Below are 72,089 nucleotides of genomic sequence, written 5' to 3' on the forward strand. Positions count from 1 at the left end.
CTATATGCGTTTCCTCCGGTCACGATGCTACCACAGGTCATCGAGCGGATCAGGGAAAGCAAGTGTGCAGTGCTACTAATAGCCCCTCTCTGGAAGACCAAGTTATGGTTCTCCAAGTTGGCACAACTGCTGGGAAAATCTGGCATCCCCGTCCCGACTTATGGGCCCTTCATGTATGGCCCCTCAACGGGTACCCGGGTGTCTCCCGGATAGGGTGCTAAAAACCATCACTGAAGCAAGAGCGCCTTCAGCTAGGTGCCTCTACGCTCAGAAATGGGTGGTGTTCTCTGGCTGGTGTGCAGAACGGAGCCTGGACCCCTACTCGTGCAAAGTCAAGTCATCTTCATTTATTATAGCGCTTTTAACAATGTAGATTGTTTCAAAGCAGCTTTACAGAGATAAGCGTATAATTTAAGGTAACAGAGATTGTTTTGGCTTTATAGCAGTTCTCTAATAAAGTTATTTTCTTAGCTAGTTAGTTTTGATTGATTCGCTTCCGTCGCAACGATCATTTGTTATTAAATTAGGGGCCGCTAAGACGACACCATTCTCTCTACACAGACTTTAAATGCAAACCTGTGATAAACGCTGATGGCGTTCACATGCGCATTACGAATTTGTTCTATAGTTATGTGCGTTTGAATATATGTGCGCAGGTTTGTAATTCCCTACAAACCAAGCCTAAACAAAGTACTGGTCTTTCCTTATAAATTTTGATACAGAATTTTATTTTATTTTGTCACTTCGGGGTAGGTACGCGAAACGAATTTTCCCGACAATGCTTTATCTGTAGAGTGTTATCCCTCAGAGGTCGGAGATCACGCCGCGTGATCTGCTCGCTTTTTTCCTTATGAGTTGAATTGAGACCCGAAATACTTTGAATTTGATTTTACAAAACAAGTTTCATACATCAATCGATTCTGTTAAATGTGTATTATTTTTGTGTATACTCACAATAAAATCAAAGTGCTGTGCTTTTTGCCAAAAAAAGAAAAATAAACACGAAGCGAGTTCTGCCTTCTCTCTGCCAGTGTAGTCCATTCTGAAACGCGTCCGAAAATGAACAATAACTCAGCGAATACTCAGTCAAACAGGCATACAGTCACACAGGCATGAAGCTTGAATTCTCTTCTTTTTAATGAAGTAATTTATATAAAAAACAAATATTCTCATCTTGTGAAATCTGTATTAAAAGAGAGCGATTCCAGTCGAGCTAATTACATCTAATTCAGATGTAATGTGACTCCGCCCACGGAGAGCGCACGCTATTCAAACGCAAATGACTGAGGCAATCCGCGCAAACCTGTGAACGCCCCCATATCAGCGCGAGAAAACACAAGTTTATTCAGATCATTACTTGTTTACACCCACTTGCAGCTGTGAGGAATAATAATGGAAAATGTCCCCCAGAAGTGCGGGTATATCGAGGAGCGAGCTGAGGAATACTGGTAAGTTTTTTTCCTTCTCACGTGAATTTCTTCACGTGGGTTTCTGTTTATGAATGAATGAACGGCAGAGATGCGCGCTGTTTACCACAGCTGGTAAAGACAGTTTAAATTTAAATCGCGTGTGTGAATGAATGATGATGTTTCAGCAAACTGTATTGCTATACTGAGATGAGTAAAAATCGACTGAAATATGTTGAAATAAAATGTAGGCTATTTGTATAAGCAACGTATTAAACTGCAAATTAACAATATGCCCTAATATTTCATGAAAACAACGTTACAGTCAAGCGAAATATGAAAGTAATGAATACATAGATAAAATGTAGGCCTATAATCATTTTCTTTTTTTACAAAGAAAGAGTACACTTGAAATATTGTTGAAATTGTAATATTGTTGTAATTGTAACCTTTTTAATAAAATGGCAAAACATATTTACAAGATAGATGTAAGCAAAATCTTAAATGGTCAATATAAGTCTTCTTCTAAATATCCTTTGTCCTTGCATTGTGGCTCAGCCAGTTTCACACCTGTGTGAATAGCTCATCATTATGCAGAGTGGGTGTTCTAAGTTGTAAACCACTCCTCGTTCACGCCTCCTCGCATATTGGCTTTCCAAGCAAAACCTGTTTTACATCAATTTAAATCAATGTATGGTTTTATGTGAACGATAAAGCAAGACTATTTTCACATGATTTTGAAGAAAAAACACTAGGCGAGGACATCCATTATTCAAAAGTCTTATTGACACATATTTACTATGTGTTTTGTGGCCTTATTTCAGAAATTTTAGTTTTTAGTTTTTTCAATAACCATGCATAAACATTATTCTCTCAAAAATGAAAACATGTACATACACGTGGCTCACATATTATGGTAGCCCTGTTTGTGCTTTATAGAGTGAATTTACACCTTTGCCATTAATATGTTTATAAGCAACTGAAAAAAGCACAAATGTCAGGGCATGTCAGAACATCTCAAGGGCCCCAAAAACAGCTCAGACCCCAGAGGGTTAAAGGGATCCTCCATAGGGAGAGACTAGTTGGCACTTCAGCACTGCGTTGTCATCGGGTCCAGGCGAAGGTCCTTCGTCAGATCTGGATACGGCCTGGATCCGGCAGGCTGCGGGAAAACCTCAGGATAAACAAAGACACTAAAATTAGAGTAGATGCCATTCTTCTTATGATGTAACGAGTACATCAGGATTTATGGGAAGTGTTCCCGGTTCCGGCTGACCTAATCTATGCACCATGACATTGAATTATAGAAGTCTATAATGTATTAAGTACCAAGTGTACTCTGCTTTTTGCAAGAGCTCTTGGTCGCACCCCCTCCACGGAAGATACTAATTAATTGCAGCTAGCTTAGAATGTTGTATTCAGAGTTTTTTTGTCAACCCTATTTACATACATGAGGTGGTCAGAATATAAGAAATACATCTGGATATAAAGCAAATAAGTACAGCAGCACCCCCACAAATAATACCTCAATGCTAAAAGGTGTAAATGAATTTACACCTCTATGACAGTATAAAAAATCCTGAACATTATAGAAAAGCAGAATTTATGGCTGAGCTTTGTATATACGGTATCACAATGCAATAAAAATATAAAATTATATTTGATCCTAATTTGCATAATTTGTTGGATGAGCAAGGCCTTTGTCCAGTCCGTCGCCTCATAGTACATACACTTGGGGCAAAGCTGCCTGAACGCAACATAAGTGCCCATCCGGTGTAGCAAACAGATTTCAAACACGATGACAGCGTCTGAAACCGCATACTTCCCTATAGTAGGGAAAAGCAGTAGGTGAGCGAATAAGTATGTCCGAATCCTTATGGTGCGTTCAAGTCATCTCATGTACATCGTATTTACGAGTTTAACGCACTTGAACGCCACCACAATGTCGTAAATACCAGTGGGGAGCTCGGGATTTAAGCCCCGATCTTTACGAGTTGTGGCTGTGTCAATAAACATGGCGGAATACCACAACACTTAAAGGTAGCAGTGATATTGTCAGGCTTTTCTATTTACTGCGCAGTAAGCTAATTGCCAGCACAGAATATGATGGCATTATAATATAACAATGCAAATGTAACGATAAAGTTGGCAGTGGCTTCATAAATCAATTAAAAACATAAATAAAAAAAAGTACACCTGATGCACATTTCTTTGTTCTTCATTTTCTAGTACAAGAGTTTAAGAACCTTACTGTATTTTTGTGTAATTAATTAAGAGAAAGTAGCATCTTACTCCGACGAAAGTGACTTGAAAGCACCTGCCGTTGTAAACACGACTTCCCACCTTGTACGTATGAACTTCCTAGGAGGACTTGAATGCACCATTAGTATCCATAAATGAGTAGGCGAGAATTACCTGGGTGAAGTACTAATTCTCGCGAGATTCGGACGTGCGTATACTAATAGTGCGTCTGAATATTCCTACTTTCCTACTAACATTATATAGTAGGAGAAAACAGTGCGTGAAAAGATTAGTATGTCTGAAACCTCAGTACTCATAAAAGAGTATGCGAGAAGTTCCCGGATGGCTTACTGCTTCAGTCCAGATTCTTAAGAGCTCGTAGATCGATACTTTTCTATCCCAGGAGGCCACGGGAGAGACGCAGCCGGGTGTTTTCAAATGTGAGTAAACACGGTTCCATGTGTTAAAATCGCATGTGTTGAACTACTGTAAACTGTTGAAGGTGTAAAGATGTTAGACAGTATAGTATAGTTGTGATTTTGCTGTTTTTTACACGTTTTATTATGTATAGCTAACAGGGGAGCTCCAGTAAGCACACGTAGCCTACGACTGGATTTACATAAACCATATACATCTTAAAGAGGCTTATTTTAAATGTCTATTAACATCTGACAGAAAAATCGTCGATAAGTATTGCAGATGATGTATGCAGTATGCAGGCCCCAGCCACCTGGAACACATTACAGACTGATTTGCAATTGCGAACTCTGATTTCATTTGGTGAATTTAAACAACGCATTAAAGTGTTGGAAATAGATGCCATAAATTGTTGTCACTGTTTTTAAAATAACTAAATCGTTTTAAACCTATGGTAGGTATAAATTGTACTTTTAAGTAGTCTGATGTTGATGTGGTTTGTTTATGTATCTTGAGGATCTTGTTTAAATGTTTCTTGTTGTTGTGCGTATGCTTGGTGATCATATTTGTAACTATGCATTGTTAATATGCTGCCATTTTGGCCAGGTCTCTCTTGCAAAAGAGGTTTTAAATCTCAATGAGATCATCTGGTTAAATAAAGGTTAAATAAAAAAAATAAAAAAATAAATAAAATAAAAGATGAGCATATCATCACAACATGAAATAGACATTTGAGTGAGTGAAGTATGTGTCCTAATGTGTAGGAGAAGTTGTCAACACTGCTTATATTACATGATAAACAAATCTACATTTAACTTAACCCTCCTATTACCTTTGGGGTCAATTTGACCCCATTCAGTGTTTAACGTCTCTAAATACATACTTAAATTTTTTTTTTTTTGCTTCATATTTAAAGACTTTTCCTAATTTAATGGGGATAACTGGGTAAACATAAAATTAACATGATGATAGGTTTTCAATGTTCTGTACGTACTTTTGTAGCATCGGTGTTCTTTGGGGTCAATTTGACCCCAGGCTCATTTTGCTGTATAAAACCGTATAAAACATATAAGAAATATCTATTTTTTTGTTGTTCACATTGGTGATTTAGGCACAAATCCCACAATTATTTTGGATGATATTGAGGTCATTATAAGTTGAGATTTTATGATCTTCAAAAACCTTCACTCTGCTTTAGGGCCCTAACCTGACATTACCATATAGGCCTACTTGAAGTATTGCGAGAACCACTGATAGTTCACACAATATAGTGATTACCCAATCATAATTCTCACAAGAAATTAGATATCTCCAGTGCCAATTATATATTTCCAGGGAAGGGAAAACATAATTCTTGCAAGAACTTTGATATTTTGTGCCGTGGGGGAGGGGAAAACATAATATGGGGATGAGCAAATGTATGAAAGCTTCCACAGAAGCCTTATAAACCATTTCTCTTTGTGAGCTCTCTCTTTATGCTCTTTCTCAATTGAATATTACCTCATAGCAAAGTTTTTTGGTTTTTTTTTTGGGGTTCTATACGGACCTGTTCGCCAGCAAGACACCTGTCGACCCGCCCGAAATGCAGGACGATGCCATACCAGCCATCCCGTCAGTGTTGACCAGTGAGGTCAGGCATGCGATCCAGAACATCCAGAAAGACCGGGCGCCAGGGCTGGACGGAATCGAGGCCGAGCTGCTCAAAGAGGGTGGACCGATGCTTTGGGCAGCATTGGCCAGCCGTTTCAGCCGCTACATGGCGCAGAGAAGAACACCAGATCAATGGAAGACGGCCAAGACAGTGCTGTTGTACAAGAAGGGTGACCGCGAACAGCTGAGGAATTATCGGCCAATCTGGCTCCTGCCGACCGTGTACAAGGTTTTCACCAAGGTGCTGTACAACCGACTAGCCAGGCAGTTGGACGAACAACAGCCACCCGAACAGGCCGGCTTCCGGTCTGGCTACAGCACAATGGACTATATCCACGTGCTGAACCAACAGCTCGAACGCTGCCGGAAGTACAAGATGCCCTTGGTACTGGCCTTCGTAGACTACGAGAAAGCCTTCGACAGCATAGAGATCAATGCCGTACTGCTCGCCCTACAACAACAGGGCATCTCCTACGAGTACGTGGACCTTTTGCGGGAGCTGAACAGCGGATGCGCCACCAACATCACCTTGTTCGACCGGACACTTCCCACTTGAATGACAGGGTACAGCTGTGGCCAAATGTGAAATTTTTGCTGCTTCAGTTGTTATGATGTTGATTCACATTTTTCTAGATTATTGTGCAGAGTGATCAGAGGCATTTTACATCATTTCAAAAAGCTTTATCACAAAACCCCAAATTTTACTGTTTTTGTCCTTGGCACCAAATTACCAGCTAACATCATTTTACTAATCATATCATCAGCACATAATTGCTATAAGGAAGGAAGAAGTGCTTCCAATCATTGTGTTCTTCTGTTAGCAATGGTTTCCTCCAAAGAAAGATGAAGGATCATTTTGCATCAAAATGGCCTCCATTTACCAGATCATCAAGAGCTTCAAGAATAGAGGTTCGGCTGCAGTGAAGAAGGCTTTAGGATGTCCCAGAGTGTCCAGCAAGTACCAGCAACTTCTCCTCCTGAGGAATCAGCTAGGGAATTGTGTCACCACCAGTGCAGAACTGCTCAATATTGGCAGCAGGTGGGTGTGAGAGCATCTGCACACACAGCGAGGCCAAGACTTTTGGACAACAACCTGGTGTCAAGAAGGGCTGCAAAGAAGCCACTTCTCTCCAATAAAAACATCAAATATTGGCTGAAATTCTGCAGGAAGTACAAGAATTGGACAGCAGAAGACTGGTGCAAAGTTAATGTATCTGATTAGAACATCTGGAAAATCGATTGTCCAGAGAAGAAAAGGTGAACGCTACCATGAGTCCTGTGTCGTGCCAACAGTGAGGCATCCTGAGACTATCAATGGGAGTGTCATATTGACCCCAAACCTATCCTTGATAAAATATATTGTGTAATATAATAAATAAAAAGCTATTAAAACACCAAAATATATATATATATATAATTTTAGAATTTTAGATAAATCAGTGACATTTTATAGTGATTTGCTAATTTGTCCATAGTCGTGCAATAGGTATTCTGGATGTATAAGGGGTGGGGGTGGGGGGTTGGTGGTGTTTTATTTAAAGGGCTATTTAAGTAGTCAACAAAGAAACATAAAGTACCTGACTTAAACCTTTTGAGGGTAACAGGAGGGTTAACATTCATTATCTATTTTATTTGTCCATTGGTACTGTTGATAAATTGAGGAACATTTATGTTGGATAAAAAGTGAGTTAACACATCAGCATCAACCTCAACATGTAAATGTTTATTGAGCTCATAAATCACAGAGGTAATGTGAATCTTGTCTGGATGTTACAGGAACAGATTGTCATGATTCATGTCTGTGTTCCCCTGTCTTGTCCCTTGTTTAGCAGTTCCCCGTTATGTTGATTAGTTTCCTCAGGTGTTTCTGATTAGCCACACCCCCTTGTTATCTTGTTTAGCTTGTTTGCCTCTGTATTTAAACCCTGTGTCTTGTGTCAGTGTTTGTGGGTTCTTGACTTTGTAATGTTGTTTGCCCTGTTCCCGAGTCCTGTTCCCGAGTCCTGTTCCCGAGTCCTGTTCCCGAGTCCTGTTCCCGAGTCCTGTTCCCGAGTCCTGTTTTTATTTAATAAAGCTGTTGCATGTGGATCCTGCTTCCTCCTTTGATTCAGCCTGCATCATTACAGAAGAACCCACAAAATGGATCTAGCAGCAGCTTTGGGGAGTCTCCAGCCAAGAAGACGGCCATGCCTAATTCTGGTTCCCAGGATGGCCACCGCCACGTCACCTAAGAGTCTCCAGCCAAGTCTTCACGCTTCCTGAGCTTCTTTCTGTTCCTGAGATCGCGTCTGTTCCGGAGTCTGAGCCTGTTCCTGAGCCTACGCTCCACGTCAGTCATGCCGAGCCCGAGCTTCACGTCACGTCTGTCGATCCAGAGACTGTTCACTCACGTCTGCCGAGCCAGAGACTGTTCACGTCACGTCTGCCGAGCCAGTGTCTCCGGACAAGATGGCCGCCGCCGAGCCAGTGTCTCCGGACAAGATGGCCGCCGCCACGCCTGAACCTGAGCCCTCAGCAGAGATGGCTGCCGCCACGCCTGAACCAGATCCCTCAGCAGAGATGGCCGCCGCCACGCCTAAACCTGAGCCCTCAGCAGAGATGGCCGCCACCACGCCTAAACCTGAGCCCTCAGCAGAGATGGCCACCGCCACGCTGTCTGTTCCTGAGCCGGTGTCATGATTCATGTCTGTGTTCCCCAAAATTTGGGGGGGGGGCAGGAGGTCCCCTGATAGGATCATGGAGGCCGCGCCGCCATGGTCTCCTGAACTGTCTGGTCCGCCCTGTAGCCCTGAACCGCCAGGTCCGCCTGGTCCCCCTGAACCGTCTGCTCCGCCCTGGCCATCTGAAGGGTCGTCTCCTCCCTTGCCTCCTGAACCGTCTGCTCCTCCCTGGCCGCCTGAAGGGTCGTCTCCTCCTGTGAAGCACAGCCTCAACAACCTCAGGCACGTAGGCACGGCTCACCTCTGGCCATGAAGAAAATAGAGCACCAGCTTATTATCAGCATATTAAAGGCACGCTCTACTATACTGCCGTGCAAAGGCAAAAGACCGTAACTTCGTTTTTGGTCGAAAATGAGTTATTTATATTTTTGCCACATTCAAGACCTCCTTTATCATGTGGATAAGTATCTTGAATCAATTCCGTTGTTTTTTCGAGAAAATAATGAGTTGTCTTAACAGTAACTTCCAAAAGCCCATGAGAAACAAAGGCAGAACACCGTAACATCAGTTACCGCTCTTTGGCTTTGTTTTGGAACGCTCAAATTGAGTTACGGTGCTCTGCCTTTGTTTAGGCGCGCGTCAATATGAAGTTACTGTCCCGGTGTTCTATCAAATAATGCTACCTACCAGATTGTACGGTGTTCTGCCTTTGTTTTACTGTACTTTAAAAAAATACGGTTTAGCCTGTGTACTTTGTACAGCTGCCATCAGTCCCTGTAGCTTCTGATGTCCTCAGAGCTTTGTCCTAAACAAACGCGGTCAGAACATTTATGGTCTGAAACCACTCCATCAACAAACGTGCGATATCGATCGTGAAGGATAATGCAGAGTTGACAGAAAAACGTTACACATATCAGATGAATACAACCATGAATTAAAGCCCCGCCTCACTCAGTTCGGGTATTGGACATTGTTGAAACACTCATGCATCTAACTGGCACAGTGCCAAAACTTCGCCGGCGCCTTCAGCCCCGCCCTAAATGCAGTGGAATAAGCTGGACTAATCTATGGAGGTATTTTGTCATGTCAAATGTATTAATAATGCCATCAGAATGCAACCAAAGTAATAAGTAGCAATAAGTATTTATTTATTTTATTTATATTTTTAAAACAGGAAAAGATTAAGGACAATCGGGCCTGGCTCAGTATAAAACTGATTTTCAGCAGGTTCCTGCTCTGCAGAACATATAAACCACATACACAACAAAGTTCACACACTAAACAGCTAGAGACAACAACAGACACACAAACCAAGATATTGGACAACAAGAGGGGCTATAAATAATTGTAAATCATACAAAATAAATGCCATGATCACTAGATTTTATAGAGGTGTTACTATAATGATTTTGTTAATGATGATCAGCAACCAAATACTGATAATGTGGAAGTTACTGCCTTTTGCCTTGGCATGACTTCTCACTTTTTGCTGACAATACAAAGGCAGAGTACAGTAACTTTAAATAGTGGTCAAAAGTCAAGTTTGAGCTCAAGATTTTTTTATGTATATAATTTCCATTACTAAAACATCTATTTGCCAGATTTCCAGTGTCCTACCTATAATTAATTTGGCGGGACAACTAAAAATCTTTAAAGTCATTTTTCTCAGTTCCACACTCTAGCGACTTAAGGTCTTTTGCCTTTGTAGGGCAGTATACTTCGCTCACAGGAGTGTTTGCTGAACTAGGCTCTCCCCTATGAAGGCCTCCTTCCCCTCCCTTTACTACGGTGGCCCAGTAGTGCACAACACAACGAAATTTAAAAAGCAGACATAAGTTCACAACACAACGAAATGAATCCACAACACAACGAAAACAAGCCACAACACAACGGAAAATCTACAACACAACGAAATAAAGCCACAACACAACGGAAATAAGCCACAACACAACGGAAAATCTACAACACAACAAAATAAAGCCACAACACAACGGAAATGCTCCCGACCACTAGAGGGCTCTCGGAGCCCGGTAAAGTTAATTTTCCTAGCCATTATTCTATAGAGTCAGCAGTCTTAATATATCAATACCACGATTAGTTTTAACAGTGTATATCGACATAAAATATTACTTCAAAATAACCTACATGAATTATAGCTGTGTATTTATACTCGAGAATGCTTGGAAGCGCTACCACGGCGCATGATCCCTAAGGGAACATCTGGCAATTCCACCAAGTAGCTAAAACGTATAATTTATTATAATATAATTTGATAAATAAAAATAAAAAACATTTGGTGAAATAGGAAGGTATTGGCACAATTCCACCTGTAATAAGTCAGTCTGGTCACTAGGAACCACAAGCTTTGTGACATGAAAAAAAAAAAAAACTTGATTTAGGCCTAATGTTTGTATAAAAAACAAATCTTGTACTGTGCACACAGGGAGCTATTGGCACAATTTCACCTGTTGTAAGTCAGTCTGGTTAATAGGAACTACAAGCTTTGAAACATGATAAAAGAAAAAAAAAACTTTTGACAGAAATTTCCTAAAAAAATAATTGTTTACTGTAAATACATGAAGGGTGTTGGAAAAAAGTCACCTGTATTAAGTCAGTTTACTATCAAATACAGTCAAGCTTTGGATTTTGAACATGTCTGTTTCTGAATGTTCAAAGTAATTTTTAATTAGGCTAATACAAATTATACGTTTTAACAACTTAAACAACTTACGTTTTAACAACTTAAGGAATTGGTAGACGTTCCCTCAGGGATAATGCACTGTGGTATCGCGTCAAAGCATTATATAAATATGCAGCTATAATGCACGTAGGTGATTTTGAATTAATAAATGTCGATATACAATGGTTAGCTACATACTGTTAAAACTAATCGTGGTGTTGATATATTTTTATAGACTGCTGACTCTCTAATGAACAATGGCAATAAAAACTAACTTCCGTTGTGGCTTATTTCCGTTGTGTTGCGGCTTTATTTCGCTGTGTTGTAGATTTTCCGTTGTGTTGTGGCTTATTTCCGTTGTGTTGTGGCTTTATTTCGTTGTGTTGTAGATTTTCCTTTGTGTTGTGGCTTATTTCCGTTGTGTTGTGGCTTTATTTCGTTGTGTTGTAGATTTTCCGTTGTGTTGTGGCTTATTTCCGTTGTGTTGTGAACTTATGTTTGCTTTTTAAATTTCGTTGTGTTGTGCACTACTGGGCCACCGTACTTTACCTCTATAGAGATAAAACGTTGTCGTTTTATCTGTACAGAGTCCCCACGTGGCAACGCGGACGTGATAAATAATTCTGTATTATACATTTTTAAGGCCAGACAAGTAGTTTGTTGAGGGTTGATTTGTAAAGAAGGACTACACGCCTGCGCTGAACACGTAATGCGCATGTGCGCAACGTCGGTGTTTGTGCAGAGGTTGTGTAGGTTGGCGCAGAGATAACTGATAATCGTTTGCACCTTGGAACCTATTTCTGGGAGTGCGTTCTCGAACCACCAGGCACTGTTTTGTGCAGATGGGTGGCCGGAGCGCGTTGAGGGTTTTCTGTTAGAACGTTGTCATGTTAGCGGCCCCTAAGTTAATAACTAATTATCTTCGTGAATAAGTCAATCAAAACTAACTTTAGCTGGACAATACATTTATTCTAGCCTGGATGCCAGCCAGACTTAGCCCCCCCACAACATTTTTAGGTCGGGAAGTTTGGTCTGGACTTGATCCGTTGTGGAGAAATTATGCTCGAACCAGAGCTGTTTGGACCAATCAAATTGTCAGGGTGGGCTTCAGATGATCAACAGTAATGTAATCATCCACATCACCAAAGAGCACTTGGGTTGAATTTGTTTACAACAAAGATGACTTCCACTGGAGAATTGAGATTTCACGAGTTCACACTTAAATAAGTCAGATAGAATAAATGCATATTTGGCGTGTTGTCCGAGGAGAGGGCTCCCGGCCCTCTCCCGGCCCCTCCTATATATATATATATATATATATATATATATATATATATGCTTCCTCTCATGCTGATAGGGTAGACATGGTAATTGTTTGATGACAAGTTGATTGGATTGATTATTTGAACGTGCTCCTCCCGAACTTTGTTTATGAAACATCATGTAGATTTCGTCATCGCGACTGTTGTAGAAGATATCGTCAGCGCATTAATTTTAAAAGAGGAACAGAGAACCGCGGTCAAGGCATTTGTCGATTGGAAAGATGAATGAAGAACCTACGTCACTTACTCCGTTGCTCTGATTGGATGTAGGTCTGTCCAATTGAGTGCAGAGGCATTTTCTTTCCTGGTTCGGTTGAAACACCCCATAATCACAGCCTGATGGAGCAGTATAAGACTTCTGACTAGAATCTGAGTAGGATGACGTCAGGCTACCTTTATTCTAGAGCTGCTGTAAAAGCCAAAACAATCTCTGTTACTGTAATTTCCTATTATCACTGTAAAGCTGCTTTGAAACAATTCATATTGTTTAAAGCGCTATATAAATGAAGGTGACTTGACTTGACTGTTGAGACGAGTCTCACAGGTTCTGTACAGGCTTCTATATGAGGTGATGAGGCAGATGGTGCACTCAGGCAAAGATAGCCTCGATGTCCCTTTCCCATCCATGATCAGATTCCAGTTTGACTGCAGCAATGAGGGACATGATGGACAGCAGAGACAGGTGAAGGTGGGAACGGTGGTCAGCTGATTCACCAGAATAAAGCTGAAGAATGAGAACCGCTGTGTTGAGATGGCAGCAGGATGTACACCACCTGTAAATATGTGATTGTTAGAACAATAAGTATGAATAAAGCTTTGATTCATGTGTTGTTGACGTGCGTGTGTGTGTATATATACATGTATATGTGTATATATATATATATATATATATATATATATATATATATATGTGTGTGTGTGTGATGGTTACTTTTTTAATCTTTTACTCATTTATTCATGTTTCTTATTGTTGTCAGTAAATAAAATATAATTAATTTCATTAAATAATGCATTAATTCATTGCTTGACTGAAAATTGAGATTTGTTGATTGCAATTATCTATATTTTGCTTGTTTTACTAAAATATATAATTTTCAGTAAAAATAAAGTATTGGTTAGCATTTATCATTATTAGTGTGCATAAGTATTGGGGTGGGCTAGCAATGCAATTCATTTTGGGGTAATCTTAATTTTGTGTTAAGTGATGCTTACATTTTCCCAGAATAAAATCAACAGTTTTCTCCAAAGGTGAGATCTTCGCGCAGCTGCCCGTCTCCTTTGTACAAACATTACAAACGCTGAGAAAAAACGTTCTACGTAGGGCTGTCGAGTCACTGATGTTAGTGCACCTGTCGCTCATATAATTTTGTTATTGCAGAACTTATAGTTACATAAAGATCAGGGATAGATACCATGGTTGTATCTTTCAACAATGAACGATCATATTTGACAAAAAAAACGCACACACAAAAAACAACAACACAGAAAATATAAATAGCATGGGTTTGCTTACATAATATAAGATTATATACACAGGGAAAAAAGCTGGGAAAAAATGATGAGGTTAAATATCTTTTAATAATTCATCGTAATAGATAGAGAAAATGCATTTTTTGTTTGCTATTTATAAGCTAAATAAAACGAGAGTTAAAACATGGGATAAAACGAGAGTTAAATTCAACAAGAAAAAGAGGAAACCAGTGAAGATTTATGCGACTTTTGCTTGTGGGTGAACATTTTTGCTTATAAAATGAAGAAATTTAACAACATATGAGATTCAAGAGATGACGATTTGGGGGTTTCGTAATAAAAAAGTTTCCTGTGAAACTGTAGGGGTTAAAAGTTGAGTCGTGAGGTTCCGTCTGAAATTGTATGTCTGACTCTTCCCCCTCCTCTTCCATCTCCAGATGAGGAATTTTGGGTCGTCTGAAACCAGGAGACTTTACAGGTGTTGATGAGAACAGTGTATAATAGGAGGTTGATGTGGTTATTGTGCCAATAATCACACAAACAACCGTTGCCTGTGAGCCTTAAAAAAGGAACATACAACTCGGTTAACTTATTGGTAGTACAAAGATGAGCTTTATAAAGTGCTATTAAAATTAAAAAAAAGTTGGAGTCAACACATTTTTTTAAAAATAAAAAACAACACTACTTTGGTAAAAATTACAAAAACAACATATAAGTTGATAAAACTTTGTAGGCCTCTGGTGTGCTGGTGCACAGATCCTATCCAACGGAGAGAAGAGAACAAAGCCTGTGTCACAGTAGCATGTTACTAGCAGTGTTTACAGAGAAAATACTACTGCTTGTTTCAAGTACAGAGTACAGAATACAGTGCTTGCATAACTTGCATTGTGTTATAATAATGATGGTGCTAATAATTTAGAAGCTTTGTTCTAAAAATAAAGAATAAGTTGATTTATGTTTATGTTAGCGAACCTAGCTCACAGCTAGGTAGTTTTTTGCACAGGTAAACACCCAAACAATCACTTAGGTAAAGTTGGTTTTATATTCGCACATTCGCATATTCGCAGACTTCCGCGTTCAATAACGCGTGAACTAAAAGTTGTTACTACACAAATAACACCTAACACATAACTGCACATATAACACCTGCAGCTACAACCTAATTTTCCTCAAAACGAGCTTTCCTTCGCAGTGGAAAAAATACATTGATCTCTATGCGCAGGCTGCTGAGAAGGGACCGTCTGCAAAGTGCAAAACCCGAAAAGTGTTACTACAAAATATTCAAAAACTTCACTGTAATTCTCTGTATTGTTGCCAAATTCAGATCACACATGACACATCACTGCTGTCCTGCTGGTTATATAACAAGACTTTGTTTTGGATAAATGCAATACAATTGTATAATTGTATAACAATGTGTGATCTGAATTTGGCAACAATACAGAGAATTACAGTGAAGTTTTGGAATATTTTTCATAATAACAAATCCTAAAAATAATGCAAACATTTTTTTTACCCAAAATAAGTGTTGTGATGTGTGAACTGAATTCAGTGACACTATAGTGTGTGTTTTTGACTGTTACTGACTGGTCCCTTTGGATCTGTCTCTCAGCTGCTTGCGCATATAGAGATAAATGTATTTTGTCCACTGCAAAGGAAAGATCGTTTTGAGGGAAATTATTAGAACATTATTAAAACAATGTTATTTGTGTAGTAACAATGCTTAGCTCACGAGTAATTGATTCGTGAAGTTCGAATCTGTGAATTTATTGCCAACTTTACTCAACTAGCAAACTTAATGTACTGCAGCAACAGTGCACTTTTAACAAGTTTTGGAGCTGTTTGTTCCACCATATAAGATTTTTGAGGTTTATATATTGCTGCATTTCACAGTCAACTAAATGCAATAAATATGCCAATCCCCATGGTGTAGTATGTTCTTTGGAGAGTGCTTAATAACATTCAAGTGTTTAACTTGGGTAACCACTGCACTGAACAGTTATTGAAACTGTGAGGACCTTCAGTACCACATACATGGACAGCACCATGCCACACAAACATAGTCGAGTTTTCCTAAAAAGTAAAGATGCCAAGCGGGGTAAAATTAATTTTAGGTTTGATATTTGCTGCATATTCACAGAGGCTGCTTTAGGGGACCGTACAGTACACATATATTTTTTTATGTAAAACTTACAATAATTCACCAAAGGGATATTCCAAAGGTTGTAGAATGTTCCTAGTGACCTGACTGACATACTACAGGTGAGATTTTAACAATACCTCCCTTACTGTACATTCAGTACACAAATATTAATTTGAAACAATTACTGTAATTCCCCTAAAGTATTTTTTCATACCTATCTTCAGTAAAATTTCCTTTAATTTATTATAATTCTGACTCTTGTCTTAAAATGACTGAACTTCTAACTCCTGGTTTTAATAAATCATATCTGGTCATTGGGTCTTTAACTGTCAGTCCCAAAATACAGATATACAGTGGTAATCCATATTGCAACAAGGACAATAAAGCAGAAGTTTCAGCAGATATTCTTTAATGATGTTCCACTGTTTAAGGTACACAGTGAGCACAACCATTGGACATCTTTTCCAGGTAGCTTGTCTGGTGATAGTCCAATGCAGCATACATTGGGTACCATCTTTGGCACTGTTCATATTGGTAAACATGACAAGGATTAATTATGTAACAAACCACTTAAACCACAACAGTTATGTGTGTTAACCAATTACATAATGCAGTGAATAAATATTAAATAACATGTTCAATTGCTTAAATATTTTTGTTTACCCAAAGTAGTCCTGACTGAAAACATTTGAACAAATTGTATTCAAACACACACATTTGTTCTACTTAAACTTTTACACCACTTCACGAAAAGAAAATATAGTAAAGTAAAAAGTACTTGACAAAACAATCAGTTAAAGGGTTTATGAACATTATAAGAACAACTTAAACCAAGAGAGGATCAACAACAGCAAAATTTTGAAGAGGTGACATTGAAATATTACTCTAACCACAAGGAATTAATTACAATTTTTATGTACAATCCCAGTGGTATTCCATGAACAATTAGAAAGATAATAGAAATAAAACAGTGCACTGTACAGTATCTTGAATGCCTCCATGATCTTGCTGTTCATTATCTGTCAGATGTGCTGCAACAATGCGTACAGCTTCAGTCACTACTGTTAATAATAATGTAGCCCAACCTTAAACAAACAAAACTCCTTTTAGTGAATTACAGTATTATATTATTATGTAATACAGTATTATTAGGTATTGTCAAAATTTCACGTGTAGTAAGTCAGTCTGGTCACTAGGAAAGCACTATAGCCTTTGGAACATGAAAAAATTATTTGGGGGAATTACAGTAATTGTTTCATAAACATATTTGATTATTGTACGTACAGTAAAGGAGGTATTGTCAAAATTTCACCTGTAGTAAGTCAGTCTGGTCACTAGGAAAGTACTACAACCTTTGGAATATATATATATAAAAAAAACACTTTAGGTGAATTACAGTTTATTACATAAACATATGTAATAAACACATGTAATAATATGTTTATTACATAAAGATATTTGATAATTGTACAGTAAGGGAGGTTTTGTCAAATTTTCACCTGGAGTAAGTCAGTCTGGTCACTAGGAAAGCACTACACCCTTTGGAACATGAACAAATACTTTAGGTGAATTACAGTATTTCTTTCATAAACTTATTTGATAATTGTACGTACAGTAAGGGAGTTATTGTCAAATTTTCACCTGTAGATAGTCAGTCTGGTCACTAGGAACATGCTACAACCTTTGGATAATAAAAAATCCCTTTAGTGAATTAATGTAATTTGATTCTAAAAATATTTTTGTATAGTACTGTATGTGCAGTGAGGCAGGTTTCCTACACTGTAAAAAATGTTCGTAATTTTAACTGTAAAAAACTGTAAAAAAGCAACGGAAAAGAAATGTTAATTGCTTAACAGTATGTACCCTTACTATATACAGTGAAAAACTGTAATAGCTCTCACGGGACATTTCATGTAATTTTACATTTATATACTGTTAAATGTACGGATTTTGGAAGCACACTGTAAAAAAAAAAAACTTACCGTTGCATTTATCGTACCTTACCGTAAAAAATACGGTAGCAATTGTTTACTAATTTTACAAAGTTTTACATCATCGAACTAAAAATTACGGATAAAAAACTGGCAGCTGTTACCGTAAAAGTACTTTACTTTACCGTAAAAGCCAGTACTTTGCCAGTACTTTACCGTAAAAAATACGGTATAAATATTTATGTTTTACGGCATTGAACTAAAGTTTACGGTAAAAAACTGCCAACTGGTTGAAAGCGATTTACCGTAACAAATATGGTAATAATATTTTAGGTTTTACGGCAGTGATCTAAATATTACGGAAAAAAACGTCTCGGTTACTGATGTAACCCTCGTTCCCTGAAGGAGGGAACGGGAGACGTAACGTCGACGTGACGACGTAATTGGGATCACTTCAGGGAGCCCTATCAACTTCGAGTGTCTACAGAACGAGCCAATGAACGTTGGCGTGCGTGAATCGCGTCACGCGCCCCCGCCCCGCAGCGCGGGTATAAACAGGAAGCGGGCGCACGCACACATTGTTTTTCGCTGAGGAGCCGAGATTTGTGACGGCCATGCAGCGATGGTCAGCAACGGTGGCGACGGGACGTTACGTCTCCCGTTCCCTCCTTCAGGGAACGAGGGTTACATCAGTAACCGAGACGTTCCCTTTCAGTCGCTCACGTTCGACGTAACGTCGTAATTGGGATCCCATGGAAAACAGCGCCCTACGCAAGACTCTCAGACCCCCAACTGCTGGGGCGGAAGACCTGCGTAGAGGGAGTTCAACTGCTGTTCCATTATACCCCACACAGCGGAACTCTTGGATAACACTGGGAAAGCGTACTCTCCAGGGGAAAGAACGCTGCGGAGCCACATCCTGCCTGAAGGGAGGTAACGTGGAGAATACACATATGGACTGGCCGAAGGGGCAGTGCGACATATGGAATGTCACTGGGGTGGCTCCAGCCGAAGGGGGAGACTACACCGACAGTGACGGCAGAGCAAACTCTGCCGAGGGAAGACACGGGCTCACCGCAGGGAGCTGGTCGTGGAGGAATACACATATGGGATCGCCGCAGGGATCACCACATATGGAACCCAGCCTAGCACAAGTTACACAAGCATACAAGCACTAGGCCTGGCGTCGGACGCTCCGCAACGTCCGACTGCCGAAGGGGTGCGGAGGAACTCACAGGGTTCGCCAAGTGGGGAACTCGACTGGAGTAAAAAGCGCACGTATCCGTTCCTAGGAAGGGAGTGGCGCAGCAAGCCGACACTAGAGCGGGAACTTCGGTGTTACCGGCTAGTAGAAGCGAGCACACAGGAAGAAACCGGCTCAACACGTAAGCTATAAAACCTAGCGAACGTGTTAGGTGTCGCCCAGCCCGCAGCTCTACAGATGTCTGTCAGTGAGGCACCGTGTGCCAGCGCCCAGGAAGAAGCGACACTCCTAGTGGAGTGGGCTTTCAACCCAGGCGGGCAGGGCACGCCTTGGGCTTCGTAAGCCAAGGCGATGGCATCCACTATCCAGTGGGCCATCCTCTGCTTGGAGACAGCCTTCCCTTTCTGCTGGCCTCCGTAACAGACGAAGAGCTGATCTGAGGTCCTGAGGCTTTGCGTTCTGTCCACGTACAGACGCAGAGCGCGAACGGGACAGAGAAAAGCCAGGGCTGGGTCTGCCTCCTCCGAAGGCAGCGCTTGCAGGTTCACTACCTGGTCCCGGAAGGGAGTGGTAGGAACCTTGGGCACGTATCCGGGCCGGGGTCTCAGGATGACGTGAGAGTTATCCGGGCCGAATTCTAGGCACGATTCGTCGACCGAAAATGCATGCAGGTCCCCTACCCTCTTGATAGAGGCCAATGCAACCAGGAGTACTGTCTTACAGGACAGAATTTTTAACTCAGCTGATTGCAGAGGCTCAAAGGGTGGTCTCTGAAGTGCCGAAAGGACCAGAGACAAGTCCCAAGAGGGTATAGAGAGTGGGCGAGGAGGATTCAGTCTCCTCGCTCCCCTCAGGAACCTGACGATCAGGTCATGCTTTCCCAAAGACTTACAATAGCGGCAACATACACTTTAAGGGTGGAGGGAGACAGCCTTCGCTCCAGCCCTTCTTGCAGGAAGGAAAGCACGGCTCTGATCAAGCAAGATCGGGGGTTCTCCTCATGAGAGGAGCACCAGTCAACGAACAGGTTCCACTTCAATGCATAGAGGCGCCTCGTAGAGGGGGCTCTAGCGGAAGTGATGGTGTCAACTACCGCAGGGGGTAGGTCACTTAGAACCTCCGCGTCCCGTCCAGGGACCAGACATGGAGTTTCCAGAGGTCTGGACGCGGGTGCCATAGGGTGCCCCGTCTCTGAGAGAGCAGGTCCTCTCTCAGAGGGATGGGCCAGGGAGGGGCTGTCGCGAGGAGCACTAGTTCCGGGAACCAGGTCCGGTTGGGCCAATACGGCGCGACTAACAAGACCTGCTCTTCGTCCTCCCTGACTCCTGACTTTGCACAAGATCTGTGCAAGAAGGCTCACTGGGGGAAACGCATACTTGCGTAGGCCCCGGGGCCAGCTGTGTGCCAGAGCATCCGAGCCGAGGGTCCCCTCGGTCAGGGAATAGAACAACTGGCAGTGAGACGTGTCCGGGGCGGCAAACAGATCTACCTGTGCGGTCCCAAAGCGCCTGAAAATCAGCTGGACCACCTGGGGATGGAGTCGCCATTCTCCTGGTAGCACCTGCTGCCGTGAGAGCTCGTCGGCTGCACGGTTGAGCAGGCCCGGAATGTAAATGGCACGAAGCGACCTCAGATGCTTCTGACTCCAGAGGAGGAGATGGCGGGCGAGTTGTGACATGCGGTGGGAGCGTAGACCACCTTGGCGGTTGATGTACGCAACGGTCGCAGTGCTGTCCGTACTGACCAGTACGTGCTTGCCTAGAAGCAGCGTTTTGAAACGGCTCAGTGCAAGACGTACTGCTAACAACTCGAGGCAGTTGATGTGCCAATGCAGTTGAGGCCCCGTCCACAGACCTGAAGCTGCATGCCCGTTGTACGTGGCCCCCCAGCCGGTGGTAGAGGCATCCGTGGAGACCACAGAGTGCCTGGACACTTGTTCCAGGGGAACACCTGCCCGTAGGAACGAAGGGTCCGACCACAAGCTGAGAGTTTGGCGACAGTGCGGAGTCACTTGGACCCGGCACGAGCCGCTCTGCCACGCCCATCTCGGGACTCGATCGTGGAGCCAGTGTTGGAGCGGCCTCATATGAAGCAATCCAAGCGATGAAATGAAGCAATTCATATCGGCTGGAGGGACCGGCTCGATCGCGTCCTTCGCCAGTAGGACTGCGATCTCCGCCCTGAGCACGGGGGCATTGTCCGCCAGAACACGGGTGAACAGGATGCCCTTGAAAGCAGGGGGGCGCCGGGCGAACTGAATCGCATAGCTGAGTCTGATGGTACGGATGAGCCAGCGAGACGGGCTGGGAAGCGTGAACCAGGCTCCCAGAGACCGAGCAAGCGGGACTAACGGCACCACAGACGTACCCGGGGTGGGGCAGCGCGGCGGAATGCAGGGACCCGACTCGGACGGCACAGCGGCCCGAAGTGGGGTCTGAGTGTGTGGTGCAGCACATACCTGCTTCCGTCGAAGGGCAGAGTGAGTGTGTGGAGGCGACAGCACGTCCGGAACACAGCCACTGCTGCTCGCTGGCGATGAAAGAGGGGCTCGGGAGTGACAAGGCATGGCGGCGGCGTCGACTGCCAAGCGTGCCCTCTTGGGGCCCAGAGGTTTCAGAAATTGCTCTTTTTTTGAAAATGTGGGTACCACTGACCCGTGGGTCAGTGGCGGAACAAAAAGAAAAGGAAACAAAAGATTCTCCGCCCGGCCCTCCACCGGGGGAAGGAGTGGCGCCTTCGCCATCTCCTGAAGAGCAACTTGATCCACCTCTGGGCCGCCCGTCTCAGGGTCGTTTGCACCGTCGCTTGCCTCCTGGTTTGGCAGCGGCCTGGACGGGCGGGGTCGACTTCCTGCGGCTTGCTCCGCGCTGAGGCCTGGATGATGGCTGCTGCTGCTGGGGCCTGGCGGGAGCAGAGGACGCCGCAGAAGGCCAACCTCGGCGACGAGTAGACGGAGGGTCTGCGGCCGGCGGACGGGTGGGAGCGGCAGCGGTCCGCCGGGGCAGGATGTGTCGGATGGCCTCCGTCTGCTTCTGTGCGGCCGAGAACTGTTGGGCAAAGCTGTTGGGCAAAGCTCTTGTTCGGACCTCTGGTCCGAACAACCCAACCTGGGAAAGAGGGGCATCCAGGAACCGATATTTATCGGTGTCCCTCATATCCGCCAGGTTGAGCCAGAGGTGGCGCTCCTGGACCACCAAGGTGGACATCGCCTGACCGACTGAACGTGCGGTTTCCTTCGTCGCCCGGAGGGCAAGGTCGGTTGCCACACGGAGCTCCCGGAGGAGCTCTGGGTCAGAACCACCCTCGTTCATGTCCATGAGCGCCTGGGCCTGGTGGACCTGCAAGAGCGCCATGGCATGGAGGGCGGAAGCAGCCTGTCCACAGGCCTTGTAAGCCTTCGCCGTTAGACCGGACGAAAACTTACAGGCCTTGGACGGGAGGCGTGGATTACCCCGCCAAGAGGAAGCGGACGCCGGACACAGTTGCATCGCGACGGCCCTCTCCACTGGGGGGATATCCACATACCCCTTAGCTGCCCCGCCGTCGAGGGTGGCGAGGGGTGAGGAGCCACTAGAACGGCTTCGGGCACTATACGGTGCCTTCCACGTCCTAGAAAGCTCCTCATGCACTTCCGGAAAGAAAGGTACCGGGGCGGCGCACTGAGAACCAGCACGGCCCGCCCCGAGAAACCAATCGTCCAACCGAGAAGGTTCGGGACGTGGTGGAGGATTCCACGCAAGCCCGACCTTCTCGGCGGCCCGGGAAAGCATAGCAGTCCATTCTGGATCTGGCTCGGACAACGCTACACACCCCGAGGGGGGCAACGCAGCCGAGTCGTCATTTTCAGAGGACAGCTCCCCCTCCGATGCTGCGATCGACATCTGATCGTCAGCTGGGGCCCCAAAGGAAACGGTTGGTCGTTCCGGGGAAGGACCAAGACGTTCACTAAGGGGCTCCAATGGCAGCAGCGTATGTGAGGCATGAGGGGCCCGCGGAGAATGACTCGACGGGGAAGCCCTCACGGTAATCCTCAGATCACCCTGGTCATGCGCCAAAGTAGGTCTATTCTGCGGGGCAGAATAGACTCTAGATCGGGGCATAGGCGAGGGGACTGCACCTCCCTTGAGGTAAGCGAGTCTCGATCTTAACGCTGTGATAGTCATATTCCCGCAATGGGAACATGAACTATCCACAAAAGCTGCCTCAGCGTGCTGAATGCCCAAACACGAGAGGCAACTCTTGTGGCCATCTGCTGGCGCCAGGGAACGACCACACCCAGAAACGCACAAGCGGAATGACATCTTGAAAAAGATGCAGGGTCACGCTTGTGTTGCTCTTTTAGTTGAAAATAAAAAAGGATTTGAAAAACTCTCTTTGTGTTGAGGCAAACACAGACACAAACACAGTGCTGTGAAAACAGCAGTTGAGAGCTGCAATGCTCGCGGCCACCACTGATCGCGCCGTCACACCAACACAGCAACAGAGAGATGATCCTCTTTTGAAGTCTTCAAACAGCTGATTCTGATAGACAAAAAGTCTTATAGAAGCTCGGCTCCGAAGTGAAAGACAATGTGTGCGTGCGCCCGCTTCCTGTTTATACCCGCGCTGCGGGGCGGGGGCGCGTGACGCGATTCACGCACGCCAACGTTCATTGGCTCGTTCTGTAGACACTCGAAGTTGATAGGGCTCCCTGAAGTGATCCCAATTACGTCGTCACGTCGACGTTACGTCGAACGTGAGCGACTGAAAGGGAACTGGCAGCTGTGGTTGCCAGTACTTTTCCTGTAAAAAATACGGTAGAATTTTTTTTTGCTTTTACGACACTGAACTAAAGTTTATGGTAAAAAAAGGCAGCTTGCAAGTGCTTTACCGTAAAAAATACGGTAGTAATATTTTAGGTTTTATGGCATTGAACTTCAGTTTATGTAAAAAAAAAAAAAAAAAAAAAACTGCCAGCTGTGGTTTCCTGTAATTTAAAAAAATATTGTATTACAAACCAATTTGTCATAATAATATTTATTATTGAGAATTACCAGAGGTTCAGATGTTGATGTTTTATTGATATAATAAAGTTTGAAGTTACCATTATGGAGATGAGTGTTTGCTGTAGTTGGGCTCTTGACCCTTGACTTTCTACCTTTAGATTTACTCTGACTGCCTTAACTGTGTGTTTATATAACACAAACGTTATGGCATGAAAATCAGAGAGAAAATGTGACCAGGTGATGTTGGCAGGTTAATGATGACATAATCGTCATGTAGTAGCCTGATTCACTGATCTCATAAAGAGTCTTATCTCTCACTTTATAAGCAAAGTTATAATATTAATATATTTCATATTTTTGAGTATAATATCTCTGTGATATATATCCAGCAGTGAGCAACAGATATCTGAAATTTTTTTAATAAATACATGGTGTAGAAAAAAGGTTCTGAACTACTGAATGATTTAAACCAACACAGACATCAAGAATCAGCGTATGAATCTCAACAACGGTGACAATCAACAAAATAATCAGATAAAACTCTGAACATCACAAAACAAGCTACTAAAAAGCTGCAACAAAAACAACATCAAAAATAAAAGCAGATATAATTATAAAAGAAAATACTAAGGCAATTCAGCATAATGTATTCCTGCTGCAATGCATGCTGGGAGATACTGATGAGTTTTGATTGGAGGCTCCATCAAGTGCACTGCATTTTTATCATCACCGTTGTTGAGATTCATACGCTGATTCTTGATGTCTGTGTGTGTCTGAAAGATGCAGTAGTTCAAACCTTTATTGTGCACAATGTTTTAAAAATTCTTCTGATATCACAACACTGATGGATCACATGCTGTGGAATCATAGGATTACTATAATCAATAATGTAAAATTAATGACACATATAATCAAAGATAAGACTCTATAAGAGCTCAGTGAATCAAACATGGTGATTGCCATCATCAACACACAACCAACATCACATGATTCATTTTCTCTCTGATTTCCAAGCCATAATCAGCCTGTTTTATAAACAGAGTTATAGCAGGCAGAAAAAAACTAATGTTAGAAAGGCAAGGGTCAAGAGCCCAACTAAAGCAGTCACTGATCTCCATCATGGTGAGTTCAAATGAAACAATAAATCATCAACATCTAAACCTCTGTTAATTCTCAAACAGAACTGTAGACGTCTTGACAGAAATAAAGTCAGTCTGGTTAGTAATAAGTGAAGCTGGTAATGCTGTTTGTGGAGTTGTTTAATCCTCCTCTTCTGAGATCTTCACAGATTTAATGTTTTTTATCTTCAGTTGATTTCATCTAAGGCTGTGGCTGAAGTCAGTTGTAGTTCTTGTGTTTCTGCTTGTCTCTTTTTTCTGGTTTTGTTGTTTCTCTAAATGGACATTCCCAGAATTGCCTGCGTGACACTTCACATTTGATGCTATTTCATTTAAATAATTATGTTTCTTCTTGGTTTTTGTTATCAGTTTTATACATTTGGGGTTTATATTACATCATATATTGTTTAATGAATGTTTATGGCATTATTTGGAGTCATTTGTGTGTCACCATGATGGTGTTTTGTATTTCTGTGTATGACACTGTGCACCTTCTTAATATTAACATGTGCCTCAGTTTGTGGAAAACTAATGTTATACTTAAATCATTGTGTGTTTTTCTTTTTTACCACCTGTGTTATTATGATGGTTATCAGTATATTACAAAGATATAAAACAGACTTTAATACTTAAGTGATATTTAATGATAACATTTATCAGTTTATGTAATATAACGGTTGTCCCGTGAAAACTGAAAGGTTCCTACTGTATTTTTTTTTTATGGTAAAGTACTGGGAACCACAGCTGATGTTTTTTTTTACCACACATTTAAATCCTGCTGATGTTTTTTTTTTTTTTTTTTTTTTTCAAAGTAAGGTTGCTACCATATTTTTTACGGTAAAATACTGGCAACCAAGCTGATGTTTTTTACCGTAAATTTCACAGGTTTTTTTTACATTGTGTTTTTTTTGCCTGTAAATTTAAATCCCGTAAAACATACAAGGTTGCTACCTTATTTTTTACGGTAAAATACTGGCAACCACAGCTGCCGTTTTTTTACCGTAAATTTCACAGTTTTTTTTAACAGTGTATTCTATAATTATAATGCACTTTTTATTGTTGCTAAAGGACACTCAATAGCATTAGAACACATAATGTGAGAGATATTTGCTGGTACAGCTGTAGTTAGCTAAAATGTAGTTGTCTGTTTGCACACAATGAAAAAATATTACAACTTTTTAGACGGTCCCTATCTTGGTTACCACACTACATTTGACATTCAGTGGACATTCGCAAGTTAGTATGCCATTAAAACAATACTTTCCCATTTTGATCGATTGTGGAAAATGTAGTAGTTGATCATATTTGTTGTCCATATCATGTAGCTGCTTAGAATTAGCAAAAATGAACTTTATTGCACATATAATTAAAAAAGTTCTTAAATACGAATTTGCGAATATAAAACCAACTTTACCTAAGTCAAACAATCATGGTATGCTTTAGCCCAACACAGAAACGTAAAAGTAAAGCACGGCAGAAGTACACCAACGTATTGCTCTATTCTTTATCATATAACTCCAAGTAATAACAACGACAAACATTTGACACATTTCTAGACAATTGAGAGCGAACACATATTGTTAGCTGGTTAGCCAGAGAGCTACAACCTGCACGGAGCATACACAACTAAATACGTATTGAGCATGCTACAAACATAACAGCAACAATTATTAATCATACTTACAGGTTATGATTCGGAGGAGGAAGAAGCTGGTCTAAATAAACTGGGTACTGACCCATCCTTCAATAACAACCGGCTTGCGAATCCAGCGTTGAACGGATTTATGTTGGAGAAGCAATCGTCAGTAAAATGATGAGAACACAGCACAAGGTTCGGGCTATACTGCTGTGGTATTGTTGGAAATATGAACTTTAACCACTGATTCTTCACATGCTCATCATTGGGCAGTGAAAAAAATGGCTTTAGCTTTACATTGTAGAGCACAGCGTTTTCTCAAGATGATACTAATCAGCTGCAGTGTTTGAAGGGGTTACATTTTTCCCTGGTGTCTGCGTGCACAATAAGTAGGCGGGCAATATGCTAATGTTTCATCTTGACGTCACAACGAAAGGGCTTAGGACTCATTTGAAAAACAATTCATTTCATTGACTCAGAGTCAACTCTTACTGTCCCTGAGACAATAACTTTATATACGGTGAACTTTCATATTTAAAACTTTGCAGGATGTTTTCATTCACTTAGAGCTATGTGACACATTACATGAAAGATAATTTTAATAAATCCATAATAGAAGCTCTTTAAGTATAGTTGAAAAAATTCCACTTTAGCACAAACAAGTATATTAAATACAACTTTAGTTGAACTTTAGCACTACTTTTGGACAACTAAAATGCATTTAGTACAAAATTTGTTGTTCCAATTTAACAGACTTTAAGTATACCAATCTATAGTGTGGCATAAATACATTTATTTATACTTAATTGTGCTTAAGTAAACAACATTTTCACTAGGGACCAAAAGGCGAGGATGACACATTTACCCACAAAGATAGCTGTTTAATGTTGTATTATGAAGCAGATGTGCCAGTATGCGCTCTCTCACAGCTTTTTTTATTGAGGTGGGAACTTTCTTTTTTTTTAATTTTTTTTTTTTTTATTATTATTATAGACAGACATACAGACCAAAATAGTGCAGTAACGAACAATATAGTAATTCCTGAATTCCCGAATTGAAATAAAAGTGTTTAAATGTATAGGTGTGTGGGTGTGGGTGTATGTGTGTGTGTGAGTGTGTGAGTGTGTGTATATGCATAAGCAAAGTAACCATTTATTATTTATTACCATCTTCATTACCATCACTCCTCACTACCATCATACTGCCAACATTGTATTAGTCAATTTTTGTTTTTTATTTCTATATTTTCTCCTATATAACAATTACCATTGTCAGCCCTCTCTATAGATAAATAATTTTTTAGATAGTAAAATAATAATAGAAGATAATATAATAAGATAATATAAGATAACCCTCCCCCCACATCTCTTCAGTCCCTATTTTCTATACTATTCTCCTATATATATATATGGTGGGAACTTTCTAAAGGAAATCTGTTTTTCTACCTCTGCTCATGTGTTTTATAAATAAAACATCTTCACTACTGACAGCTACATTATATTTCTCAGCAATAAGGTGATAACTTCGCTGTAATTAAACTAACAAGCTTTACTATTAGGCTACTCACTCGCTCGCTTTCTCTCTCGTTAATTCATTCAAATTAATTATTATTATTTTTTTAATCTTACAGTGCTATACTTTATTTCATTTCAGAATTCCAGATCTAACAAGCCGTAGATAAAATAACAAAAATGACCATTATTTTCTGGTCTATATTAGTTCGGTCAGATACATCCATCACAGCTGTTATCTTGTCCATGCTGGCAAATAATCATGGCCACATGACATGAACTACATAAATAATTTTAATAGCACTGCCATTTAAAACCAGAGGGCCTACCATGTGCACAGTAAAGCGATCACCGACAATTGTTTTGGTTGGGAATTAATGTAAACACAGATATCGGAAACCAGTCATGTCTAAAGTGAATGTAAATAGGCAGGCCAAAAAATCGGATATGGTCAAATGATCACATATGTACATTAAGACTTGCAGTGTAAAACGCAGCCTAAGTTTTTGGACGCAGCCCCTATCTCAATATGATCAACTTGTTTACTTTATCCACAGCACCACCCAATAGATTAAGTTATGTGAGTTTTAGTTTGCATGCTTAGGACTTTCATGGATTCACTGCAATTACGGCCAACAAAGCAACATGTAGCAATATTCAAATAGTATTTTTATTTTTTGAAAAATTAATAAAGATCGAATATTCGTCTATTCGTGCACACTCCTAATACTTTTCTTAATATCATTACTTTATGGGATGCTATCCTTTTCATGTATGATTTATTAATTTATTTTCACATTTTGCCTGTTCACAATTTTGCTTCTTCATCAGTGAGAGAGAGTGTATAGCTTTTGTGCCACTCTCTCCAGTCGGTCCCTGTACTCCAGGTTACTATAGTTACACTGGGGTACTCCGTCCATTCCATACACTAGACCCCAGCAGCAGCAGGCAATCACTGCAGTGCTGTCACTGTCTCCTGTAAAGAGAGAAGTTTTTAGTCCAACATAAGTTAACAGTGTAAAAAAAGTCTTGGTTGCGTATGTAACCCTTGTTCCCTGAAGGAGGGAATGTATGGGATTATTATTGTGCCTTTAAAATTGAATGTAAGTTTTCAAGAAATGAATGAAAATATAAATTGAAACTTAATAAATCCGGTCTTTGAGACCGGAAAAAAATAAATCGCAGGCAAACATTTTGACTTTGTTTTTAATACACTGCATGTTTTACTAACTGTTTTCTCTTTTTTCTTTCGCTGATCTGTACTTACAAATGTGCTTCCAGAGTTTTCATTTACGCTTCTGAAGTTTTCGTTTATGCTCCCTGAGTTTTCGTCCGCCATTCAGGCACATAACTTTTGTGGGGGCTAACAATGATGTATTCATTGGCTACTGAGTTTTTGGTTGACAGATTCTTGACCTGGAAGTGAAGACATCAGTGTTGTGTTTACATGTGAGCATCTGTAAGCGGCTTCCTATTTACTTTTAGTGATATAAAGTTAGGAGTTTTGTTTTTTAATTGTATCTGTATTTATCTACTGCTACACTACATGGTTGAGATGAGTACCCTAGCAACCGTTTTGCAAGACCTATATCTCTGTATCAGAACATCGTATAGAGATCAGGGTTGGCTCTTTTGACTCATGCTAGAAAACAGCACTTCCAACATGCAACACATGCTAGCAGTGAATAGCTACATGCTAATAGCGATTAGTTAAGTGCTAAATCATGCCAAGATCATGCTAAGAACTCTATAAAAACTTCATAGAAACCATCTGTGACAACTACCAACCACCTAGTAACACCATAGCAACCGCCCTGAACAGCCTAGCAACCCCCTATAAACGCCCTAGCAACCACCCAAAATACCCTAGCAACTGCCTAGCAACATCATAGTAACCACTCAGAAAACCCTAGCAACCGCCTAGCAACACCCTAGCAACCACCTAGAACACCCTAGCAACCACCCAAAATACCATATCAACCGCCTAGCAACCGCTTAGTAACACCATAGCAACCACCCAGAACACCATAACAATCACCCATAACACCATAGCAACCACCCAGAACACCCTAGCAACCACCCAAAATACCTTAGCAACCGCCTAGCAACGCCATACAACCACTCAGAACACCCTAGCAACCACACAGAATACCCTAGCAACCGCCTAGCAATAGCATAACAACCACCCAGAACACCCTAGCAACTGCCTAGCAACCACCCAGAACACCCTAGCAACCACCCAAAATACCATAGCAACCGCCTAGCAACCGCTTACTAACACCATAGCAACCACCCAGAACACCATAGCAACCCCCTAGCAACACCCTAGCAACCACCTAGAACACCCTAGCAACACCCTAGCAACCACCTAGCAACACCATAGCAACCACCCAGAACACCCTAGCAACCATCCAGAATACCATAGCAACCACCTAGCAACACCATAGCAACCACCCAGAACACCATAGTAACCGCCTAGCAACCACCCAGAATACCCTAGCAACCACCTAGAAACCACCCAGAACACATTAGCAACCCACTAGAAAACCCCCAACAACTTTTTAACTTTAAACTACTTTAAACTTTAAATTAATTTAGGGTTAGGGTTAGAGTCTAACTAACTAATCTATCTTTCTTTCTTTCTAACTAATCTATCTATCTTTATTTCTAACTAATCTTGCCTTCTATCTTTCTTTCTTTCTTTCTTTCTATCTAACTATTCTTTCTTTTTTCTTTCTTTCTTTCTTTCTTTCTTTCTTTCTTTCTTTCTTTCTTTCTTTCTTTCTTTCTATCTTTCTATCTATCTATTCTTTCTTTCTTTCTTTCTTTCTTTCTAACTAACTAAACTTTCTATCATTCTTTCTAACTAATCTTTCTTTCTCTTTCTTTCTTTCTTTCTTTCTTTCTTTCTTTCTTTCTTTCTTTCTTTCTATCAATCTTTCTTTCTTTTTTGTTTGTTTCTTTCTAACTAATTGTTCTTTCTTTCTTTCTAACTAATTTTTCTTTCTAACTAATCTTTCTTTCTTTCTTTCTAACCAAACTTTCTTTCTTTCTAACTAATCTTTCTTTCTAACTAATCTTTTTCTTTTTTTCTAATCTTTTTCTTTCTTTCAACCTAATCTTTCTTTCTTTCTTTCTTTCTTTCTTTCTTTCTTTCTTTCTTTCTTTCTTTCTTTCTTTCTTTCTTTCTAACTATTCTTTATTTTTTCTTTCTTTCTTTCTAACTAACTAATCTTTCTATCATTCTTTCTAACTAATCTTTCTTTCTATCAATCTTTCTTTCTTTTTTCTTTCTTTCTTTCTAACTATTCTTTATTTTTTATTTCTTTCTCTCTTTCTTTCTTTCTTTCTTTCTTTATATTCTTTCTTTCTTTCTAACTAACTAATCTTTCTATCATTCTTTCTAACTAATCTTTCTTTCTCTTTCTTTCTTTCTATCAATCTTTTTTTCTGACTAATATTTCTTTCTTTCTAACTAATCTTTCTTTCTTTCTTTCTAACTAATCTTTCTTTCATTCTTTCTAACTAATCTTTCTTTCTTTCTTTCTTTCTAACTAATCTTTCTTTCCTTCCTTCTAACTAATCTTTCTTTCTTTCCAACTATTCTTTCTTTCCAACTAATCTTTCTTTATTTTTTTAATGATTTATTTATACACTTTAAACCATTACAAACCCCCCCCCCAAAAATAAAATAAATAAATACACCCTAGCAACCATCCAGAATACCATAGCAACCACCTAGAAACCACCTAGCAACACCATAGCAACCACCCAGAACACCATAGTAACCGCCTAGCAACCACCCAGAATACCCTAGCAACCCACTAGAAAACCCCCAACAACTTTTTAACTTTAAACTACTTTAAACTTTAAACTTTAAACTAATTTAGGGTTAGGGTTAGGGTCTAACTAATCTATCTTTCTTTCTTTCTAACTAATCTATCTATCTTTATTTCTAACTAATCTTGCCTTCTATCTTTCTTTCTTTCTTTCTTTCTTTCTAACTATTCTTTCTTTTTCTTTCTTTCTTTCTTTCTTTCTTTCTTTCTTTCTTTCTTTCTTTCTTTCTTTCTTTCTTTCTTTCTTTCTATTCTTTCTTTCTTTCTTTCTTTCTTTCTTTCTTTCTAACTAACTAAACTTTCTATTATTCTTTCTAACTAATCTTTCTTTCTCTTTCTTTCTATCAATCTTTTTCTTTTTTGTTTGTTTCTTTCTAACTAATTTTTCTTTCTTGTTTCTTTCTTTCTAACTAATTTTTCTTTCTTTCTTTCTAACTAATCTATCTAACTAATCTTTCTTTCTTTCTAACTAATCTTTCTTTCTTTCTTTCTTTCTTTCTTTCTTTCTTTCTTTCTTTCTTTCTTTTTTCTAATCTTTCTTTCTTTCTAACTATTCTTTATTTTTTCTTTCTTTCTTTCTAACTAACTAATATTTCTAAGAGGCAGTGTAGAGAAAGAATTCTCTGATAACCGAGGCACTCCTTAATTAAAATGTCTTTATTACAAAAATGACATGTCCTAACTGGACAACTTTAAAATGCCCACGCGTAGCGGCATGGAGCCTTCTTCAGGGCATAGTGAAGCAGATAGAAAACTGATCTTATAATGGCAAAGACACACAAACTCAAAAGGATTTGAGCACGCCATTCATCTTGAATCTAAACTAATCTTTCTATCATTCTTTCTAACTAATCTTTCTTTCTCTTTCTTTCTTTCTATCAATCTTTTTTTCTGACTAATCTTTCTTTCTAACTAATCTTTCTTTCATTCTTTCTAACTAATCTTTCTTTCATTCTTTCTAACTAATCTTTCTTTCTTTCTTTCTTTCTAACTAATCTTTCTTTCTTACTAATCTTTTTCATTCTTTCTAACTAATCTTTCTTTCTAACTAATCTTTCTTTCTTGCTTTCTTTCTTTCTAACTAATCTTTCTTTCTTTCTTTCTTTCTATATATATAAATATATATATATATATATATACAAAATTTACAGAAACAGGGGAAGATGAAAATACACAAACCATTACAGAGGGAAGAAGCACTGAGGATTATTTTCCCCTCAAAAAAATAATTAAATAAATAAATAAATAAATAAATAAATAAATAAATAAAGAGTACATTACAATCACATACAGTAACAGTAAACATAGCAGTGTATTGGCCAGGCAATACAAAATTAGTATCAACATCTAGATTGTTGATAGATGTGGGGGGAGATAAGGGGATCACACACAAAGAGCAGGGTCAAGCTGGAGAGTTTTGATATGTTCACAAAGGGGTTGCCAAAGCTTGATGAAAATGGTGCTAGGTCGGTGAAGAGAGTACCTAATTTTCTCCAGTTTCATAAAATAAAGAACATCTCTTATCCAGCGAGTGTAAGATGGAGGGTGAGGGCTTTTCCAATTCAAAAGAATTAAATGCCTAGCTAAAAGAGTCAGAAAGGCTACAAAATCTGAAAAGTGAGAAGGCAAAGAATGGCCAGGCGGGAGAACCCCAAATAAAGCTGTGACTGGACAGAGTGGGATATCCGCCGAGGTAATGGCTGACAATGAGACAAAAATTTGTCTCCAAAAGGAAGACAGGGCAGGGCAGGACCAGAACATGTGAATTAAAGTGCCTGAACCAGAATGACACCTGTCACACTCCGAGTCAATAGACGGGTTAATGCGTGCTAACCTGGTCTTCGACCAGTGGGCTCTATGAACCACCTTGCACTGTATGAGCCTGTAACGTGCGCAGAGGGAAGAGGAGTAAACCCTGTTCAGGACTGCCCTCCATGTCTCCTCGTTAATCTCAGTACCGATGTCTTGGGACCAGACAAGACGTAAATCATCAGAGGAAGATTGCAAATGAACAATTATATTCACTAATTTACAAATTGACCCTTTAGTACAAGGATCCACACCCAGAATGGTGTCTACATCTGAAGGGAGAGGTGCATTTGGAAAGTTGACCATTTTTTTTCGTACAAAATCTCGAATTTGTAAATATCTGAAAAAATGTTTTTTGGAAATATTAAACTGAGAAGTCAGCTGTTCAAAAGAGGCAAAAACACCATCGATGTAAAAGTCAGCAATAGAAACCAACCCAAGGTCTCTCCAAGAGGTGTAAGCACGGTCTACAATGGAGGGGTAAAACAACGGGTTAGAATGTTATTGGGGATAACAGGGGGGTATTATGAAGACCGAAATGTCGCAAAAATTGGGTCCAGATTTTAAGACTGTTTTTAACAATTATATTATTTGAATATTTCATTGGGGACAATGTGTATGGGAGGCATAAAAGAGCCGCCAGGGAAGATGATTTACATGAGGCATTCTCGATATGCAGCCAGGATGGGGAGTTGACGGAGTTGCTTGGCTGGAACCAGTAAAAAGTGGTGCGTATACTTGCTGCCCAGTAATATATTAGAAAATTAGGAAGAGCTAGACCACCTAATTGTTTTGTCTTCTGCAGAATGCCTTTTCAAATCTTTGGGGTCTTTTTATTCCAAAGAAAACTAGAAATAGAGCTGTCGAGTGTAACAAAAAAAGTCTTTGGAATAAAGATAGGAATACACTGAAATAAATATAAAAATTTAGGGAGCACGCTCATCTTAATACATTTAACCCTACCGATCAGGGATATAGGAAGGAGAGACCAACGATTAAAATCCTGAGATAGACGATTAAGCAGTGGGACAAAATTGTGGTCAAATAAGTCTGAAAAGTTTTTTGTTACATTTATGCCCAAATATCTAAAACTTTGTATGCTAATGGATAATTCAAGGCAGCTGTGTTGATGGGCATTTAATTCACTTTTACTCAAATTTAACCTATAGCCTGAGATTAGGCCAAAATCCATTAGCAAATCAAGCACCAAGGGAATGGAAGTACCAGGCTCAGAGACATATAAGAGAAGATCATCTGCGTACAAAGATAGCTTATGCTCCAACCCTCCCCTTTGAATGCCAGCCATCGCACTGGATCTTAGAGCGATTGCCAAAGGCTCAATGGCTATTGCAAACAAAAGGGGGGAAAGTGGGCAACCTTGTCTAGTCCCGCGACCAAGGGAGAAATACTCAGAATAGTTATTATTAGTTCGAACACAGGCCAAGGGAGATGTATATAAAAGCCTAATCCAAGATATAAACTGATAAGGAAAGCCAAATTTCTCCAGTGTATAAAACAAATAGTGCCACTCAACTCTATCAAACGCCTTCTCAGCATCCATGGAAATAACTAACTCTGGTGTTTCATTTAAAGAAGAAGAATAGAGAATATTAAAAAGGCGTCTAATATTATGAAAAGAATGTCTATTTTTAATAAAGCCTGTTTAGTCAGTAGAAATTAAAGTTGGAAGGACCACCTCCAGGCGTCTTGCTAGGACTTTAGCTAATAATTTCACATCTGAACAAAGTAAGGAGATGGGGCGATAGTTGCTGCACTGAGAAGGATCTTTATCTTTTTTGAGAATAAGAGAAATGATAGCCTGCCGTAAGGAATGAGGGAGAATACCTGAGCTGTAAGACTCATTGAACATGTTAAGTAAAAGAGGTGATAATTTGTCAGAAAATGTCTTGAAAAATTCAGCAGGGAAGCCATCTGGCCCTGGGCATTTGCCATTCCGCATTAGACTAAGAGCAGACTTAATTTCGTTCAATGTAAGAGGACCCAGGGGCGTCGGACTGGGGGGATAAAGGGTACCGAGTACCCAGGGCCCGAGGCAGGGGGGGGGGCCCTTAGAAGTCAGTTTTCTATACATACATATACATGCACTAACATTTGCATAGCATTTATGTACAAATAAAAAAGTTCCTGTGCAAAACTAAACTTGTAGTTAGGCACTGGTTTGGTATAAAAAAAGTCATTTTCATGCTGTGCAGGGCCCCACCACCCCTCTCGAATCAATGTAAATGGTACGACCCGCAGGTCAGGTGCTTCTGCTACTGACCCGCGGTGAATCAGTTGATGAGACAGGAGCTGGAGTGAGCCGTGATAGGAACTAGGAAGACAGGGGAAGAGTCATGTCTTTCCTTAAGAAAGGAAAATAAGGGGCTCAAAAACGAAAAGAAAAGAAGATTAAAGAGAGAAAGGCAAATGAGGGCAAGCAGTTGCTCACTCAGTTTTTTGAAAAGAAAGGTGAGCTCCAAATGTATCATCGAGCATTGACATTGTTTTAACATAAATATCTACTCCAGGTTGAATAGCACGATACATTTATGTTCGTACTCTGTTTGAATAATATACCAATACTTTATAGTATCACACCCTACATACAGGGATGCAAACAGCGCGCTTTTCGGCGCCTCGCGCTTTTTTCACGTCAGTTTGGGTGACAAAGTCATCTGAAGCCATTCCATAGCTTAATGTGAGGGACAGACGTCTAATTAGGTTTACATCATTAAAGTTTACGGAAACTCGTTTTCCCTCCTCTGCGGCTGTCAATCATTCTCCATTCAGTAGCAGCTAACGTTAACGTTATTCAAACAGCACGCGCGCCTCTGCCGGTTACAGCAGGATGCATGGTAAAACTCTCTCCAATATGATATATTAACATTATAATGCTTGATCTGTAGAGAAAGGCTGTGGATTTGTATAAAATGACTTTATTTTGTTGGAGTTTGTTGCTGTTTTTAAACGACTCGCTACCCGTGTGCCTGTTAGATCACAAACAGCACAAGGACTATGAATCGGCATCAAACGCACAATAACTGGAATTTAAAACTGTGAAGAAACAAATGATCAATAAACTGTTGGACAGATATACACTAGGATTTGTGCGCTCGACATGTCTTCACTTTGTGCCGTGAACTTTTAAATGCACACTTGCTGTGACTCCATGTCGCTTTGAGCACATCATTCTGCACCCGCGATGCGCATACGCGCTTTGTTTTGAAGCGTTTCATATTATCATGGTTTTGCGCACTGAAAGATTATTAAAAGCCTTTATATTTTTTTATACCTAGCCTGCTCAATACATTTAAAATAAGCATAATTTAATTGTGTATTATTTCTGTTTAGTGTAGCGTAGGCTATATAAATACACTTCTAAATTCTTGACCTTAATAAATATAAAATTGAGAAATGTATGATTGCCTGATTGAATTTTATAAGAGTACTAATAGCAATTTGTTTTTATTAACGTGTAGATTTGATAAAATTACTGTGCAGATTTTTTCAAGAATTACTTTTTGCTGCTGATTTATACACTCGATAAGTTTAATAAAAATACATAATACATTTATGTATTATTTAAAGGTGTTAACCGTAATCTTACACTGCAAAAATCAGAAGTTTACATAAAAACACTGTATATTTCCCTCCATTGTCAAAATCTAACACCCGCAAAAACACAGATCGTTAGCGCCTATTTTTACCGCATTGCTATGAAAATTAGCTCGCGCACGCTCTTACATTAAGTACAGGATTGTTCTCAGTTTAATGCACATCTTAATGATCGAAAATGACTTATTTTAAAAACGTAATTCAAAGACTGAATGTCTAGTTTGGCGGTTAGTGTACCCTGTGATTCTATAGTCTGCATTTATTTTAAACAGACAAATAATCATCAATTAACTTGTACTTTTGACAATAAAACAAAAATATATTAATCAGAGTGTGGCTTATTTTGTTTACATTTTAAATGTTTCTATGATAAAAATGCAATACCCCACCCATTGGTATCACTATGGTATTTGGTACGGGGGCCCAGCAAGATGGTTTGTACCCAGGGCCCAAAATTTGGTGCTACGCCCCTGAGAGGACCTATCAAATTTGACGAGATATCAGGATCAATGCAAGGCATATTGAAGGAATTGAAAAATTTATCGAATTCCTGAACTCATTATTAATAGTTAGTGGATTAACTGAAGACCCAACAGAGGTGGAAATTTGAGTAATGACATGTGAAGCAGCAGACTGACGCAACTGATGGGCAAGCAATTTACTTGATTTATCACCGAATTCATAATAATTGCAATGAGTCTTGTAGAGCTTCAGTTGCCTCGTTTGTACTAAGTAAGTCAAACTCTGTCTTTGTTGTCAGAAATTTAACAAAGTCATCTAAGTTTGTAGAATTAACACAATTAGACTGGAGGTCGGCCAAAGTATTCAAAAGATTAGCTCTCCTTTCATTTATTATTTTTCTCTTATAAGCTGAATATGAAATTATTTCTCCCCTTAAATAAGCCTTACATGCCTCCCAAATTGTCTTAGCTGAAACACCAGGGGAAATATTTGTGGAGATAAAAAGGTCAATACGATCATTAATGACAGAAATAAAATTAGAATCATTGAGAAGCAGAGAGTTAAAACGCCAAGGAGACCGGGACATTGAAAGGCTTGGTAAAGCGACGTCAAATGTAGCAGCAGCATGGTCTGAAATAACAATAGTATTATAGATACATGAGCTAATCAATGGAAGCAATTTGTTATCAACAAGAAAGTAATCAATGCGGGAGAAAGTATGATGTACAGGGGAAAAGAAAGAAAACTGTTTTGTGCTAGAATTAAAAAAAGGCCAAACATCAGAAATAGCATACTGCTCCATGAATAACTGAATCGTCCTGCTGGACTTAGACTGTGCACATGGCCTAGATGAAGAACGGTCTAAAAGAGGGTCTAAGCAGCAGTTAAAATCCCCACCCAGAATTAGCTGGTTGGAGTTCAAATAAGGGAGGGAAAACAAAACTTTTTTGAAAAAGGCCTCATCATCCCAGTTAAGGCCATATACATTGGCCAAAATCAAACAAACTCCATTGGAATAATAAAACGCCCATTGGGGTCCGAGATAACCTCAGAAACAGAGAAAGGAACCAATTTATGTATGAGAATAGCTACCCCGCGGGACCTATCCTGGAAGCTGGAGTGGTAGAGCTGGCCTACCCAACCCTTTCTAATACTTAGATGGTCTGCAGGACTGAGGTGTGTTTCCTGAATAAAGGCTATGCTAGTATTCAGTTGTTTCAAATAATTAATAACTTTATTTTGTTTCACCGGAGAATTCAGTCCTTTGACGTTCCAGCTGGTGAATTTCAGTGCACCACGAGTTGCCATCTTGTTATTCATCACGGGCGTGGATAATTAATTCCCTGAACATAAGATTTCTGAGACCCCCACACCCCCACACAAACATCCCAGCCAATAGTACACCTTGCTTGTAGCATATAAGGATACAGGGCCCTATCTTGCACCCAGCGCAATTGACTTTGTACACCGACGCATGTGTCATTCCTGTTTTGCACCCGCGCAAAGCGCGCTTTTCCCTCCACAGAAGCATGTCGGTAAACTAGGGAATGAACTTGCGCTCCCTGGGCGGTTCAGCGCAAAAAAGGAGGCGTGTTCCGGCGCAAACGTTCCTTCATGCTATTTTGCAGGTTTAGAAAACAATTGCGCCACTAACCAGGAAAAAATAGTTTAAAGTCAGTGGCGCGTTGCGCATGTTATTCATATGCTATTTTAAGGGCGCATGCTTGGCCATAAATAATCAATGTAGTGTGTGCACAACGCGCATACACTTTGATTCTCTCATCTACACAGAAGCAGCAGTTTTCATTTTTGCAAATCATACATTATTACGATAGATAGATAGATAGAGAGATAGATAGACAATTTATTATAAAAGCATACATCTAGCTTACACATTTACCCAAATTATCATACGCCTTTTTAACCGAAGTTAATTTGGGTGGGTTTCTCCATCCCCAACGTCCCTGATGAGAGCGTTGCTCTCCTTGACTGTGAACCGCTCCTGGCGCGCGCCTGGCAAATCCGCCGTTATAATAGGAATCCGCATTAGAACAAGCGCGCCTGCTCTTAAAGGGAATGTGATATGACGCTCTGATTGGTTTATTTCATGTTACGCCCAAACCACACCTATGAATAATGAAACTACTTCAGACCAACCCATTTTAGATTTGCGCCTGGCGCAAGAGTCATTTATCCCGCCGGGAAAATAGCAACAGCGCCAAGACCCGCCCACAAAGTTACTTGCGCTTTGCGCTTTGACACTTGCGTTTCAGATCGTTAAAATAGGGCCCATAAAGTGCCATAGTGATTGCACACAGATTGATAAAGGTAGAAGCAAAAAAAAAAAAAAAAAAAACACACCAAGAGACAAAAACAAAAACTGCAGCCTGCTCGCAGTATGACGGAGTCTAATTTGAAAATTAAAAGTTGTTTGTCTGTATGCCAAAATTAAAATCTAATTGCAAAACATTTATTATTATTTTTTATACCATACTGTAAATAAAATGAGATTTGAAGGGACCTTGTAGTTAGCAAGTTTGAAGACAGAGAAAAAGAAACAACTTTGTCCAGTTTAGCCAAATGTCTAGACTCAAATCCGCGGGGCCGACGGTAAAGCTTACTTAAAATAATGGGGGAAAAAACGCCAAAAATCAAGACTGCTCATAGTAGAATACAGTCCGTCCAATTTACTTTGAGTCCAAGCTCTGGATGAAGTTGTTGGCTTCCGCAACCGAAGCCAGCCATTTCTTCTCACTGTTTGGAAGAGTAATTCGCAGTCTAGCAGGGAACAGAAGCGCAGGCTTGATTCCGCGTTTGTACAATGACGACATCACATCCTTATACTCAGAGCGAAGTTTCAAAACCTCAGGGCAATAATCCTCAAAGATACGGATTTTGTGTCCTTCATACATCAACTCACCCTTTTTGCGAGATTCACGGATGACCAAGTCCTTCACTTGAAAGCGATGAAATCGCAAGATGACGGGTCTCGGTCTCTGCCCAGGCGCTGGTTTAGGTGCGAGGCTGCGATGAGCTCTATCTAGCTCGGGCGGCGAGGTTAACACCTGAGATCCAAGGACATCGACCAGAAGCTGGGAAAAAAATGTACTTGGACGCGGCCCCTCGATTGACTCAGGTAAGCCCAGGATTCTAATGTTTTGGCGCCGGCTACGGCTCTCGAGATCTGAGACTTTAGCCTTAAGCCACTCGTTATCCTTCTGGAGCCCCAAACACGTAGCTTCGAGTCGTTCAAGCTGTTGACTGATCTCCGTAGTGCCGGACTCAAGATTCCCGATGCGAAGATCATGATCTGCCACTGTGGACTGAATGTTGTCCAACTTCGTTGCCAAACTTTCGAAAGATGCTTTGAAGTCCGCGGCAATAGATGCTCTGAGGTCATCGTGTAAAGCACTGATCTCGGCTAGCGTAACGCTAACACCCGGCGAAGATGCGCCTTCTCTGTCTTTATCGACTTGTTTTCCCCTTCCTTTGGACATTTCAAGATTGAATGAAATCACGAAACGGTTATAAAACAAATGCTGTCAGATGTCAATGAAAATGCTGAGGTTTTAGAGATAAACTTAAAAGTTTAGGGAGCGAGCCGCGCACACGTCTACTCCTCGTGCGCCATAACCGGAAACCCCCTAATCTTTCTTTCTAACTAATCTATCAATCAAACTTTTAACTACTTTAAACTTCAAACTACTTTAAACTTCTTCAAATTCTCTGGTCCGGCTTTCTCAAGCCAACTTAAAGTTTGTTATAAATTATTATTATTATATTTCATTACAATGTATTCAGTCACTGCTTTGTTACATTTACTGTAACAAAAACTGTTCAAATGATCATATATATGAATTTTACAAAAATGTTGTATATTATGTACTTGTGCATTTTTAGTACTATGGGCCCTATTTAAACGATCTGAAACGCAAGTATCAAGCGCAAAACGGAAGTAACTTTGTGGGTGGGTCTTGGGTGCTGTTGCTATTATACCGGCGGGATAAATGACTCTTGCGCCCCACACAAATCTAAAATGGGTTGGTCTGAAGTAGCTTCATTATTCATAGGTGTGGTTTGGGCGTAACGTGAAATAAACCAATCAGAGCGACATCTCACATTCCCTTTAAGAGCAGGCCCGCTTGTTCCATGGCGGATTGCTATTATAACAGCGGATTTGCCAGGCGCACGCCAGGAGCGGTTCACAGCCGAGGAGACCGACATTCTCATCAGGGCCATAAAAGACAGAGAAGTGACATTGTATGGGGATGGGAGAAACCCACCCAAATTAGCTTTGGTTAAACAGACGTATAAAAATTTGGGTAAATGTGTAAGCTAGATTTATGCCTATTTTTTCACATCTTCATGGTCACAACAATGATTTCCCTCGTGTGTTAATATTTTTCCTTGTAATAATGTATGGTTTTCTAAAAAGGAGAAGTGCTGCGTCTGTGTGTAGATGAGATAAGCAAAGTGCATGCGCGCTGTGCACACGCTACATTGATTATGGCCAAGCATGCACCCTTAAAATAGCATATGAATAACACGCGCAACGCGCCACTGACTTTAGACTACGTTTTTCCTGGTCAGTGGCAGAATTGTTTTCTAAACCTGCAAAATAGCACCAGGGAACATTTGCGCCGGAACACGCCTACTCTTTGCGCTGAACCGCCTCCGGGAGCGCAAGTTCATTTCCTAATTTACCGACGTGCGTCTGTGGAGGGAAAAGTCCGCTGTGCGCGGGTGCAAAATAGGATTGATACATGCATCGGTGTACAAAGTCAATTGCGCTGGGTGCAAGATAGGGCCCTATATGTGTTTTATGAGAATACTGAGGTCGGACTGTCACAATATCCAAGACTTTCACTTTCATACTTATGTATAGTGACAATAAAGGATATAATGAAATATCCTTGAAGGTCTGTACCATCTAACAGCAAGACACCATCTGGTTGCAATTTTCATATTGTTTGAATTCTTCAGAATTAAGTGATCATTAATTGTGATGGTGTAAGTGCTAACAATGGGTAGCGTGATGAGTTTACCTTTACTCTTTTATCCTTTACTCACATTCATGCCATCCCAGATGTACTATATGACTTTCTTTCTTCACATTAACACAAACAAAGATTTTTTCAGAAAATATTCCATCTCCGTGAATCCATATACAGGTAGATTGTAGCCCATGTGCGTATGACAGTTGGTCAGAAGGTTGCTAACTTTGATTATAAGGTTAGAGTGAGACTTTCTTGATGGCTGAAAATATCCCACAGTGTTCTCTTTAAATTGTTACATCACAATCTAATCAAAGCATAAAAAAAAAAAAAAACATTTGACATTATCAGGAAAAAACAAATATTCTCCAAAAGAATTGGACATTCATTATTATACGGTATTTTAATGTAGCCTACTACAATTATACCTCTAGACATTCATTCTCTCTCGCGCAGACAAATACTGCTCCTAAAAGCTTATGCTGACATAGTAGCAGTAGAAGATAAATACAGATACAATTAAAAAACAAAAGTCCTAACTTTATATCACTAAAATTAAATAGGAAGCCGCTTACAGACGCTCACATGTAAACACAACACTGACCTCTTCACTTCCAGGTCAATCTGTCAATCAAAAACTCAGTAGCCAATGAGAACACATCGCTGTTAGCCCCGCCCCCACGAGAGTTATGTGCCTGAGTGGTGAACGAAAACTCAGGGAGCGTAAACGAAAACTTCAGAAGCGTAAATGAAAACTCTGGAAGCGCATTTGTAAGTACAGATCAGCGAAAGAAAAAAGAGAAAACATTAGTAAAACATGCAGTGTATTGAAAACAAAGTAAAAAAATTTGCCTGCGATTTATTTTTTCCGGTCTCAAAGACCGGATTTATTAAGTTTCAGTTTATATTTTCATTCATTTCTTGAAAAGTTTAAATTTTAAAGGCACAATAATTCGCTGAGGAGTCGACCCGGTGACTCGGCCACCCTGGGGTCACTCTCAATCTCACGTCATGACAGACGAATAGGAATCCTTACCAAAGCGCCACAGCTGCTGTCCGCCTTGCAGTGCCCTGTGTAAGCCTCCTGATCCCTCCTGCCTATTAGGGATGCGATGGGACAGGACTCACACAGAGAATGTCAATCACTGCTGTTCCACATGACCCACTCAGTGAGACTGTTGGATAACACTGGGAAAGTGTGCCCTTCTGACTGGAAAGGAATGCTGCGGAGCCATATCCTACCCCGAAGTATTTTTGTGGAGTTGTACATATTGGACTAACTGCAAACTTAGGTCTGACTGCAAATGGAATGTGTCGGGGCGGCTCCAACTTCATTACAGGGGCTTCCCCAAAGGAAAGACAAGGGCTTCCGTTTAGGAACTACCATGGAGAAATACACATATGGGGATCCCCTCTGTGTCACACATCTGGCACACAGCCTAGCACCGGTTCTCATGGATACATCAGTCGTAGGCCTTGTGCTGGATGTTCCACCACGTCTGGCTGGATGCTCCTCCACGTCTAGCTGCTGGGGTGATGGAGGAACTCGACAGGTTTTTGCTGTGGAGAACATAAGCACAACAGTACAGGGCACAGCAAGCCGACATTGAGCCGGGTGCTTCTACCTGTTTGAGGTGAGAACATGAATGGCCTGAAGCGACCGTGAAGACAAGTGCTGAAGCGGTCTCATATGAAGCAAACCAAGCAGTGTTACTGCGGCTACGGCTGCCATATGCCCCAGGAGCCTCAGAAACAATTTCAGTGGGACCGCCTTCCTACCTTTGTACGTATTCAAACAGTTCAGCACCGACTGAGCACATACCTCTGTGAGGCTTGCTGTATGTTCGACCGAATCCAACTTCATACAGAGAAAAAAGATCCTCTGCATGGGGGAGAGTTTACCCAGTTGACCCGAAGACCCATCTGGCTGAGGTGACTGACCACCAGGTCCCTGTGTTCACATAACTGATCTCGGGACTGTACCAGATGAGCCAGTCATCGAGATAGTTGAGTATGTGAATGCTGTGTTCTCTCATGGGAGTCCCGCCTCCGTGATTTGCATTAAGACATGTGGAGACAGGGACAGCCCGAAGGGTAGGACCTAGTACTGATATGCTCGACCCTCAAACACAAGGGAGAATCTAGACACGAAAGAACACGTCCTTCAGGTCTATCGCTGATATATCTCGGGGACGTTTCTGTGTGAGCATTTTGAACCATAGCTTGTGAAGCCTCCGATACAAAACTAGCAGGTCCAAGATTGTCCGTAACCTAATGCCTTACCTGGGTACAATGAAGTAAGGGCTGTAAAACCCTGTCTTCATATCGGCTGGAGGGACCGGCTCGATCTCCGCTGGCAAGACATGGGCACTGACAGCTTTCACTGAAGTGAACCGGACACCCTTGAGCCTGGGGGGACACCGGGTGAACTGAATTGCATAGCCGAGCCTGATGGTCCGAATGAGCCAATGAGACGGACTGGGGAGCGCTAGCAAGGCTCGCAGAGACCATGCAAGTGGGACCAAAGGGACCACAGGCAACAATGGGGCAGCGAGGTGGAACACAAGGACTGTGCTGGTGGGGCTCTTTCTTCAAGGCGGCCCGCAGCGGGGTCTGAGTGTGTGGAGTAACCGTTACCTGGTTCCATGAATGGGCAGAGGGTGCATGAGAAGGCTTTGTTGCGTTCTCAAACTGCCAGCTGCAGCCCGCTGGTGATGGAAGAGGAGGATGAGAGTGGTTCGGTTTCGCACCGTCCATTGCTCTCCGTGCCCTCTTGGGATCCAGAGATAGAGGAAACTGCTCTTTTATTTGGGGCCAGCGGCGGAACAAAAACAGAATGAAACAAAAGATTATCCACCCGGACCTCCTCCGGGGAAGGGAGTGGTGCAGTCATCATCTCCCGAAGAGCTGTCCCCTCCATCTCCAGGTCGCCCATCTCAGGGCCTCTTGGACTTGCGCTTGCCGCCAGGCTTGGGCGTCCTGCCTGCGACCGGCTCCATGACGCTGCTTGGGGGAATTTAGAAACCTGACCTTGTCGGCATCTCTCATGTCAGCCAGACACCTGGATTCCTGGACAAAAGCCTGGACATCGCACGACCCAGACACCCTACTGTAACCTTCGTCGCATGAAGCGCAAGGTCCGTTGCGGTACGAAGTTCTGGCAGAACTTCTGGATCATGACCACCCGTGTGAAGGTCCTTCAGTGCTTTAGCTTGATGGACTTGCAACAACACCATAGCGTGTAAGGTGGAGGCGGCTTATTCACAAGCCTGGTAAGCCTTGCTGGTTAGACCTCAGGAGGGGAGACACGGATTCCCCCGTGAGGTGGAATAGGGCACCTTTGGGACACTGAAAACCAGCGTAAGCCACCCCGAGAAACCAATTCTCCAACCTCGAGGGCTCGGGACACGACTATCGATTCCACACGAGCCCGACCCTGTCGGCGGCATTAAGCATAGCCATCATCTCCGGGTCTGAGTCGGGCAACGCTACCGTTCCTGAAGGAGGCAAGGCAGCCGAATCGTCAACCCCAGAAAAGTCAGGCTCACCCTCTGATGCAGCGATCGACATCCAGTCGTCGGGGGGAGCCCCAAAAGACACAACTGGTACACACCTTTGAGATGGTCCAGCATGTTCCTCAGGAAACTCTACTTGCTGTGGAGTGCAAGAGGGGTGAGGGGTCCTAGGGGGTTGGTTCCCCATAGGAGAAGCCCTCACTGTGATCCTCAAGTGACCCATGCTACTCCCTGAAGTAAGCATCTGTGGAGGATATGTGAAGCCACCTATTTGGAGGTTTTGGAGTCTTGACCGCAACTCTTCCGCAAAGATTCAAGAACCGCTCTGCTCCAAAGCGAAAAGCTGAAGATGCGGTGCTCCTGCTGCTCATTATATATCCATGCTGTGAGGCAGAGCAGCTGATGCAATTATCACATGCCAATGTGCCTTGGCTCATTTAGTTTACACTCGAAGTAGAGAGGCCAGCGAGATTCCTATTTGTCAGTCACAACGTGACATAGAGAGTGATCTTTGTACTGTTGTATTGAAGTTGCATTTTACTTTATTTTAGGGCTGTCTATCAATTAGAAAAAAAATTAATCACAGATCTATGTAATTAATCTCCTCTAACATTAAAATTTGTAAACATGAATATATTTTTCACATGAATCTCCCAATAAATGTGGAAACAACAAAGACAGTATTTTAAATATTTGATAATTTTAATTGTCTTTAATCAAGTCAAGTCAACAAAGATTGTTTTGGCTGCAGGGCTCTCAAGTGTCACGTCGGGCTCTCAAGTGACAGTCACTCATTTCGGTCTTTTGTCACGCACTCCCGCCACACATTGTATTTCTCACGCGGGAAAACTATTTATAATATATTTAATATGCCGCAGCGGCCAACATTTCTCTGGCCGCGCCACTCTCACTATGGAACCGGCAGGAATCAAGCGCGTCTCCCCTGGAGTTCTTAGTCGAGCCTGCCACTCATTAGCCAATCAAAAAAAAAAAAAAGAAAGGGGCTACACAATAGCCAATCAGAAAATAGCACTGTATCTGGGTAAGATTTAACGCAACAACCAATGAAAAAAAGCATATCCTGGAGTTGTTCACGTGATTCTGCCCGAAAGTTTGAGATGGGTCTGTCTGCGGACTGCAAGAGAGGGGCAGGAAGTGGGCGTAACTTGAAGTTGTCCAAATCACACAGAACCACACGATATGTCAAACTCAAAATGAGATGTTGTAGACAAGATGCCAGCTCGTATAGAGACAAAGGTAAGAATACTTCCCCGAGATAACCGTGTAAATTGAAGTGTATAAGTCATATTGACGCTTTTTACACTGCAGCAAGAGCAGAGCTAAGCGTTTGGAACTTTGAGCTTATCAATCTGTCTCGCTGAGTGTCCCACAGATGCCGGCAGCACAACACAGTAGTAGATCATCCTGGAGTGGTCACTTTCCATTATTAAAATGTAAATGCATGGCTAAGATGTCACCTAATAGATGTAAATGCATAGACGTCACCTAATTTATTGTTTTCTATACCAGTTTTCCTCTTTATTTTTTGTGCAGCTGTGGTGCTTTTGAGTGATGATTCCTCATTTTGTCCTCATTGTGTTGCCTTTCAATTAAAAGATTTTGTTATGGGTGTGCTTGTTGTTCATTTGTCTCAAAAGTATCATAAGATTTGTTTGTCAGCGGTGCATTTAGCTGTTCATTAGTACTGTTGATATCAGTCAAAAAATGTATCATCAGCAAATCAGGCATACAATAAGATGTTTAAAATTATTTATTTAAAAAAAAAGAAAGAAAGAAAACAATACATTGCAATACATTATCAGTACCCTGGCACTAATGCAATTGCAGCTTGCTTTACTGGATACCAAAACAAGCATTTCTGTTCTTGAACAGCTATGAGTCAGTTAAATCAACTTTAGTATGTTCAGTTTATGTTAATCTCGTGCGAGAGCGATTCAAAAACATACAGAACTGTCTGTTCGCTCTAATTGCTCTCGCGGTACTTTGATATCATACACCGGCTGGTCTGTGCAGGCGCTGCTTCAAGTCGAAAAATACAGTGAGCAACTTGAAGGGGGCGTAAATTGAAGGGGCGTGACTTGAAGTGGGCGTAACTTGAAGTCTGATTGGAATTCTATTCTTGATTCTATTGGAAAGTTTCTTTCACATATAGAGGAAATCACTCCGAGCTCCGAGCATCACTTTGAGCACAGAGTAAGTCATGATCTCCTGTTTTAATGATACAAAAAATTCACAACTTGTTTGACACAAATAGTGACAACTTGACTGCTGTTACAGAATGTTTCCCAGATAATTAGCATCAGTTTTTCATGAGTGTCTGTAACACCTGCTCAGAACAAGTAGTCTAGGCCTAGTCATATTTTCGTTATCACACGATGACTGACATATTGTCACATTATAAACATCTCTCTCTCCAAATAGGCTTAATAATTTTATTAGCACTAAATAAATTAAAAAGTGTATTGCATAGTCGATGTTATAGGTCACTTTTAAAATCATGTCTTTTATAATTATATCCTGGCCATGGATGCATTAATCATTTCATCTGTCTTTCTCTTTCAAATATGTCAGGTAGAACACAAACACCATCACACACCTGCAGGTGATAGGTGCGTGGGAAAAAAAGACCATATAGGTAGGTCAAATCAAATAAAAAACAAAAAACTCCCGCACACTATCTATACTTGCAAAAACGTATGAAAAATATTTATTGGCAACGTTTCGGTCTCATGACCTTCATCAGGCACATGTAATTTTTTGAATGATTCATTTACGTTCAATCTACTTCCTGCTCAGCTACTGTTCGGACGCTCTTGCTTACTGCTCCGCGCTTTGCTCTATCGCTTTTACATTTTATCTCCTATTTTTTTATATTTTATTTCCTTTATTTTATTTCCTTTTATCACCTAATTTTAACTTCAGAAAATCAGCACAGTGCTCATATGACAAAGTTTGGATTGCTACAAAAACTGAGAATTCTTTTACCCGACCAGCTTACATTCCGGGAAAGGAAAACACAACTGCCTACAAGGATAAGAGAAAATGCCTCTTCTGGAATCTTCTTGCTGCACTAACTGCCACAGACTTTTACAAAGGATTGCAGTTCTTGAAACAAAGTTACTTACGGGACCACCAAACCAGACGAAGCACACAACAGAGCTTCTTCATGGACACCCTCAGCATACCGGTGAGTCCCATGAAACTAGTGCTCCTCGACAGATAGAGAAACAAGCCGATCGACTTACTAATCGATGGCACACACAGGGAGCGAGACCCAAAGGCACTCGAGACATCAGATTGTCACGAGCATCACATATTGCCGCAGTAGCATCCTCTACCCCAGATACAGCTCTGACAAGGATTGCAAACACTGGTCTCCAACCACCGCCTATACATCTTGAGAACAGATTTGAAGTGCTAATGAATGTAAATGAGGAATCCCCAAATGTGATGAATGTGATCGAACACAGACTGAATGGGCCAGTAGCTAACACTGATGCTAACTGGCGCTCAAGGTCGAGCAGACAGCGGCACTCAGCTCAGAGTGCTGCCGAGCCCAGGACTCTGATAGTGGGGGACTCCATAATCAGAAACATTAGCAGCAGGGATATAACTACATGCTGCGTTCCACAAGCAACAACTTCTGATGTAAACAGGGAACTTCAGAACATTCTGATGAAACATAAGACTGCAAATCGACTCATCATTCATGTGGGGAAGAATGATATTCATAAAGAGCAGTCAGAACCCCTTAAGAAGGATTTCCATGAACTTTTTGAAACACTTAAAAGACTGACAGTTCAAACATTCATCAGTGGACCTCTCCCAGCAAGAGGAACAAACAGGTTCTCACGGTTACTTGGGCTTAATACATGGCTGCAAAAAACCTGCAATTTAAAAGGAGTGAACTTCATTGACAATTTCAATCTTTTCTGGAGTCAGAGACAACTTTTTCATCGGGATGGCCATCACCCAAACAAACTTGGTTCAAGAGTGTTAAAGGACAATATCTACTTCTCCCTCAATCATCCTTCTGCAGTGTGTGCCAGTCAACTCAATCTGAACGGCACACACACACCTGGACACAGTATGAATGACCACGGGACTTCACTACAGCAAAATGGACATGATAACACCACTCCGCCACAACAACCTGTGCTCACGGACACAATCTCAGCTGAGCCCTGCCCACAGAGCTCACCACAGACAGACATATCAGAAATGCTCGAAGATTCAGCACCCAAGGACGACTTCCTGGAAAACAGCCAGGGAAGCCAGGACATCATATTACAGCCTCCGATAACACCAGAGCAACAGCCCCTTTCACCAGACACGTTATCTCTCTCTCCAGCAACTCCACTCCTGTGCTTCTCACAGAAAATGGAAGAACTGGTGTATGCTGGAACCAGACTATCCCACTCTTTTGCTGCAAGCCCCCGGATACCAACCAAAAAACGACAGGCACCTCAACCACCCGCACCAAAACCTGCACCAAAGCCTGTGGGCCCAGCTCACCCTCCCCCTCCTCCTGTGAGAGCTCTTCGGCCTCTGCCACAACGCCAGGGCCCAAACCCTCCTCCATCTGCTCGAGGTGAACTGAAAACAACTGATACCAGCTCTCAGTGATATGTGTCGGGTCCCCGTTTTGATAACAGTAACTTTCTAAAATGTTTACAGAACAAACGGGAACCCAGTGTGCCTGTATCTTTCTCTATTGCTGTTCTATTACAAGATAGAAAGTCTAAGGCCTTTGATAGCCGTACAGTAAACCTAACTAATCTGGAGCCTATTACACGTCAAACTAATATTGCTGTGGGGAAAAGTAAGACTGTTAAGTTAGCACTCTTTAACATCCGCTCACTTAAAATAAATCACTTCTTGTCAATGACTTAATAACCACAAACAATCTGGATTTTATGCTTCTGAATGAAACCTGGCTAGAAGACAGCTGCAGTGCAACAATCCTCAATGAAGCAGCCCCTCCTAACTTTACTTTTATGAGTGTCTGCAGAGCTGTTAAGAGAGGTGGGGGTCTTGCTGCTCTTTTTAAAGATATCTATCAATGTAAGCAAATATCATTTGGGAATTACCTTTCTTTCAAATATCTGGGTATTGTGTTAAAAGGTGCTCCACGCATTTTACTTATCATTATTTACAGGCCTCCAAAATACTCTCCAGCCTTTGCTGAGGACTTTACAGAACTGTTATAAACAATTACATCAGAGTTTGACTGTTTTGCCATTGCTGGAGATTGTAACATCCACATAGATAGTGCAGAGAATAATATGGCGAAAGAAATCAAAAGTGTTTTAAAAACTTTTGATCTGACTCAACATATACATGGACCCACACACAATCGTGGACACACTCTAGATTTACTTATCAGTAAGGGTCTAAACATTTCATCGATTGTTATTAAGGATGTAGCACTGTCTGATCATTTCTGTATTTTCTTTGATATATTGATCTCTCCTGCCACTGAAGCTAAATCTGTGTCTGTCAAGAAGAGATGCTTAAATGAGAACACTAGTGTACTATTTATGAAGGCTATATCCTTAACACCAAGTATATCTGCTGACTCTGTTGATTTTCTCCTTGATTCTTTTAACTCAAAAGTTAAAAGTGTAATTGATGATATTGCTCCTGTGAAAGTCAGGAAGAAGAGTGGCAGACAAAAAGCACCTTGCAGAAACTCAACAGCAGTGCAAAATATGAAAAGACAATGCAGAAAAGCAGAGCGCATGTGGCGGAAGACAAAACTTGTAGTCCATTATAACATCTACAAAGACAGCGTCCATGCTTTTAATATGGAACTAGGCAAAGCTAGACAGACTTTCTTCTCAAATATTATAAACAGTAATTTAAACAACACACGCACTCTTTTTGCTACTGTAGAGAGACTGACAAACCCCCCAAGCCAGATTCCCAGTGAAATGCTCTCAGACAACAAGTGCAGTGAGTTTGCTTCTTTCTTCTCTGAGAAAATCAATAATATCAGAAAGGTGATCAGCACATCCTTGAGTTGCTCTGGGGTCAGTCAGATCAGACCACCTGAGAAAGTAGTTACAATGTCTGATTTCAAAGAAATTGATGGCAAAATTTTGGAAGAAACTACAGCACCTTAAAACATCAACCTTGACACACTTCCCACAGCATTTTTCAAAAGTGTATTAAACAGTTTAGAAGCAGATCTTCTAGAAGTGTTAAATGCCTCACTTCTCTCTGGGAGTTTTCCAAACTCCCTGAAAACTGCAGTTGTCAAACCCCTCCTGAAAAAGAACAATCTGGATAAGACCATATTAAGCAACTATAGGCCAATCTCAAATCTTCCTTTCATAGGCAAGATCATTGAAAAAGTTGTCTTCAATCAGCTGAACAAATTCTTATGCTCAAATGGATACTTTGACAATTTTCAATCTGGTTTCTGACCGCACCACAGCACAGAGACAGCGCTCATAAAGATAATAAACGATATTCGCTTAAATACTGATTCAGGCAAATTATCAGTGCTGGTACTACTCAACCTCAGTGCTGCATTTGACACAGTCATAACATACTTCTGGACAGGCTGGAAAACTGGGTGGGGCTTTCTGGGATAGTCCTACAATGGTTCAGGTCATACTTAGATGGGAGAGGTTATTATGTGAGTATAGGAGACCATAAGTCTAAGTGGACATCCATGACATGCGGAGTCCCTCAAGGCTCAATTCTTGCACCACTCCTGTTCAACCTGTATATGCTCCCAATGAGCCAAATAATGAGAAAGAACCAAATTGCTTACCACAGCTATGCAGACGACACACAGATTTTACTTAGCCCTATCGCCTAACGATTACAGCCCCATTGACTCCCTGTGCCAATGCATCGATGAAGTCAACAGTTGGATGTGTCAAAACTTTCTTCAGTTAACCCTCAGGGGTCTGAGATCACGCCGGCGTGATCTGCTCGATTTTTTTCCTTATGAGTTGATTGAGACCCGAAATTCTCTTTTGACTTTGATTTTACAAAACAAGTTTCATACATCAATCGATTCTGTTAAATGTGTATTATTTTTGTGTATACTCACAATAAAAACAAAGTGTTGTGCTTTTTTCCAAATAAAGAAAAATAAACACGAAGCGAGTTCTGCCTTCTCTCTGTCCGTGTAGTCCATTCTGAAACGCGTCCGAAAATGAACTGTAGCTTAGCAAATACTCAGTCAAACAGGCATTCAGACACACAGGCATGAAGCTTGAATTCTCTACTTTTTAATGAAGTAATTTATATAAAAAACAAATATTCTCATCTTGTGAAATCTGTATTAAAAGAGAGCGATTCCAGTCGACCTCATTAGAGCTAATTCAAATGTAATGTGACTCCGCCCACAGAGAGCGCGTGCTATTCAAAAGCAAATGGCTGAGGTAATCCGCGCAATCCTGTGAACGCCCCTATCATCAGCACAAGAAAACCAAAACACCAGTTTATTCAGAACATTACTTGTTTACAACGCAGCACTGTGAGGAATAATGACGAATACGAGGAATACGAGCTGAGGAATACTAGTAAGTTTTTCCTTCTCAGGTTTCTGTTTATGAATGAATGAACGGCATAGATGCGCGCTGTTTACCACAGCTGGCAAAAAACAATATTACGTGACAGTTGACTTTCAAACATTCACAGATACCTCAAAACAGAAAGTACAAATCCTTTCTTTAAAACGAATTTCGTTTTGTATCAATTGTATCTTAATTTTAATATTTTTTTCATTAACAAATTTCCTGGATTTAAAGTAAATATAGGCTAGCAATCACAACATAAGGTGCTTGAACTGGAGATCATCAACCAGACCATAGCCCAGTGCCGGCCCGAGCCTTTTGGGGGCCCTAAGCAGAATTTGATTTGGGGGCCCCCTCCCACCACGCGGAGTCACCTGTGCTTGACGATTATTGACACAATGTCACTCTATAATGTTACATTATAAATTAATACAATGAGGTTACGTATTAATACAAAATAAATAAAAATGTTTTAACTTTTTCTTTACTCTTTTACTTAGGCTATCTTTGAAACTTCTGAAAACAAATTGTAACAAAACATATTAAAAAAAAATATTTGCAAAATATCCTCCAACGTTTTGCAACACTTTGCAGTTTGAATTATGTCTTGTATGAACATGACGGAGTTTGTTTTTGTTTCCACTGTTCGATCGCGCCCGCGCCTCACACACACACACACACACACACACACACACACACACACACACACACACACACACCATATTCCAGACATCGCAGCCTGTTATAGCAGTAATAAAATATAATAATAAAATAGTCAACCTAACATATAAAAATTACACTGCTCTGTTTAAATAGTCAGTAGTAAACTACAATTCGTACCATTCAGCGCTGCGTAGCCTAAGCACTGCTCCACTGTGACGTTTCCAAGCACATTTTTGCGCATGTGAAGAGAATGATTTTTTCCTTCAATATTGGATTTCAAGCACATTTTTGCACATGTGAAGAGAATGTTTTTTTTTCCTCGATATTGGAACGTGAGTGTAGTACAAAGGCTATAATAAAGAATAGTTTACCATCCAAATCCATCGCGAATGTTGAAACATTTTGATTCTAATGAGAGAGATACGTGAGACCAACGCCGCTTTCACTTTCGCTTTAAATTATTTCGTTTTGGCTTGTTTATAGTTATTTTTTATTCTTGTTCTGTTCTGAATATCATTAAATTTAAAGGATAAATCATTGATCAAATAAAATTTTTGTGACATGGCTTAACTATACCGTGACTTTACGCACGAATTGTTTATGCACGCGAGGTTATGCGCATGACTCAAACACTGGCAGACACAGCAGCAGTTGTAGGCAGGTATATTGATCATGAAATCAGAATTTTCGTGTTTTGAATTATTAATCCATTCATTTATTTATGTCGCTTGTTTAATTTAATTAATATGTAAAAAAAAAAAAAAAAAAAACTCGCTTGGGGGCCCCCTGGTGGCGAGGGGGCCCCAAGCAGCCGCTTAGTTCGCTTATGCCTCGGGCCGGCCCTGCCATAGCCTACTCGCCTCACATGTCTAAAAAATGTGAAATATATTTACATTTACAGCTGGTTCTAAACAAAACCATCCAAAACAAAAAAACTATGTAGCCTAATAAATGTGCGTTTCTCCGGTGCGTTCACTAGCCTACTGCAAAGATCGCGAGTCAATAGCCTATCGTATTTTTTTTATATTTTTATTTATTTATTGCACAAGTCATACATAAATTCATTCATTCATTCATTCATTCATTCATTCATTCATTCATTCATTCATTATTACATGTGAACGAATAAAAGAATAGAAAAAAAGGAACATGGAGAAGAAAATCTTATGATACCTGTCGCTTATTTGTGCACATCAGAAAAATAAATAAAAAACAGCTACTTTATAAATGGATCAACCCCAATCCTCACCCCAAACACCAAATATTTTCAGTAATACCTATCTTTACACTTAATTATCATCATTTTAAGCGTGTGTAAGCGTATTTCATGAAAACAACGTTACAGTCAGGTGAAATATGAAAGACAACATTTTGTTTAGTAGATTTGGGTACAGTTTTTACTGTAGAATATACTGCCTCGTCAAATAAGCTTTTGTTTAGCAATTTCTATATATAAAATAGCCTACTATTTTTGTCAAAAATAAAGTCATCAACTAAGATGTTAGCTGTTCCAATGTTGGCTATATTCAAAGTGAATATAGATAAAATGTAGGCCTATAATCTTTTTTTACAAAGAAAGAGTACACTTGAAATATTGTTGAAATTGTAATTATTGTTGTAATTGTAACCTTTTTAATAAAATAGCAAAACATATTTACAAGATAGATGTAAGCAAAATCTTAAATGGTCCTTGCATTGTGGCTCAGTCAGTTGTCACACCTGAGTGAATGGCTCATCATTATGCAGAGTGGGTGGTAATTCAGGTGAAAACCACTCCTCGTTCACGCCCCCCTCGCATATTGGCTTTCCAAGCAAAACCTGTTTTACATCAATTTAAATCAATGTATGGTTTTATGTGAACGATAAAGCAAAACTATTTTCACATAATTTAGAAGAAAAAACTATAGGCGATGATATCCTTTAGTCAAAAGTCTTATTGCCACATATTTAGTATGTGTTTTGTGGCCTTATTTCTGCAACTTTCATTTTTATTTTTTCCAATAACCACGCATAAACATTATTCTCTTAAAAATTCAAACATATACATGCATGTTGATCAGATATTTTGGTAGCCCTGTTTGTGCTATATAGAGTGAATTTACACCTTTAAATAGTATCAAGAGCAGGCGCGCTCAACTCTCAAAATAGTTTATGGGTGCGAGTAATAAAAAACGTTTATCAAAAGTAAAGATGAAAAACCGCACTCTCAGGTTCTATTTTCATACATTTATTATTACCATGTCCTCACAGACGCGTTTCGGCCTAAGCCATCATCAGTGTGTGTCAAAATCACACACTGATGATGGCTTAGGCCGAAACGCGTCTGTGAGGACATGGTAATAATAAATGTATGAAAATAGAACCTGAGAGTGCGGTTTTTCATCTTTACTTTTGAATTTACACCTTTGCCATTAACATGTTTATAAATAACTGAAAAAAGCACAAATGTCAGAGCATGTCAGAACACCTCTAGGGCCCAGAAAACAGCTCAGACTCCAGAGGGTTAAACAAAGACAAAACTGAAGTCATTGCGTTTGGAAAAAAGATGAAGTTCCCAAGGTGAACGCATACCTTCACTCTAGGGGTCAAACAACTAAAAATCAAGTCAGGAATCTTGGTGTGACACTAGAGTCAGACCTTAGTTTCAGTAGTCATGTCAAAGCAATAACTAAATCAGCATACTATCATCTGAAAAATATTGCAAGAATTAGATGCTTTGTTTCCAGACAAGACTTAGAGAAACTTGTTCATGCTTTCATCACCAGCAGGGTGGATTATTGTAATGGACTCCTCACTGGCCTTCCCAAAAAGACCATAAGACAGTTGCAGCTCATACAGAACGCTGCCGCCAGGATTCTGAGCAGAACCAGAAAATATGAACATATCACACCAGTCCTCAGGTCTTTACACTGGCTCCCAGTTAGATTTAGGATTGATTTTAAAGTATTATTACTGGTATATAAATCATTCAATGGCCTAGGACCTAAATACATTGCAGACATGCTCACTGAATATAAACCCAGCAGATCACTCAGATCACTAGGATCATATCAGCTAGAAATACCAAGGGTTCACTCAAAGCATGGTGAGTCCGCTTTTAGCTATTATGCCAGCCGCAGCTGGAACCAGCTTCCAGAGGAGATCAGACGTGCTCCTACAATAGTCACTTTCAAATCCAGACTCAAAACACATCTGTTTAGCTATGCATTTAATGAATGAGCACTGTGCCAATGTTCGTCCGACTGTTTGTACTGTACTGTATTTTATTTTTTATTCTTCTTAACTGTTTTAATTATTCTTATTTCTTGTTATTATTTTAATTTCTTCTATGTAAAGCACTTTGAATTGCCATTGTGTATGAAATGTGCTATATAAATAAACTTGCCTTGCCTTGCCTTGCCTACGTTGTAAAAATAATTAGTTATTAACTTAGGGGCCGTTCTCACGACAACGTTTTCAACTGAAAACAGAATACTTCCAATGTGTTCTGGCCATTCATTTACACAACATGTTACACAATGTTCTTTTCGTAGCCTGAGAACGCAAACTTTGAAATAGTTTTTTATGAAAACGAGTTTTGAAAACGATACCGTCATCATCTCCGTGTAAACGTCAAAAACCGCAACGGCACGCACGCACCACGTGTTCATACTATAGGCATGCACGTTTGAATGTGTATGTGCGTGGGTACGTAGTCTTTCTTTTCAACGTGACACCGCCAATCACGTGTCTGGCATGCACAATACAACACTCCCAGTCGTTTCCATGGAACCATGCGAACAGGAACCATTTTGACAACTTCCTCATCTGTACAGAGGAAAAATGGAAGTAAAATTAATGAAGATCAGTATCACTGATACCAAAACTGAGACTGATGGCTCCATTAAATGGATTTTTCTTTTTCAATTTAATATTTTGGTCCCACTTTACTTGACTCATGTCAAAAATATATATTGTTTGTTTGGTCCAATGTACATTTTGTGTTTATGTTGTATGTAGGTTAGGGACAGGTTTTGTGGTTTGATGAGGATTAAGTGTGTGTTAAGGAATAGGGTCAAATTACATGCAGGTATTTTTTTTTTTTTTTTTTTTAATAGAAGTACAATGTAAAACTTAGACACAATAAGTGAATTGTATCAAGTTATTAATTTAAATTATATTATATAGTAGTTAGAGATATTTTTGATGTGATGATCAATCCTCTTGATACAACCTCAGTATCGCAAGTATTCATAATTATTTCTGCACTTACACCTACATGTCTTAATGAAAAAAAAAAACGAAAAAAAAAAAACCTTGGTTCATTCTTACTCTGACCTCCATGAAATCCTGCACGACTCATGAGTTCCTCCCAGTCTGAGCCTGCTCCTAACAGGGCATCCAGAGCGATCATTGGAGCATCATGACCACTCCGACCAGCCCAACCTGACAGGCTGAAGCTCTTGTAGGCCTCATCTCGTTCTGCTGGCCCATACTGGTTAGGCCAGGTAACTGGGCCAGTCCCCAAAGACAATGCTCTGAGATCCAAATACCTTGGAGGATGAGAAGAGAATGAAAGGTTTGAGTCAAATAAGTGTAATTTTAGAGGAAGTCTTTCATAATGTTGACCAATTTAAAGTTGGCTTGAAACAGAAGTTGCAATAATATTTTTTTCCCTTCTGTGACGTATATCCGAGTGAAAGCTTCTGGAATGAGAAAAAAAATTACTTGATTTTGTCCTAGGGAAGTGAAAGCTTCAGCGCAGGTTCTGGCAGGAAGACATAATGCCACGCAATTCATTTCAATCATACATTCAGCCAATTACGATCATACACCAAATATATAAGACTGATATACTGTCTCATTCGCAGCTCATAGGTGAAAAAAGCTCTGAGGTTCCGCTCGCTACTCTCACCTAGTTCGCACTTCGCTTCAAGTTTTTGATAGGCGATTCATTCCTCCTGCTGCTGTCACTGTATCCCTAGATCCGATATCATCCAAGGTAAGGACATTAATTTAGCCGCTTTGTTGCTTCCATCACCAGCGAATGATGGTGGATATTCTTTCTGCCCCAAAATGTATGCTAGCAGAGGACATTCTGCTGTCCATGGTGCTGAACCTCCAATTGCATCTATTGATCATTCCTTTATGTAATAATTTCAGTGAATCTGTGTGTACTTGTTCTAACTGTAGATTTTCAGGTTTGCAGTTTTTGCAGGGATCTGCACCTGACATTCGTCTGCCCAATGCGCTTCAGACCGGCAACACAATGTAAAGCACATCATCTAAGAAAATTATGTGCGGCCACCCTTCCACCCCTATTAATCTGGCAACACTTTCTAGCTACCTTTCCTCTGATCCATCTTTCATTGATTATTTAATTTTTAGACTGTCTCAAGGCTTTCGGGTCAGTGTTCTCTCTACTCTGTCTACTACTTAAGTAACGTAACGTTAACTTAATTCACACATGCTTAATCTCTCTCTCTTGCTGCATTAATAACTGCATTAATCTGCTAATAATTCAACGGCCTGTTGTCAATTATTATATACTTATCCTCTGATATACATATATTTAAACAGCACACGGGCCACGTTAAATTGATTACCAGAATTTGTTGGCAAGGCCCGCAAGGCCTTGTAATTGACACATTTGACCTAGATGATGGGTGCTTGTCGGATCTTTTGGGCATTTTTATTAGATAACTGGAACGGCATCTCTTTTTTCTACATTGACGTTCCTGAATCCTCAGCTGATCTTAAGCTTTTTACTGACGCTGCCAGTGGCAGTGGTTCGCAGGAAAATGGTCTGCTGAATTTGCTTCCTTGGCCCAAGAGTCAGTCTCATCTGCTCTACATGAAATTTACCCGATCGCTGTTGCCAGCGTCCTATGGGGTTCCGCTTGGACACTTAGACATATCATTATGTACTGTGATGGAGTCGTCGCTATCATAAACACAGTGTCAAGCTATAATGTCAATTCTTAGATGTCTCACTTGGCAGTCTGTTACCCATAACTTTTAGCCTGGGAAAACCCAGACAAACTTCCGGCAAATTTAGATTTGCTCTGCAAGTAGTCTGGCAAAGAGCCCATTCAAGCCGATTTCTAATCCGTCCAAATTGAGGCACCAATCAGAAACGTTGAGGCGGGCTTTACACGATGATGATCGCTCTGATTGCTCAGAGGCATTTGAGCGACGTCCGTTGGTGAAGCGCACCAACTTTTAAATGCATTATTATATTCAAATTGCAAACACATGAGGACAGTCTCCATGAAAGCCCCACTGGCAGATGAACGTGCTACTACAGTTCTCTCCGAAACGGTAGGAAATTAAATTAGATTTAATAGAGGATTTTAACTGTGACAAGATGATTGACAGGGCAGTTTACGTGACAGGATGCACGTGACAGATCCGTCCGATAAAGATGACGAAGTAGTATGTCCCAAAGCTTGCCTAGTTTTTTACTACACATTCAAAAGTAAATACCTTTTCTTCAGAAAATAATACTTTAATGGGGTAGTGTAACTTGGGACGCAGTATATGGCTTTTTACATGATGACGATCGCTCTGATTGGTTTTAGGTCTATCCAATTGCGGCCAGAGGCATTTGAGCGATGTCCGTTGATGACGCCCCTTTGGAAATTAGTTATTAATGAAGCTTTGCCAGACCATAACTCAGTTACTACTAAGAATGGTCTGGTTTTAACCAGGCTACGTAACTTTATCATTAAAGCCGAACATATCCCTGGTTATTCAAATGCAATTGCATTTTATGCACTCAGATACATTCTCTTGCTTTCGTTTTCAGGCTTTCAGATGCTTTGCTCCATCACCCTACCAAGATCCAACGGCATGCCCGACTCTGTCCGATATCCTCTTGAACTAAGAGCCAGCTATGACAAATTATTAGTTTCTGTTAGATCTTACATATCCAAAGGAGTTGCACCTTCAGCTCTTAAAACAGTGTTACGGTTCAAGGCATTGACTCATTCTCTCTCCCTGTGTGTGTGCGTGTGGGTGTCTGCTGTGGGTGATTGTGGCTAATCAGCTTATCAGCACCAGCTCGACTATATAATGTATGTGTATTCCGTCCTGTGTTGTCAGATCGTGACAGATTGTGGTTTCGTAGGGTCAGATAAATCCCATCACATAGAGCCTCTTTCACCTAGCTATCATCATCATATAGAGACTGTGTCTGTTCCCCGAATTTGGAAATCCAAAAAACGTTTAAACCCAACTAAGGTTAAAAATTTAATTGATGTTCAACAAATAAAAAACAGCTATAATACAGATGAGCAAATGCTAAAGCTTGGGTTGCTGAATATTCGATCGCTTACTTCAAAAGCACTCGTTAATGATATGATTTCAGATAATAACCTAGATGTGCTGTGTTTGACAGAAACCTGGCTAAAACCAAACAATTACATTACTTTAAATGAATCAACCCCGCAAGATTACTGTTATAAACATGAGCCTCGTCTGAAACGCAAAGGGGGTGGTGTTGCTGTAATCTATAGTAATAGTTTCAAAACCACTAAGAAATCAAGTTTTAAATATAATTCTTTTGAAGCATTGGTGCTTAATGTAAAAATATATAGTGTAAACGATAAATCACGTTTGAGATTTGTGCTGGCTACTGTATACAGGCCACCAGGGCACCATACAGACTTTATCAAAGAATTTGCGGACTTTCTATCAGAATTAATATTGACTGCAGATAAAGTACTAATTGTTGGTGATTTTAATATACACATCGATAATGAAAAAGATGCATTGGGATTGGCATTTAAAGACATTGTAAATTTCAATTGGAGTTAGACAACACGTGTCAGGACCTACTCATCGTCGTAATCATACTCTAGATCTAATATTATCACACGGAATAGATGTGGATGCCGTTGAAATTCTGCAGCAGAGCGATGACATCTCAGATCATTATCTAGTCTCGTGTAATTTGCATTTAGCCAAGGCTGCAAAGCCGACTCCGTGTTTCAAATATGTGAGACCTATCACTTCTGCTACTAAAGATTGCTTTATTAATAATCTTCCTAATCAGTTTCATCATCTCAGCATCTCAGATAGCTTAGAAGAACTAGATATTACAACAGAAACGTTTAACTCTCTCTTTTCCAGCACTTTAGACACAGTTGCTCCGTTGCGCTTAAAGAAGATTAAAGAAAATAGTCCAACGCCGTGGTACAACGAGCACACTCGGGCCCTTAAGAGAGCAGCCAGAAAAATGGAGTGCAACTGGAAGAAAACAAAACTAGAGGTATTTCGCATTTCATGGAAAGAGAGCTCAATTACTTACAGAGAGGCTTTAAAAGCTGCTAGATCTGCTTATTTTTCAACCCTATTAGAAGAAAATAAACATAATCCTAGGTATTTATTTGAAACGGTGGCTAAACTAACGAAAAATAAAGCTTCAAGCACCGAAGTTTCCAAGCAACACAGCAGTAATGACTTTATGAACTTCTTCACTTATAAGATTGATAATATCAGGGACAAAATTATAACTATGCAACCGTCTACTACAGTATCGCATCAGGCAGTGCATTGTAGTCTCCCTGAGGAAAAATTTGATTCATTCGTTGCTATAGGAGAGGAAGAATTTACTAAACTCATTAAATCATCTAAATCTACAACATGTATGTTAGACCCTATACCGACTAAGCTACTGAAAGAAATACTTCCAGAGGTCATAGATCCTCTTCTTAATATCATTAATTCGTCTTTGTCTCTAGGATACGTACCAAAAACCTTTAAGCTGGCTTTGATTAAACCGCTTGTTAAAAAAACGCAACTTGATCCTTCAGAATTAGTCAATTACAGGCCGATCTCGAATCTACCTTTTCTGTCAAAGATATTAGAAAAGGCAGTATCTTCACAACTGTGTTCCTTTCTTGAAAGAAATGATATCTGCGAGGATTTCCAGTCCGGATTTAGACCGTACCATAGTACCGAAACAGCTCTCGTTAGAGTCACAAATGATTTGCTCTTATCATCCGATCGTGGTTGTATCTCTCTATTAGTGTTACTCGATCTTAGCGCTGCATTTGACACCATCGACCACAACGTTCTTTTAAATAGATTAGAACATTATGTTGGCATTACAGGAAATGCACTAGCATGGTTTAAATCATACTTATCTGACCGTTATCAGTTTGTAGCAGTAAATGATGAGATGTCTCATCGATCACAGGTTAAGTATGGCGTACCACAAGGCTCAGTATTAGGACCGCTGCTGTTCACTCTGTACATGCTACCATTAGGAGATATCATTAGGAAACATGGAATTAGCTTTCACTGTTATGCTGACGATACTCAGCTCTATATTTCTTCAAAACCTAACGAAACTTATCTATTCACAAAATTAACGGAATGCATAGCGGATATAAAAAATTGGATGACTTGTAATTTCCTACTTCTAAATTCTGAAAAAACAGAGTTTCTAATTATTGGACAAAAAACTTCCTCACGTAATAATCTAGAATACTGTCTAACACTTGATGGCTGCTCTGTTAAGTCTTCGTCGTCGGTTAGGAACCTGGGTGTGCTCTTTGATACCAATCTTTCATTTGAAAGTCACGTGTCTAGTATCTGTAAAACTGCATTTTTCCATCTTAAAAATATATCTAAATTACGTCATATGCTCTCATTGACAAATGCGGAACAATTAGTTCATGCGTTCATGACCTCAAGGCTAGATTATTGTAATGCTCTACTGGGTGGTTGCCATGCACGCTTAATAAACAAACTACAGCTGGTCCAAAACGCAGCAGCTCGAGTTCTTACCATAACCAGGAAGTATGACCATATTAGCCCAGTTCTGTCAAAACTGCACTGGCTCCCTATTAAACATCGCATAAATTTTAAAATATTGCTGATTACTTACAAAGCACTGAATGGTTTAGCTCCGCAGTACTTGAGCGAGCTCTTAACGCATTATAGTCCGTCACGTCTATTACGATCTCAAAATTCCGGCCAGTTGATTATACCTAGAATATCAAAATCCACTGCTGGCGGTAGATCCTTTTCCTATTTAGCACCAAAACTCTGGAACAGTCTTCCTACCATTGTCCGGGAAGCAGACACACTCTGTCAGTTCAAAGCCAGATTAAAGACACATCTCTTTGACCTAGCTTTCACATAATACATTATAGACTTCTATAATTTAATGTTATGCTGCAAAGATTAGGTCAGCCGGAACCGGGAACACTTCCCAAAAATCCTGATGTACTCGTTACATCATGAGAAGAATGGCATCTACGCTAATTTTAGTGTCTGTGTTTATCCCAAGGTTTTCCCGCAGCCTGCCGGATCCAGGCCGTATCCAGATCTGACGAAGGACCTTCACCTGGACCGATGACAACGCAGTGCTGAAGTGCCAACTAGTCTCTCCCTATGGAGGATCCCACTACCACTCTACAGATAAGGCGTTGTCGGGAAAATTCGTCTTGCGGTCCTACCACAAAGCAACAAATAAAATAAAATTCCTTATCAAAATTTATAAGGAAAGACAAGTATTTTGTTTAGGCTTGGCTTGTAGGGAATTCCAAACCTGCGTATATTCTAACGCACATAACTATAGAACCCATTCTAAATGCGCATGTGACTGCCATCAGCGTTTCTCACAGGTTCGCGTTTAGAGTCTGTGTAGAGAGAATGGTGTCGTCTTAGCGGCCCCAAATTTAATAACAAATGATCGTTGCGACGGAACCAAATCAATTAAAACTAGGTTTAGATGGAAATAACTTAACTCTGCTGTAAGGCCGAAACAATCTCTGTTACCTTAAATTATACGCTTATCTCTGTAAAGCTGCTTTGAGACAATCTACATTGTTAAAAGCGCTATATAAATGAAGATGACTTGACTTGACTTGACTTGACTCCTGTGGTCGAGTCCTGGTCCCATTCGTGTTCTCTGGCACTTATTCTGGATATCTGTCCCTAGCTTCCTGGTCGTTCCTGCAGTGCTTCACTGTTGATCTGGTTTTGCCCATTGCCCTGCGAAGCCTTGAGAGTCTGTGACCTGCTATCTGACTTCTCTGACCCTCACTCGCTACTGAATCCGCTTCTACTTCCTGACATACATGGGTGTCCTGGCCAAGATAGGCAGCTGAGTTTGCATATACAGTTATACATCAAAATTACGAAAAAAAAAAAAAAACATTTTTACATATAAACATAAAACATGCAAATGGTTAAAGTCTTAGTCTATTGTTTTGAATCTCGTGGTTTAAAATTTACTACTATACGCAAAACTCTGGCTGGGATTCAGTTCTATGCTTGGTTACACAATCTAGTGTCTAGTTAATAAATGTGTGCGTGTGGGCGTGGTCACTGATCACTACCGCTGATCTGCGGCGCCAGCTGCATCTCATCAGCGGCGCCAGCTGCAGCTGATCATCGTGCCTACTTATGTTCACAGTTTCGTCTTTGTTACAACCAATTGTTTTGTATTCTCTCGTTTCTTTCTCTCTTTTGTTTTGGAAGTGTTTGTGTCCAGGTACGGTGCTGATTGGCTCCTGCAGGCTAATGACTGGCTCATCTTGATTGGTGCATTCGATTCCAGGCACACCTTAAAAGTCCTGATGTCACTTCCTTTGGGAAGGAACATTGTGTTGTTGAGGACATAATTGTTGGTTTTGGTGGCTGTGTATGCGTGATTAGATGAATTTTGACTGTTAAGAGCGATCATTGTTTGTTCTCTGAAAAGAATGACAAATTGTAAGTAGGAAACTGTTTGGTATTTCGACCCTATTGACTGTTACTGACACTGATTTGGATTTCCCTTTTAACACTGTTTGCTTGAGCTTGTAAATAGTTTGTCTATCATTGTAAATCTTGAGGGTTTGGGAAAGTAAGGAGTTTGACGCCATTATTGTTTAATGTTAACCTGTAATCACCTGTTTTGATCTCTGTTTTGGCTAGGGAGTTAGGTTAATATATTGTACTTTTCTTTTCTTTTCTTTTCTTTTGGTTAGGTTTTAGGAAAGAGGTTAACCCTCTGGGGACCAAAAACGCGCCCGCGCGTTTTGCTCGTTTTTTTTTTTTTTTAGCAATGAAAATAAACACTAAATGCTCTGTTAATTTTGATCTTTCATTTTCGTGTAATACATCAATCGATCCTGTTCAGTTTCTATTTTTTTCTGTTTACTCACAATAAAAATAAAGTGTTTTGCTTTTTGACAAATAAAGAAACTTTAACATGATGCGATTTCTGCCTTCTCTCTGTCAGTAAACTCCCATTTGAAACGCGTTCGAAAATGATCTATAACTCCGCGAAAATTCAGTCAAACAGGCAAACAGACCCACGGGCATAAAGCTTGAGATTGCATCTTTTAAATGAAGTCATTTATATAAAAAACAAATATTATCAGCTTCTGTAATCTGTATAAAAAGAGAGCGATTCCAGTCGAGCTCATTACAAGCTCATTGACTTTAATTCGTTCACGCCTACTCACGGAGCGCGCTATTCACAAGATAATGTGCTAAGCCCTCTATGCAAAACAGGTAAACGCCCCCAAGCAAATGCATTAAACGCTTCAAGTTTCATCATTTCGTCACCTGCGCGTTGGGAAGATGACACGGTACACCGGTGCGGAAGCCCTTCAGTTCGTCCTGGATACTAGCGACGAAGAGTCCAGATTTTCATCAGAAGAGGAGCGCGACTACTCTGATGACGACCGTTTGTATTTTGAAGAGCGACTTGATGCAGCCGGATAGAATTTCGGATGAGTAAGTATTTATTCTTACTTGCATTAGTTGACAAGCTATTCAAAACATGAGCTTACATATTATCAGTGTTGGGGAAGTTACTTTTAAAAAGTAGTGTTTGCTCGTTACTCGTTACTTTTTTAAAAAAGTAATCCGTTACTTTACTTAGTTACCCCATTTGGAAAGTAACTTTTTACGTTACTCGTTACTATTACGTTACTTTTATGTTGCTTGACTTTGGGCAGAACCCAATATCTGTTCCTAAATATGTAGACATAAAGTTATACAATGGAGGACATAACAGGTAATTATTTTGTGCTCTTTATTATAAAAAATAGTATCAATAGTATCAAAAAAAAGTCCTTCTCATTGGTGCTGCTGTGTGCGGCAACTTTTATTCTCAGCCGGCTCTGCATCATGGGGTAGAGTGCGACACTCCGCGATGAGCAGCGCGCCCGCACCACTTCTCTCCGCTCCGCTCCCCCTATCCACCGAACTTTAAATTTCGGCAACAGCCAATAAAGCGCTCCTGCTCTCTAACACCGGTGCGAATCGCGTCTTGATAGCATAGGACAAAATGATATAGAAGACATAAGCTTAGTTTTCAGACATACTACTCACTCTCAGGGAGTAGGAGAAAAAAAAAGAGATTTTGAGAGAAAAAAATATATTTTGTTTAAAAGTACACATATTCAAGCTTTCTATATATTTCTCAGGTCTGTGAGACAAGTATAGCTTATCTGAGTTTCGGTTAATTTACAGTATGGAGACGAGCTCCAGTTCACGCGCTGGTGCCGTCATGATTATTTTGCATGCCATAGGCCTATTTACTTATTTATTAAATTCAGGCAATTAATTGGTTGGTAAAACATTGATTAAAATTAAGATACAATTAATACACAACGAAATTCGTTTTAAAGAAAGTCTTTCTACAAAAACAAACTTAATAAAGTGGTCTAAATCATGTCTGCCCACTCCATTTATCTCCCGATATATTGCACAAAATTATGATCTTACTCATGCTTTTCACTTTTCATATAATCAACATAGATTAAATTATTTATTTATTTATTTTATTTAAACATAAATATGAAACTAAATAGTTTTCTTTAATTTACTTCTTATTAAATTCAGGCAATCGATTGATAAAACATTGATTACAATTAAGATACAATTAATACAAAACGAAATTCACTTTAAGTACAGGTTTTCTACAAAAACAAACTTAATAAAGAGGTCAAAATCATGTCTCCACTAAATCGTTCTCTTCAGATCTCAACCGTTCTCTTCTCTCAAGCGCGCAGCTGAGGCAGTGTCGCTGTCAAATATATCCATGGGAAAAGTAACGTTGCGCCGAATTGAAAAAGGAACTACGTTTCGTTACCAAATTTTTAGTAGTAACGCGTTACACTACTTTTTACCCGAAAAAGTAGTTACGTTACATATTATACTGGGTGGACTTGCCATCCAGAGTATTGACATTTGATATCTACCTATATTCAACACGATCTAATGAAAGTGCATATCTATACCATGAATTTAATATCTCGTACCATTTCAACGTCAAAAATGTTTTGTTTTGTTTTTTTGTGTACATATGCTACACCCCTTGGTTAGGAAATTTGTATTTGTATGTGTAGCCTATATGATATGTTTAGATCATTATGTATGAAAGATAGAATTTAGAAATTATTTTAGAAAGTAGGCCTAGTAGGTGTTTAGATTATATTTTGACTATATAAATGCTGCCTCATTATCATTAACGATGCATGCTCGCAAATATCACTTGTAAATGTGTGTAAATGTGCTGAAATGTGTAAATATACCCAGTTAATGAAGTGCACAAATGTGTTAGGCTAATGTTTGCGGTGTGCCTCTCCGGTAATGGCCCGTTGACACGCATATAGGCTTATTGCACGTGTCTAAAATTATTTACATCAATTATTCATTATAGACTAATGCTACTATAGTTATATTTATGTAATAATATTCTTCAACTTTTTTAAAAGGAATGTAGCTTCATCACTACCTCCGCCTGCAACTCGGAGTGCGCTTAGCAACACAGTCAGAAATCAGAAAGAGTAAGTACATATTTACCCACTATTTTACCCGCATCAACGGGGCATAAGCATTTACTGTGAGATACCTGCCTTTACTTTTGTTTTTACAAAATTACAATAAAACAGATTGAAAAACAAAACATTTGAATCTCCTCATTCTTTGTTCAGGCTGCCTCACTCGATGGCCCATTAGCACATGGGGGAGCGTCTATGTCACACCCCTGGTCTGAATCTCATTAATATTGATGACCCATTACCACTCCCACGCATAAACCTCTTCTGACAAAAAAACTGTTTTACAATGTTTAAATCAATGTAGTGTTTTATGTGAACAATTAGGCAGGATGATTTTCACATAATTTTGAAGCTAGAACTCAAAGGGACAACATCAATTAGTCAAAAGTCTTGTGGACACATATTTAATATGTGTTTTGTGTTCTTAAATCAGCAACTTTTATTTTATTTTTTTCCAATAACCATGCATAAACATTATTCTCTTAAAAATACAAACATCTACATACACGTTGCTCGCATATTATGGTAGCCCTGTTTGTGCTATATAGAGTGAATTTACACCTTTGCCATTAACATGTTTATAAATACTTTTGAGTCGTTACAGAAGGATCTGACCAAAGATGGATGCAGCGAGTGGATCAACGGTCACTCTGGATGAATTCATCGCCAGCAGCATTACAAGAATGGATGCTCAGGAAGAGAGTCTCACAAACACGGGTCGGGCGGTGCAGGCTCTAGCGGCGCAGGTGTCCGAGCTCACCCAGCAATTACAACATCTGAGAGCTCCCACTGCGCCACCCAAACCGCCAGTTCCACCCACATCACCTGAACCCCTCTTTCAGTCAGAATCTCGCCTACCTGTTCCTGAATCCAGAGCCTTCTTAACCCGATGTTCCATGCATTTCTCGTTGCAACCGAGGACCTTTAACAACGAACGGTCGAAAGTGGCGTTTGTTCTGACGCTGATGACTGGAAGAGTGGCGGTGTGGGACAACCAGGATCCATGCTTTACCTCGTTCCAGGCACTCTCCGAGGAGATGAGGCGAGTATTTGATCGAGCGGTGGTGGTGAGAGAGGCGGCCAGGATACTCACCGACCTTCGTCAAGGTGACCGCTCTGTGTCGGACTATTCCATCGAGTTCCGGACTTTGGAGGCAGAGCACCACTGGAATGAGGAGGCGCAGTGGGACGTGTTCCTGCGTGGGCTGGCTGACCGTGTCCAAAAGGAGATCTACGTCCTGGACCTCCCGACGAGTCTCAACGGCCTTATCGAGCTGGCACTGAAGGTGGACGCCCGACTAACCAGGATGGAACGTCGTGTACTTCCTAACAGACCACCTGGGGGTGCTGAGAATCCACATACCAGCGGCGGGGACACAGTCTGCTCTGTCTTCGATCACAAGCCTATGCAGGTGGGGAGAGCTCGGCTTTCCCGGGAGGAGAAGGAGAGGCTGAGGTCCCAGGGGCTCTGCCTCTACTGTGGAGGGGTGGGCCATTTTCTACACGCCTGCCCAGTAAACGGGCAAGCCCAATAGTAACAGTGAGGCTACTATCGGGTGGGATCTCCGCCAAGAAGACCTCATCATCGTCCACGCTCCTCCCGGTAAGACTGAGATGGGACTGAAACTGAAACCTACACGCACGACAGTCAAGCCCTGCTGGATTCCGGAGCAGAAGGTAATTTCATGGACTTAAAACTTGCTCACAGACTTCAGATCCCGATCACGTCACTCACCCACAAGATATCAGTCAACGCCCTCAATGGTCAAGAACTCCCTAACATTTCACTCACCACCGGACCCATTACCCTCACCACATCAGGCAACCATACCGAAACATTGTCATTTCTTCTCATGGATTCTCCACTTGCACCCGTTGTTCTTGGTCACCCCTGGTTAACCCAACACAATCCCAGAGTGGACTGGCGTCAGAATTCCATTTCTGCATGGAGCAATCAATGTCATGAGTCCTATCTAGTGTCTGCTTGTTCATCTGTGTCTAGTTCTGTGTTTCAGGAGGACGCAGTGGATTTATTTAACGTGCCAGTAAGTGAAGTGTTCAGTAAGTCCCGTGCTGCTTCTCTCCCTCCGTATCGTCCCTACGACTGTGCCATAAATTTACTGCCAGGTAAGTCTCCGCCTAAAGGCAAGTTATATTCGCTTGCTGCTCCAGAGAGGGAGGCCATGGAGAAATATATTTCTGATTCTCTAGCAACGTGGTTCATCCATCCTTCCTCTTCTCCAGCGGGGGTGGGGTTCTTTTTTGTGGGGAAGAAGGATGGTTCTCTGCGACCTTGTATTGATTACCGGGGGTTGAACAACATCACGGTAAAGAATACTTATCCGTTGCCGTTGATGTCTTCAGCTTTCGAGAGGTTGCAGGGAGCATCGGTCTTCATAAAATTGGATTTACGTAATGCCTATCATTTGGTTCGCATAAGGAAGGAGGATGAATGGAAGACTGCTTTTAACACCCCCCGGGGACACTT

The sequence above is a fragment of the Scardinius erythrophthalmus genome (assembly GCF_964197995.2).
Source record: "Scardinius erythrophthalmus genome assembly, contig: HAP1_SCAFFOLD_76, whole genome shotgun sequence".
NCBI classification, from domain to species: domain Eukaryota; kingdom Metazoa; phylum Chordata; class Actinopteri; order Cypriniformes; family Leuciscidae; genus Scardinius; species Scardinius erythrophthalmus.